Genomic DNA, 58,615 nt, shown 5'->3' with positions numbered 1-58,615 from the left:
TACAGGGTCAGAGCCGTTAGAAACCAGTTTTCTTTGTCTTTGTTTGCGCTTCTTCTTAGCTGAAATGAAGAAGACTGATGAGGCCTGCTGCAATAGAACGTGCTGGGAATATTTGGAATATTACTGCCGGGAACCGTTTTCCGATTCCATTTGATACTTACGCAAGGTTTTTCTGTGTAATGATTAATTGTTGAAAGGTTTTTTTTCTGTGTAATGATTGTTGAAAAGCTGAACCGCCTCTAACTCTCTCCCCGTGGCAGTGTGTGTCAGCCTAGTGCATGCAGCAGGGACTCTGCCTGAGTGGGTTTGCTTTCCGTCAAATTGGCTGACTAAGTTCTCTCCAAGAGGTAAGTTCCTTGTGTGTTTGGCACGTTTCCAGGAAGCGGAGCTGGATGTGGCAGTCTTGTGGATTTATGGCACATGCTGGAGTACATTTAGAGAAAGTAGGTTGGCCAGTACTAGATTAATGGAATAGTGGTAATGGAGAAGCTCACGCGGCTTATTGAAAGAGTTTGGGCAGAAGCAGCTTTGTACGGTAGATGAAACTGCAGTGACAACTTGGGGTGAAGTGCACCGTTGTGGCAGGAGTTTGCAGGGGAATGCAGTGTGAACGGGAAACGTGCGTATGGGACCGTAAACGATGCAGTGTGAATGCAGAGGAAGCGAGATTGGGCTCTAAAGTGTGCAATACACCGTCATTGTCAGGAAAACCTATATGTGGAGTTAATTAAGCTGCAAAATAGGACTAGAAACTGGCAACTTTTGCAAAATGACCCCATTTTGCAATCCAGCGTTACTACTTTGTTTTTCAGCGAAACCGCAGTGATGAAACCATTATTTCCAGAAATGACTGCAGTGTTGTTTGCTTTAGGTCCTTATGTCAATAGCAGGGTCAAATAACCTCCACAAGCCATTGAGTTCCAGTTTTTATTATCTAGTGCAGCAATTTGAAACACTATATATATATAAAAAAAAAATTGTATTTTGTTAAGGAACCCTATAATTATATTTTAAAATTCTGCCCAACCCTCTCTAATAGCGCGTCTGAGATCAGATGCATTGTAAGGATCCCCAACCCTCTCTAATAGCACGTCTGAGATCAGATGCATTGTAAGGAACCCCAACCCTCTCTTATAGCGTGTCTGTGATCAGATGCATTGTAAGGAACCCCAACCCTCTCTAATAGCGCGTCTGAGATCAGATGTATTGTAAGGAACCCCAACCCTCTCTAATAGCGCATCTGAGATCAGATGCATTATAAATTCTTCTCTATGTGGTGCAATTTTCAAATGACCTGTAAAATGCAGGGAACCCTATGGGGATGCCCAGGAAACCCAAGGGTTCTTAAGTACTACTGTTGAAAAACACTGAACTAGTGTGATAATTTTGCTATACGTTTTACTACATAACCTGGGCAATAATATCTGGTACGATTTTAAGTTCTAAATGTATGTGAAAGTGTGTTCTATTGCTCGTTTTCCTTTTTTTCCATGTATTGTATGTCACATGGTATAGTATGTGTTAAATGCAGACATGTTTATCTTTATTTTTCCTTCACTTAACCATTAAAAATGCCATAACCATAATGTACTGGAAAACAGAAATGATATATGATGAGGATAGAGCCGCAAGAAAAGGGTGAGGGAGAAGAGGTTGGCGAGGAAATATTTGTTTCAAAGTGTTCTTTGGAATCTGCACGGAGGAGGGGGAGGGTGTTGTTTGCTGTGTTTGATTTGCATTTATAAGCATAGATGTCCGGTTCTTTGCTTGATCTTCTGTATGTTCTTCTTTATCCAGCCTACCGGGGCCCTGTCAGGATGCTGCTGAGAGCTCTATGCTGCTCCCTCCTCTTGGGGATCCTCCCTGTTATCTGTACGGAGTACAAAGGGCACATTTCTGTCGTTCTTCTGGGGGCCACAGGGGACATAGCCAAAAAGTACCTGTGGCAGGGTCTCTTTGAGCTCTATCTGGATATGGTTGTCATAGGGAACAGCTTCAGCTTCCATGGGGCGGATCTAACTCCCCCAGAGAATGGTCAGGAGCTGATGTTCGAAGTGCTGAAGACCCTCACGTGTCCCGCGGATGTCACCCCGAACAGCTGTGCCCTGATGAAGGATTATTTCCTGAAGTGCAGCCGCTATAGGCAGCTAAAGACGGCAGAGAATTACACAGCCCTGCAGCAAGACATTGTGAGTTCGCTGTCTAGACGAGGGTTGCATGAGGTTGGGAGACTGTTCTACCTGTCTGTGCCACCTTTTGCATATGCCGATATTGCTCGAAGCATCAATGCCAGCTGTCGGCCACCCCCTGGAGCTTGGCTGCGTGTGGTGCTGGAGAAACCCTTTGGCCATGACTACGAGTCCGCGAAGCAGCTGGCCAGTGAGCTGCAGACGGTTTTCCTAGAGGATGAGATTTACCGGATTGACCATTACTTGGGAAAACAGGTGAGCCATAACTTTGGCTGCAACAGCCCGTGAGCTGCAATCTAACCCTCTGTCTCACATTTTAATCTGGTCTGTAACTGTTTCATACGCCCATAATATATATTTTCTGTAACTGTGCACGCAATGTCTTGTATATAATGTATACCCTGTTCATTTATGTAACTGTATTTGTAACCATGTATTATTTGTCTTAACTCTGTGCCCAGGACATACTTGAAAATGAGAGGTAACTCTCAATGCATTACTTCCTGGTAAAATATTTTATAAATAAATAGTGCATTTGTAAGCTGGTATATCACTCCGACTCCTCCTGTGGAGGGGATTGCTCCTTTAGTGCTCCTTTAATGCTGCAAGCAAAGCTGTGCAAGTCTCCATCGCAGCAAAGGCAGGGGAGCATTTACTCTTTGGGACTTAGGGCCTCATGCAGTAAGCGTCGATTATGTGAAATCGGCAATCTTACCGATTAGTCATGTTATTGGCGTTTTTTCCTCTCCGTATGCAGTAAGTGCCGAATACATTCAAAATCAACCCGAAAACAAATCCGCCCACTCTCACGATGATTAGCCGATCACACACAGGTGTATCGGCGTGCGTGGCGCGGTGCTGATAGGTTGCCCAATCACAAATCTTGCTGAATCAGGCGAAACAAGCATGTTTTGGATTGCGCGCCATATTTAAAGGCAACGTGTACTGCTAATCATTCTCTGTGTTGTTGGGAGTGAGAGAGAGAGAGACGCACAGAGCTGGCTGTTTGAAGATTTGCATATTGACTGAGAGACTTGTTGTGTATTGGGTGAGCTTTGTCCATTGTTGTTTTGTTTACATCTTTGTCTTGTTTTATATGTGGAAGTGTTTCGTGTGATTGGCTGTACATTTATTGTCTGTTTTTTGTGAGTGCTGGAAGTATGCCCGCAAAGCGTGGGAAGAGTGATGCTGGTGGGAGTGGGAGTGCTACTCGTGGGAGTACGCGTCGGAGTGAACGTACTGTTCAGGGGAGTGATGTTGCTGAGAGTGAGAGTGGTGTTGCAGGGAGTGGGAGTGCTGGTGCTGCGAGTGGTGTTGCTGGGAGTGGGAGTGCTGTTGCTGGGAGTGGGAGTGCTGTTGCTGGGAGTGGGAGTGCTGTTGCTGGGAGTGGGAGTGCTGTTGCTGGGAGTGGGAGTGCTGGTGCTGGGAGTGGGAGTGCTGTTGCTGGGAGTGGGAGTGCTGGTGCTGGGAGTGCTGGTGCTAGGAGTGTGAGTGCTGGTGCTAGGAGTGTGAGTGCTGGTGCTAGGAGTGGGAGTGCTGGTGCTAGGAGTGTGAGTGCTGGTGCTAGGAGTGGGAGTGCTGGTGCTGGGAGTGCTGCTGGTGGCGCAGTTGCTGATGGGGTGGATGGTGGTGGCGTGCTTGCTGGTGGGCAGCTTTTGGAGGCTCTTCCATTGGAAGAAGGAGAGTCCAGTCAGCACCAGCCAAGCTCTGACCCTAAACCTGCTCGGAAGAAACGTGTGGAGAAGCCACGTAATCCTCGCTTCAATGACCAGGAAAATACAGCTCTTGTCACTGGCATTCTGGAGCACTATGACAGTATATATGGACATTTACTAGGTAAGTGTACATTTACATTTATTATTCAAATACATGTGATCCTAGGTCATCTGAGTTTTGTTCATATGCAAATATGGCTTCACAATATCTTTCTATGTTAATTAGTCTGGAAACACAGCTTTTTAGCATGCCTTACAAGGACAACTAAACACAGGCGGTCAATTTGCCATAACTGCATACAATATGAATGCAACCTTGCTTACATGTATAGGTTTAGTAGTGAATGCTCATGTGCTTCACATATTACACATAAAACAGCATGTTTGCTATCTCTTGGAACAGCTAGCAGTGTAGGAAACTGGTGCTTATATTATTATTCATTTACCTCATATATTTTATATGTTTTTCAAGGGCGGACAAGTTCAGCAAGCAGAAAAGAAATGTGGGACACAATAGTCATTGGTGTCAATGCGTGTGGGAATCATGTGAGGGACAAGCGGAATTGTCACAAGAGATTTGATGATATTAGGTCCAAATTGAAAAAGAAAATACAACACCAACGCGTGCATGCTACTGGCACTGGAGGTGGGCCCACACCACAACGTCTCATATTAAGTCCATTGGAGGAGCTGCTTCGGGCAAAATTACTTCCCGTCGTCGTGGAAGGCTTACCTGGTGACCGTGATATAGGAATTTACCCCTCACAATTTCCACCAGGTGAGAAATATTACTGTACTAGGCGTGTCGTTGCTTACAGTTATTTTGCATAGTTACACTGCTTTTTATACTGTCTTCACAATATAAGCATACCTGCATCTATATATGTATATGTCTGATTCTGTATATATATATATATCTAAATAGACATATATGTTGTAGTCCTACTAAAAGCAGTAACTAATTGAGCACGTGCCATTGCGTGCTCATTTACATGTGAATTCCCAAAATGCATTGCTGCAGTGGAAGCAATTGATGGTGGGCGAAGATGGGGAACAACAGGGTAGTACACATGTGTAACACATGTTAATCAGAAATTATTACTAGCTACAGGTACAGAACAGAAATATGTAGAATATTATTGTGTATTTATTTATTTTACTCCGACAAACATGACATTACTGCCTATTTTAAGCATGCATCAAATATATTGCATGCAACGGCCTACAAACATCACTTGCACTAACACATCTATAGTTGTTTATGAAAAGGTCCATTTTTGCTTTAAGTCATATACAGACAGCATAATGAGGCACACGTATCATATTTTATGTCATTGTTTTCATAACTTCAAAACTGCACACGACTATTTAGCTCATCTACCATTGTGTTAAAGCAGCTGCAATTAATATCTCATCACAGCATACACTTCAACAGAGGGGGTGGGGTTCAGCACACACACTAATTACAGCCTCATTTTAGGGGCAACTTAGTTCACACCATTTTCACCTGTTTCAAGTAATTGAAAGGTGTGGCTCATTAGGCTTTTTGGGGAAGGGAAAACCGTTCTTACAACCTCACTAGCACAACTGAAGTTAATCACACTCATTTGAAAGCTTCACTTTAGCTACTAAATGCCCCAACAACTCATTACTTATCAAACCGTACGTCACACATTAGTTCACTCATATCTATAGTTGAACTACTATCAACGACACATTATCACACACTGCATGTCTTGTCTTGTTTAGTCACAGCCACATTCATGTGTGCCACATCTTATATTAATGTACCACACATATCCTCTACCAAAAACAACACTTTTTGCAATATGACCACCTTCATGATAACCATTGTGAATGGTCATCTCATGATAGTTATGTACATTATGATACTGATATCACTACACAACATATGATTTTTATGTACTAATTTAATGTATTTTTCCTCACGCATTACTGCAGAACCATAGTATGTTGTATGTTAGGGAACTCAAAACTTCTAAGTACACAGGCATGTACATTGTTATTACAACTATTTATGTTCACTTTCACACACACATTTTGGGTTAAGGAAATTATGCTGTTAGATACTCATAAATACAGAACATACAATAACTGTTTGTTCAATATTTACACATGTAAATGTAAAACTTATGTTATTGTTATATATAGTTGCCCCTGAAGGACATGTGTCACCTGAGACTGAACAAGTGTCTTCACCTGGGTCAGCCAGCTCAACACACCTAGAAGGTGAGTGTATCAGTTGGTGGCCATATAATATGTGCTCTTCTATATGTTATGTTGTCATGTTCATTATTTGTTTTGCACGTCTTCTTTAAATAGGATTACTTAGTGTCAGTGAAAATGAAGTGTAAGGCAACTTGTATTGTGTTAGTGATGTTAACTATCATGTAGGAGTTTTGAGTTTACAGCAAGTTTTCATTCACTCATATTTCATACTGAGTCCAAACATTATTCTTAAGTCAAGGTAGTTTTTAATGTGAGGTTATAAAACGTATGGAAACATGTTAGTTGTTACTTATGACACAGTACAATTACATAGTAACACAGCAGAGATTAACATGACATTTAATAATTTGTACATTTATTTGTAGAACATGATGAAGAGGATTATGATGATGATGATGATGACGCCACCGCCATACACACACAAATAGAAGCAAGTGACCATGAAGACGTTCCAATTGAAACTGTTTTACCGGCAAATCGTCCAGCAAATACGACATACGATGCAATTGTAGCTTCTGAGGGAAAAATTGTGGAAGCAGAAAATCGTCGCCATTCTGACTTCATGACAGTGCTGGAAAGGATGATTGCACTGCAGGAAGAAACAGTTTCACAATTGGCACATCTCCACAGAGTCTTCATTGAAGTGCCGAAACAGTTGCAAAAAATCAACACCTCATTCGAAGCATTAGTTGTTCAGCAAACACAAGCTAATTACTGGAGAATGACTAATGTACCACAATTCAACACCTCCCAGCCAGGATCTGTTCATGCAGGTCAGTTTTCACCACATTCATCTGATATTCATTCACCAGGCCCAAATGTTACCGGTCAAGTAGCAGAGATTGCTGTGCAGGTTCCTGACGACATACTACCACTGCCATCTGTACAAAATCAGCAGTTGACACCTACAAAGGAGCCCACAAAAACAAAATACAAGCAGTTACTACTGACCAGTTTTTGGTCAAAAACAACAAAAGACACACATGAAACAGACCAACCATCACTTGTGCAGTGTCTACCAACTTGCTCACAGTCACTACCCAAAAGCCCTGTAGGTGAATCACTGCCCAAAAGCCCTGTAGGTGAATCACTGCCCAAAAGCCCTGTAGGTGAATCACTGGCCACAAGCCCTGTAGGTGAGTCACTGGCCACAAGCCCCGTAGGTGAACAGTCACTGCCCAAAAGCCCTGTAGGTGAGTCACTGCCCACAAGCCCTGCCCGTGAAGTGCCAGAGGCCACTCAAAGTGGCTCTGCTGTGCCTAAAGTTGGTGGCAAAAGAAAAAGGAAAATTCAAGAGACAACAAGCAGGCCTGTTACTCGCTCGCAAAAGGAACAAAAAAAATAAATGTTATAATTCAGAAAATATGTCTTTGGCCTTGTTTTGTTGACTTCACATTATCTAATTACTATTGTATGTATGCTGAAGACTGTGTTGTTTCCAAACTTTCAAGTATGTTCTTGTACACGTGAAGTTTTGGAAATGTTAACACTCAATTAATGAATAGTGTTATAAATATTTATGTATTAATCGTCTGTTCAGTAATGGTCCACCTGGAACCAGTTGCAAAGTTTAGAGAAGCTGCCATTGACTTTGCAGCAAAACATTGCATTTGGGTGTGTTAATTGATGTAAGAATTGCATATGCATATTAGTCACATGCATTTATAAAAACACCTAAGTAACTGCAAACATCTTTCTTGTACGTGTACAGCAGGATTATGTGTAAATTATTACTTACCTTTGCCTTGCTTGGGCATTCTAATTTTGTCCTTTAATCATTTGTGTGTTCTTGTTTCAATAACATCTCAGAATGTATAAAAATATATATACACACACTGAGTGTGTGTGTGTGTGTGTGTGTGTGTGTGTGTGTGTGTGTGTGTGTATATCTATATATATATATATATATATATATATATATAGTACTATATAAACTGGTATACATGTATTTTACAAACTAATACACTTCATGCTTCCTTGTGAAAGCACACTATTTTAATAATACAGGCATAATGTTTGAGAAATATCCTAAGTATGAGACTCTAACAGTATTGTGCTTAAACAAATGTTTATTACTTCATTCAATCATGTTTCTCACCATTTAAATAGGTTTCATACAAGGTATACTTACTGCCATCAATGTTGTGTGTACTCCTGCAATATTAAAAAAAATAAAATATAATATATAAATATATATATTTTTATAAGAGAGATATATTTAGATATATATATATACACACGTATTTAAACTCATGCAGACAGGGAGTTAACCAGACTTTCACATACACACAGAAATGTAAGCGGGGAAAAAACATTTCTTTTTGCAGGTGTGTGTTTGTACTGATATGCCTGGCTAAGAAATATTTTCACACAGTGGTCTTTGTTAGTGTTCAAAAAAACACTATGTGAACGCATTCAAATTCTAGGGATGTTTTTCACAAACGAGATAAAAGAAGGAGAAATGTTTCTCCCACAGTCCCATATCACAAACCACAACTGTTAACCCAATTAGACAAACAAATCCAATTGGCGTTTGAAATAAGGAGTCAAAGTAGTTAGTTTTGTTGACCTTGACAAGGAAAAACAGGAGTTTGTTAGCCATTCAGCACATTCATTTTGATGAGCAAATAACACAGACCTGCACACAGCTTTTGTGCTACTCAGACATGGCTGATGAATTCGTTAACAATATTAATCCCCTTTTAGGGTATAAGTACATGATCTGTGAAGCCATCTTGAACAGTCGCGGACAGAAAGCAAGCACACGCCAAATCGATGATTTCATTCGAGCAAAATATCCTTATTACCAAGACCGTAAGCATGCACGGAATTTTAATTCCTCAATAAGATTCACTTTATCAAGTAATGACTTTTTTGAACGTGACCAGGATAAGCTACAACACACCTATGGTTTCTGGAAGATTGCCCCGGAAAAACAATTTCTCCTGAAAGACGGCACTTATATTGTCGTGAAAGGCATATTTATTCCTAATGGCAATAGCAATGTATCCGCTACTACTGATCCGTTTGAATCGATACGTGCTGCAATATCTGCAGCCTCCATTCCTGAAACCCACATTGTACAAGAACAAAAGTACTATGATTATGTACCAAGCCTTTCAGCTGAAAATGCATTGGAATGGGAACCCGAAGAAATGAACCTACCTCCCGACCAATTATTTGAAGAAAGCAGTGGCGATTCCTACGAGCGCATCCTGGAGGAGATATGTGTCATACTGGATTCAGCGGTTGGGTCAAGCGTGGATGAAAATGCCTTGCATTTCTGGAGCGACCAGTTGCAGCCAGGCGAAGAGTTAATTCTAGAAGAATGGTAAATATAACAATCGTTATGCGTTGACTCTGCGTTTAAATTTTTTTTTTTTTTGTAACCACCATTTTCACTTTCAATGCGTGGATACAGCGTAACATTGCAGACTGCATAACATGTAGCGATCACAAACAAATTGTTTCCTAATACAATATAGTAGAACCTGAAAGAGTAGTACACATTGCTGACGGTATACATATACGTACTTTCCTATCCCTTTAAACATATTAGCAACATTTTTCCATAACTCTAACACATACCTGTTTTGTTATCATGCAACATCTACAACATTGAAAACCGGGTCCACCACGTATGACGTGGGACCCTTGTCATGGGCCAAGGCGTCCTTAAAAAGGATTACGGATGTAAGTCCCGCCCCCAAGCGACGTGCGCGCCTCAAAGCCTATTGGCTGTCATGTTTTGTTATAGTAACGGTAACTGCAGTGTGTGATGCGTGCGGCTCAGTGTTTGTAGGCGTACCCTGGGCGTTAGCCGAATGTTAATTGAGTGGGAGGAGTGTTAGCGTGCGTTTCACGCTGGCTTAACATGACGTCACACGTATTGCATTTGCGCATTGTGTTATCGGCCGTCCTTTCTGTCCAAACACGTCTGGTTTAAAAGAATACAGATGTACTCGTTTAGAATGATTTTAGTTTCATCTTCATTGTATTTGAAATAAAGATGTGATGTTTACTGGTATTTTCTACATGTATTGAACGCACAACGTTCGCTTTGTTTTGCGCATGCGCTAACAGTTAGTGGAGCCAAGCGTGAAGTGCGTGCGCACACTAAGATGTGCGCGCACATTTTTCAGTATACAGGCAACGTTCACTTCATATACATAGTTATGGCTGCTACAAATGATAATAAAAATTACATACTGATGTACACTTGTAGTTGTAACATATAAATGAGTGACGTGTGTATGTACACAATCATATAGAGCTGTGTAACGCGTTGTCACGGATACATATATAGTAAGGTGCCATATTTGACCATCATGTGTTTGCTGTATTTCAGAGATGTCGGGGAAGATACAATCGGATCAATGTATGATTTCAGAAGAGTCTACCTTTATATGAGATGATTGTGAGGAGGAGCCACCGACTACTATACTACATATGGAACTAATTTTATATTGCTTGCAGCGCTTATTAACAAACAATTAAAAAAGTGATACCCTTATGCCTATATTGCATAAGCACTTAATTAACATAATGATGTTGCAAAATAGTGCCTCTTGAATTTTTCTTGAGTGTTCTTTAATGACTACTAACATTTTATGACATGGTGTGTTTTTTATATAACAACCATTCCCACTCTGCTAACACATTTGTGTATTCTATTGTGTAATGGAACGTATGACTGTCGAAACTATGTAACAATAATAATAATAATAATATGAGCATGTTCATGTATAGGGCTGCTAGTTGTACGCAGCGATTTACAGACACATGTTTCAGGCTGAGGTCCCTGGCCCGTGGAACGTACAAATGTTTTTTTGCCGCATGAGGCACAGGGAGATAAAGGGACTTGGCCAAGGTCACAAGGAGCCCACACCGGGAATTGAACCAGACTCCCCTGCTTCAAACTATCAGTGCCAGTGTGTGTCTTTACTCACTGAGCCACTCCTTCTCCCAATGTAAAGGACACTTACAACCAAGTAGCCATTTATATTTAAAATCTCTTGTTACATGGGTATGTAGATAAAATGGTTTGGGACTGTAGCAAATAATGTTACTGGCCAGATGTTATGGTCCCCTCCAATGCATGATGTTCTGAATATGACATCACCATCATGTTATGAAGTACGTTTCTGTGTATATTTCATTAACCTAACTAACTATAGTTTACGGTGTTTATTAATCGTTTAAAAATACATAGTATAGTCAATATGATGATATAAGCTACCATAATAAAGCTGGTGTTATCATTTGTCGGTGTTATACATGGATCCTACACCAATTGATAGAGACACAAACAGTTGTCTTAAAAAGTGTGTCTATGCTAGTGATGAATGTGCTCCCGTAAGTAAACAAATAAGTACAGTTATCCCCTTTTCTCCAAACACCTCTATATTACATTAATGGAAATTATAAGGAAACATACATAAAATGTGATGAAATGTGAGTAATCATTTTGTAATACAATGCACATGATACCTCAAGAGTAGCTAAATGCATATACATGATACAGAAAGTACATATATGTAACATTTGTGTTTAAACCAATATGTTGGGGTTTTAGTTCAAATAATTATAGGAAGATTGAGGTAGGCACATCTTATGAGAGATGTCAGCAAATATACATACCATGATCAGTCATACTGCAAATATACCTATAATGCAAAGGAACAATATATAAATTGCAAACATTGACATGCCATCTTCAGTACCGTAAACAACACATCAAAGTGTGTATTTGGTGTTAAATGTGCAACACCATGTATATTTAATGACATTCAAAATGTAAATGAGCCTGGTGTACACATCATATGGATGTACATGTTACACTGCACCAATAACATTGTATGTAAGCATACTAGAAGCATGAATGAGTATGGGCATAATATGTGTATTGTGTTAGCATAAGGAACAACACAATGCTAAAATATTAGTGCTTTGTTACCCCAGTTGTATTCACATACACACTACTAAAGTACAATTGAAGAGGGATTATATAACCTGTGCAACAATAACATACCGGTGCCACATCCCTTTGTGCACACAGCAGAGAAAAGAAAGGTGTGCAACCCATATTCATCTGTGTCCTAACAGAAGGTTATATAAAAAAAAATTATTGTTAAGATAACATAATGTAAGTATAAAAGTAGAACTTGGAACATATCTGTTTTTACTTACAAGAAAAAAATGAATTGATGAGATTCTGGCGTGTCTGGCCACCACTGGCTGTTTGTTCATTTTCAGCAGCTACATGGGTGGGATGCTCGTCTACCAAAGGCTCAGCTAGGTCTGATTGTACATTGTGCCTGAGTGCAACATTGTGCAAAATGCAACAGGCAAGGATAATATCAGAGACTTTTTGAGGCTTGTATAGAAGAGCCCCACCAGTTCTGTCCAGACACCTAAATCTGGTCTTGAGTAGGCCAAATGTCCTCTCTATAACAGATCTTGTAGATATATGGGCTGCATTGTACCTCTCCTCTGCTTCAGTTTGAGGGTTTAGCACCGGAGTCAAGAGCCACGGCCTAATTCCGTATCCTGAGTCACCTATAATGAATGGAGCACACATAAGCTTACATTAGTGATCAAATTCTACAATGCCAACATTCCTAAATAAAAATGTGTTTTGTGTTATAACATGTAAATGTGTACTCACCCAGCAGCCAACCATATTCAAAAGGTCCCTCTTCGAACGCATGGAAGACTGAAGAGTTCCTCAGGATAGAGGAATCGTGACTGGAACCAGGGAATTTGGGTACCACATGCATTATCCTCATCGTGGCATCACATACCACCTGTACATTGAGTGAATGGTAGTGCTTCCGATTGCGGTACACATGCTCACTCTGACTAGGTGCAATCAAAGCAACATGTGTGCAATCGATTGCACCCAGCACACATGGTATCCCTGCTATATTATAAAAGCCAGTCCTGACTTCCAGCCACTCTGTCGCCTCTGTAGGAAAATGAATATAATTCCTAGCGCGTCTATTGAGTGCATAGAGAAACTGGGTCAAGGCCCGCGAGAATGTAGATTGCGAGACCCCGCCCACTATGCCCACAGTTGTCTGGTATGACGCGGAAGCAAGATAATGTAATGAGCACAGCATTTTAACAAGCCCAGGGACTGCACGACCTCTGGCTGTGAAAAAATCTAAATCTCCCCTTATCTCCTGATAAAGAGCTAAGATTGCTGCTGAACTCAAACGATAGCGACTTACAATCTCCTCCTCACTCATCCCATCTAACAGGGTTCTCTCCCTGTACAGACGCGGACGAGGCACAACTTGTCTCCTCTGTCTTCTCCTCTGATCTCCTGTCCCTCTCCCTGTCCCTCGGCCTGTCCCTCTCCCTGTCCCTGTCGTATCCGCGTCACTGTCCCTGTCACTGTCCCTCGGTGTGTCCCTCCCTTGCCCTATATGATTGTCTTCATCATCAAGCATGTCATAGAAAAGAATGTTCCTCCGTCTCCTAAACAATCTCAACATTTTGAAATGAGTAGCTGTGAATGAGCAGGTAATGGGCGTCCTTTAAATAGGTATAATGATGTCAGGTGACATAGTAAAATGCAAGGTTTTACATGAACATAATAAAGTACTTGTGTGGCAAGCTGTGTGCAGTTGTTGTGTGTATTCTGCAGGGAATGATGATATTTGCCAATGATGTGACGTGATGCTTTGTAGAAACATTGCTTGCAAATAAATAGTTGCATGTGCAATGCATGTAAAACTTGTGAACGCAAGAGTCAGTCATGTAATGAGACAAAAAGGATGAGATTGATGTGGGAAAAGTTTTGTGTAACATGTGTAATTAGGCATGTTATTGTGACATGTTGCCAACAATGAATAGTCGTGTGCATATGCATGCATTTCTGTAAGGAGGATAGTTGGTATAGAATGAGTTAACAAGGTGTCCCAATGCTGAATTACTGTACATGTGTGTATAAGTTAGGTTGAAGTGCTTGTAATGCTACGGTTATAATGTAAATATGCAATGTGATTGCGCGTCCAATAAGTGACGTCATGAAAATAGGGAGGACCAAACGTAGATGTAAACATGAGAATTTAGATGTACATGAACGTTTAAAGATGCGTGACACATTACAAGCATTGTGTAATGTAAAGGAACATGAATATACGGTGTATGTGTGACATGTGTGACATGTGTAACATCATGTAAACAATTGTCGATCAATGCAGTAAAATGTGTGATATGATGTGAGGTTCTCCTTTAAGAGTTGAGTATAGTATTTTCCCTTGGCACATCATCACATGATGAGTAATGTGACCCGCAAATGCTGCAAACATGTAAAAGTATAATGTTATGCAAATAATACACGTCAGCCGTGACACAATGCAGGGAATGCCCCCCACACTGTAATGCAAATGACGTTTGTATTGTGAGCAATGAAACGTAAACAGTACTATACTGTTATACGTCCCCGCTCCATTGACTCCATTGATGTACAGAAGATTTTTTTTCTAAGTGCCGTTCCGGCAGCCTTAGCGATCGTTCTCCCGTCCAAACTGCCAACTTTAGTTGGCGGGAGAAATCGGCCATAACATCTCAATTTCGTAGTGCCGATCAGCCCCGATAAGCTGTTTTTTTTTGTTGAATCCAGCCGATTTAAAAAAGTGGCGATCAGTGGCGAAAACAGGCTTATCGGCAGCCGACTGGCCATAACCAAATTATCGGCTCCGAAACCTGGCGAAATCAAGCACTTATCGGCGCTTACTGAATCTCAAACCCAATTTTGGCTATAAAATGGTGATAATTCCCTTATCAACGCTTACTGCATGAGGCCCTTATTCTGTAATGGAAGAATTGGCCACTCGAGCCTTTCTTCGGCTGAACTGACCGAATGTATTGACGTCTGAACCTGTCCTATCGTCCGCTTCACCTGATATACAATTAAGCCTCTTGGTCAAAGTGAAAATCAACTATTCTATCCTAATAAAACTTTACCTCTGCGCACCTCATCACTTCTTAAAAACTGACTTTTTTTTTTAACGATATAAAATACCCAATTAGTAAAGCTATGAAATTCTCCGGTTTCCTTTGTATATTGCACATTTACTGCTGCTCTTCACCTAAAGTTGTGTACAACTGTCAGACAAATATAAATTGACCTCCTGAATCAGGGATGGCCAACTCCAGCCCTCAAGGGTCACCAACAGGTCAGTTTTTCAGGATATCCCCGCGCTCGGTCACGCGCATGTGCGCCTGAACTATGTCCGAGGCCGTTCTCTGCGGATGCTACAGGCGCAATAGTTGTTTTTTTTTTGGGGGGGGGGGGGGGGGTTCCCTCCTGCCTTGCCATATACCTGGCTATAAAATTTTTCTCCCATTTTATTTACAGACTGTTGACCAGATTCTGCCTTTCCGACGCCGAAACCGAAAGCATCTGGATCCGATCTGGAACCGGCAGCACGTGGAGAGAGTCGAGATTGTCCTAAAGGAAACCGTGGATGCAAAAGGTAATTAAGGGAAACGTGGATGTGTTTGTTTTATTTATTTAACAAAAACCTTTTTAGACAGAGTTTGAAAGTATAAAATGAAAAAGTAATACAATGCGTACAAAAAAGCGGGTGGGCAGTCGGTTAGGGAAATGGATTAGCATTACGGTTTAAAGTCATACAGCTGTTTCCTTTAACCATTTATTTGATGGAAGTGGCATGTATAATGTAGCTTATTGACCCCTTTAAAAAAAATTATATTAGTCAGATGTTTTTTTTTTTTTAAGTAACATTTTTGGTGTTTGTATGTAGGTTTTTACAATCTTTATCTAAAGACTGTTTGCCAGTCCTTCAAGCCCCCTGTAATTGATTAGCTTTGTTTTTGTCTTGCGTTTGTAAATTAATTATTGATTCCTTAGTCAAACCGATACATCTACAGTATCAAACCGAAGATTTCCACACTCGCAGGTGAACACTGGTATTACCCAATATCCTGACATAAGGGGTCCAAGTACAACCCCCAAGAGTATCACTATGTATCAGTAAACACTAAGACATGTATACTCACAGCGGATACACACTAAAAATTACGTTTTATTATACAAAAATCTGCAACAATTAAACACCACGTTCTCACGAGGCATTAAAAATATCTAATAAACTGTATAATATCAGGACAAGGAACCCTCCCCTTCCCATCCCCTCTCGCACTCTCCTCCTCTCCCCCTCTCGCGCTCCCCTCCCCCCCTCTCGCGCTCTCCTCCCCCCCTCTCCCGCTCTCCTCCCACCCCTCTCGCGCTCTCCTTCCCCCCCCTCTCGCGCTCTCCTCCCCTCACCCCCCCCACCTCTTGCTCCCCTCCCCCCTCTCTCTCTCTCCTCCCCCATTTAACTGCTCCTTAAATTGTCTTCCTTAAACAAATGTAATCAAAGTTAAAGCAAACACTTGGCTGATTTGGTTAACTGAGCCGGTTTGGGGTGTGCTCACCAGTCAAGTGTGGACTCAACCTTTAGCCCACCCCAGAGAGGGGTGTGTCTGTGCAAACCGTACATCATGATATCGCTCAAAAGGGAGCAGCCAGGGCCCATGGAACCCTGCAGTTGAAGGTCACAATATTAACAAACTTAAATATAGTCTGAAATAGTTTTTCCGGTTTTGGTAGAAAACGGAGAAACGATCCGGATTGTAGAATGGCGCTGCCATGTGATCATTCTAATCCTAGGGCAGACTGCACTTTTAACCCTTGGAGTGCTGGGGTGGCCTTGGCACCGGCGCTGAACCGTGGCCCTTTCAGCTCCGGGGGCCCCCTGCATGTAATCTAAATGCCTTCGGGAAGCGTGGGGACTCTGTAAATGCTGCACCTCCCCCTGGAAAATCTCACCTCCCCGCCATTTTGCTCACCCCTGCTTTACCCCAGGACTCCTGCCCCATCTTCTAGCCAACTTGCCGAACCATCAGTTTCCCTGTCTCCTCTTAGGACATTGTTTTCTAGGTCATGGGGAGAGCAGGTCAATATGATAACATAAAGAACATATAATATTGCAATCTGTCTGTGACAATATGTGGACTGAATATGTGAATCCACAGGGATATACTCGCATAATAATACTCCCTGTTCTTCTTTTTAGTATGTCCTAAATCAGTGGCAGTAGTGTGTAAATACTTGTCAGTCTTGGAGTGGGACAACCTTTATAAATAAAGTAGTGGACCCGATAGGGCAGACTTGTAAAATAAAAACCTATATCAAGGTAAAACGGTATAAAAGAAGGCACAATCACATGGTGTCAATTTAATAAAAGCGTTGTAAACAGTTTCAGGAATGACGGCGTTCTCACAGCCCCTCTCCTTAGCGTTCTCCGCGTCTGTCACAGGCAGAAACGCGTCGTGAGCTGCTGTGGGAAACAGCCCTCACTAAAATAACTGATGACCTCCATGCTGCAAAAGACAGAGGTCATTACACTCTGCTCATATTACTCGACCTCTCTGCAGCATTTGACTCCGTGGACCACCCTCTTCTCCTTCACATTCTCCATACTCTTGGTATTCGGAACAAAGCTCTATCCTGGATCTCCTCTTACCTCGCCCATCGTACTTTCAGTGTCTCTTCTGCCAACGCTTCCTCCTCCTCTATTGATCTCTCTGTGGGGGTACCCCAGGGCTCTGTCCTGGGACCTCTTCTCTTTTCTCTGTACACACTCTCTCTAGGTGACCTAATAACATCTTTTGGGTTTAATTATCACCTCTATGCTGACGACACACAAATATACTTTTCAACACCCGACCTTACACCTGCTGTACAAACCAAAGTTTCTGAATGTCTCTCTGCTATATCAACCTTGGAGTGCTGGGGTGGCCTTGGCACTGGAGCTGAACTGTGGCACTTTCAGCTCCGGGGGCCCCCTGGTTTCCCGAGATACCTTCTGGGGGGGAAGATGACGCCGGTAGCTCCCCTCCGCGGGAAACGAAATAGCGTTGGCCTCTCCTGCGTGAAATGAACGCGGTTCTGCTCCGGGAACCCCTTCTACTCCAAGCTATTTATATCCATGACATGAGGATATAACACATTATGGGAAGAAGCGCTTGTAGAGGGAGAGGGGGTTGGCCCGGTATTAAAGGGGTTGCACCCCATATGGCCACCCCCAGACCTCACCAGGGAGGCAAGGTGTTATCTGGACTGCGGTCCAGGAATGTGGTTTACACCTTGTCATGTCATGAAAATGTATGTTCCCTTGTTCCCATGTTTCATTATAATCCTGTATTTTAAAGATGTTTTAAAGTGCATTTCTGTATCTCCAGTTCTGTAGGTCGCAGAGAGTTGATATTTGGCCAATATGTGGAGTCACTGTAGGCATTAAAAACTGGCAAAGTTCGACCCACTGAGACCACCAGAATGGAACTTATTAATATGTGTAGATATTAAAGTGTATATGTATGGTATTTGGGATCTGTTCTGAAAATGCAGACGCCATCTGCTAGGCTAATAGGTCATGAAGGGCAGCCGGCTGATTGAGCCTTAGCACTGTGATCAAAAAATTAACTGCCCTGATTGTTTACCCAAAGTCTAGGAACCAAGTATTGGTCAAACGACTCTGCCACTCTAATTGTTACCTGAGGGCGGAGGAACATCAAACTGGAGTGGTTTGTAAGTGTAATGTCTACACCTACAAACAATGAAGCTCCTGCCAGCTACTTCATTTTGTAGACTGATCTTCGCCCGATTTAATTATGGGGCTACAGAAATAAGACACAGAGTCCCAGTACACATGGGCTAACTAGCTGGAGGGCATGGGTTAATCTGTGTCTCCACGTTAGGGATTGGATACAGATAATTGTTCACCATTAGTCTGTATTCAATGTTAAGAATAGGGTTACACAGGTATATAAACTGTGTCAACCCTACAGTTTTTAGTTGTGCTTCTGATTCCACCTGGAATGTCACCGGATTGCTGGAGAATTGCTAGCTGATACTTCTCCATTCCCCAACCCTAAGTAAGTGTTTCCTTCTTGCCTGTTAATTGTACTATATTGCTGTTTTCACCTTATTTAAGGAATAAATATATTTTATTATATCTAAGCCTCATTCAGTTCAACCCAGATATTTGGTGTTCATTTATATCTTGTCATAAGCTACCGTGACAGCGCTTCAGACATAAAACAATAGGAAAAGGAGTCCCTGCCCCAAAGAGCTTACAATCAAAGTCGCAATTTGCGGCAGCCGTGCAGCTGTACTTCCGGCACAGGAAGGGTTTTGACATGGATCACTTTTATTGCCTTCTATATAGCCGTGCACTCAGTGTTGCTGTACATGACCGCATTTTCAGTGTCAACCTGATAATGGTGATCTAAAGCAATGCTTCACATGAGGGTATTTTCAGATGATGAATAGAGACCTGCTTCCCCCCCCCATCCCCGCTAACATGGTTATAGCATGTATAAGGTGCATTTATTGGATCCTAGCAGTTTTGCTGAAGGTCACAGAGGTCATGTGCAGTGGTTTATTTGATATGTTTGTTTTCTTATGTAGCCCCGTTAAGAAATGGGGCCTATATATCTTTCTCCTACTGGTGTAAGTCCTGTTAAGGGTGGCCGCCAGTAGTTATCATGGATTTTCCGTGCTTCAAGCCCTTCCTTGAGTGATAGAGGCAGGCCCCTGACTCTGTTGCAGGCCTGAGACAGAGGGGAGGTCCTGCTGACATCATGAGGGGTGGGGCTGACAAAGGTTAGTACTGCCTGCTCCTGTGAGTGGGAAGTCTCTCTGTCCTGGGAGTTGAAGGAGAGTAGTTTGGAGTCGGAGTATAGCTGATACAGCTGGAGTGGACCAATGCCCCTCACCCTGCCGAGGGGGTGAGGGGAGAATCTAACCTCACCCAGAGGATACCCTCTGAGGTGAGAATTGGGGTATTGAGGCCCCATCCAGACCATCCTGCTGGGGTACATTCTGGAGGAGAGGAGAGGAGGAATAGACCGGTGTACATTGAGAGCACTGCTGCATATGAACTGTTGCTGTGATAAGGACAATAAAGGGCATTGCTATTTTATATAAGACTTGAGTGAGATCTGGATCATTCACCCTGGGACCAGGGCTTCTCTGTAACGGTCCCACCCCACATCCCTGGGGCTTATAAAGATGGAGGCGCTGCACCACAAGGACTGCTAAGAAGATGGAGGCATATACCCCAGAAGCCTGGCCCTGTAGTCCCCAATACCAACGCGGGAGACTCAGGCCCTCCTGTTCCAAGCAGGTATGCACCACCATATTCATGTAGCCAGCCCTCACTACACCCTAGAGGTACAATCTGTGTCTGGGGGGGGGGAGGGGAACATGGGCTACACTTATATAGCACAGTTGGTGTACACAGTGCTGTGTGTCAGACGTTTGTGTCCCTTCCCCAGAGGCACACAGAAATAGTGACTTGCTCAAGGTTACAGGAAGAGATGACACGGATACAGACCTGGCCCTATACTTCTCCCTGTGCCCCCCAATATGCTGTGTCTCTCCACCCCCCTCCCCCCCCGTTACCATGGCTCCGGAGTCAGATGATGCTGCGGGGTCATGTGACGTCACATTGTCATGGCGACGTGTCGCTGGAAGCCAAGGTAAGAGAATTTAGAGGCCTCGCGCGGTCCCCCTCATTTAATCTAAATGCCTTCGGGAAGCGTGGGGCCTCTGTAAATGCTGCACCTCCCCCTGGAAAATCTCACCCCCCTCCCCCCTTTTGCGCACCCCTGCTTTACCCCAGGACTCCTGCACCATCTTCTAGCCAACTTGCCGAACCATCAGTTTCCCTGTCTCCTCTTAGGACATTGTTTTCTAGATTATGGGGAGAGCAGGTCAATATGATAACATAAAGAACATATAATATTGCAATCTGCCTGTGACAATATGTGGACTGAATATGTGAATCCACAGGGATATACTCGCATAATAATACTCCCTGTTCTTCTTTTTAGCCTGTCCTAAATCAGTGGCAGTAGTGTGTAAATACTCATCAGTCTTGGAGTGGGACAACCTTTATAAATAAAGTAGTGGACCCGATAGTGCAGACTTGTAAAATAAACTTTATCAAGGTAAAACGGTATAAAAAAAGGCACAATCACATGGTGTCAATTCAATAAAAGCGTTGTAAACAGTTTCAGGAATGACGGCGTTCTCACAGCCCCTCTCCTTAGCGTTCTCCGCGTCTGTCACAGGCAAAACCCCCACAGTGAAACGCGTCGTGAGCTACTGTGGGAAGGACGCCGACATAGTGCTGCTTTTGATGCTGTTCACCGTCTGGGGATTCAACCCGTAAGTGCGGGAGTTGCCTGTGAGAGACGCGGAGAACGCAAAGGAGAGGGGCTGTGATAGCACCGTCGGGCCTGAAACTGTGTTCAATGCTTTTTTTTTATAACTCTCATTTTTATTTGGTATTACAGAGCATACATAATATCACCACCTATTGGCATACGTTACAGAATACCCAATTTTGTCATCAAAACAGTGACACGTAGACAGGACATGAGACAGACGTAACAAACCACACGTAAACCACATCACTAAGACGGACAGGACAAACTAGACTGGGGTGAGACACATTAGGGTGGGTGGGGGTGGGGGGCACCTGTAACTGCTGCATCGGAGCGGAGGATCTGCTATTAGCTCTATGTGTACGCTAGGGTGTGTTGTGGATATCCCGGTGGTTCTATGTTCTCCGTCGCTATGTCATCATCTCGTCTGGTCTGCTTTGTCCAAGGAGAACGCATTTATCTATATTAATGCAAAATTGTGGCGGCGTCCACCCCCGGGATGTCTGTTTGGGCCAGCCATGGGGCCCATACGTTTAGAAATTTGGAGCCAGAGTCGTTGATCCAACTTGTCAACTGTTCCATCTGGCAGACATGCCAAATTCTGTTCCTGATTTTAGCTATAGTGGGTAATTCCTGTTGTCTCCATACTGCTGCGATCTCACACCTCGTGGCGGTTGCGAAATGTGCAACCAATTTGAGTGTCGCGTTAGACACGTCCTGAGGCCGTCTGCCCACGAGGAACAGCCACGGGTCCAGGGGGATCTCCAAGTTGAGGATTCTTTCTAGCCAATCTCTAATAGATTCCCAAATCGGGACCACTTTCGGGCAAGACCACAGCATATGTTTTAAATCAGCCGTTTCCCCACACTGTTTTGGGCAGAGCGGGGAATAGTCCTTGATAAATTTAGATAATTTCAATGGGGTATGGTACCACCGCATTAGGACTTTATATGCGTTCTCCTTCAACGTGGCACAAATTGAGCTTTTGGCAGCTGCCTGTAGTATCTGAACCCATTCCTCGTCCTCTAGTGTCTCCCCTAAATCTGTCTCCCACTGTCGCATGTATTTCAGTCGGGGGGCGTCGGAAGTCTTCGGACAGACTACCTCCCTGTACATCCGAGAAGTTAGTCCTCTTGTGTCCGTCTCTCTGGAACACAGCTGTTCGAAATTGGTTCGTGCTGGGCGAACCGGGAATTTATTATAGAAAGCCCTAACCTGGAGGAATCTAAATAATTCTGTGTTGGGTAGCTTTTTCTCATCCTTAATCATATCGAACGTCTTGATATATTTACGTCCTTCCAGGTCCTTTAATCGTAAGTACCCCGCTTGCGTCCATTTTACAAATTTATCACCTAACAGCCCTGGAGCAAAATCCGGATTTCCCACCAGGGGGGTCATCAACGACTGTCGTGTGGTCAATTTAGCTTTAAATTTAGATGACTCCCAGACCGCTAGCGAGTTCGCAATTGCACAGAGTGGCATCCCTATTGATTTCTTGCACTGTTTTGGAAGCCAAATCAGATCGTGCAGTTTTACTGGCGCGCAGCATTCTGTTTCTAGGGCCACCCATCTTCTATTTGCTGGGTTCGAGTGCCACTGGACAATTTGGCATAATTGTGCCGCCTTGTGGTATGCCAACAAGCAAGGTACCGCTAACCCTCCTCTTGTTACTGGTTTTGTCAGTATGCTTTTCGCAATTCGTGGGCTTTTTTTATTCCAAATAAATTGAATAATGCGAGCCTGCAGCGTGAGGACCTCAGTCCTAACAAGAGGTATCGGGAGTGCTTGAAACAGATATAATAGTTTAGGCAGCAGGTTCATTTTGACACTATTGATCCGCCCAAACCACGATATGCCATAGCCCGCCCAAACCCTGAGATCTTCCTGCAGTTTCTTCACCATTCTGGGGAAATTTGCTTTATATAGTGTATTGTAGTCCTTTGTGATATATACCCCTAAATATTTGATAGCGGAGGGTTGCCATTTAAAATTGAAGTTGAGCTCTATCAGTTTTTCGACCGGCTTGGGTAGATTGATGTTAAGCGCTTCCGACTTGGCCTGGTTAATTTTAAACCCCGACACCAAGCTGAAAGTTCCCAAGATCGCAAAGACATTGGGCAAGGAGGTGAGGGGTTTTGACAGTGTCAAGATTACATCGTCTGCGTATAGCGCTACTTTATGATGCTGCTCCCCTATATCTATCCCTGTTATATCTGGGCTCGCTCTGATATGAGCCGCTAACGGTTCTATGCAGAGGGCAAATATTAACGGTGAAAGTGGGCAACCTTGTCTTGTCCCGCTACGGATGTTGAATATCTCCGAGGGGAACCCTTGGTGTCGCACCCTTGCAGTGGGACCATTGTAAAGGGCTAGTATTGCCTCTAGGAGGCGCCCCCCGAACCCAAACGCCCCCAGCGTCTCCCTGAGGAAGGGCCAGTCAATCCTATCAAAGGCCTTTTCGGCATCCAGACTCAACAACATAGACGGGATATTTTTCTTTTTTGCCAAATCAATCAAATCTACAATCCGCCTAGTATTGTCTGCCGCCTGCCTGCCCTCAATAAAGCCTACTTGATCCGGGTGAATCAACCCCGGAAGGACAATGCCCACCCTGTTAGCTAACAATTTTGAGAAGATTTTAGTGTCTGAGTTGATCAGGGATATTGGCCGGTAGCTCTTGACGTCTGCCGGGTCCTTACCGGTTTTGTGGATCACAGAGATAGACGCCTGGAGCATCTGCGCCGGGAGGGGCTCTCCTGCTAGAATCCCATTAAATAGGGACAACAAGTGGGGAGCCAGAATCTTGACAAATTTCTTATAATATAAATTTGAAAATCCGTCTGGACCAGGGGCTTTAGCGGGTTTAAGGGACTTCATTACCTCCGTTACTTCCTCAAGGGTGAAGTCGCCCTGGAGTGCCTCCCGCTCCTCGCTGCTCAAGGTAGGCAGATTTGCCTCATTTAGGAATTTGTTCAAAGTTGCTGCGGTCTTTTGTGTGTGGCTGACCTTATCTCCGTCGTATAGTGTGGCATAATAATTCTTAAACACCTCCACTATTTGTCGAGGATCGGAGGTAAGGTCCCCCCCCTGAGATTTGATGGATGCTATACGGTAATTTGGAAGCTTGTTTCGGAGCTTATTGGCTAATAAGGTATCTGGCTTGTTGGCTTTCTCATAGAATCTGCGCTTTGACCATGCCAACTCCTTCTCGGCCTGAGAGGTCAGGACCAGGTTAAGTTTAATTTTAGTGTCGCTCAGTTCTTTCCAAACCAATTTATCCTTGTACGTTTTGTGTTGAGCAGTGAGATGTGCCAATTTCTCACGTAGCTCTTTTACTTTCGCCTCTTTTGCTCTCTTTCTTTTTCCTGCTATGGTCATCAACACCCCTCTCATGGTAGCCTTATGAGCCTCCCATAGGGTGGATTGAGCCGACACACTGCCTTTATTGTCCTTAAAATATACTTGGATTCGCTCACCAATCTCTTTTGCAGTTACGGGGCATTTAAGGAGGAGTTCGTTGAGCTTCCAGTTTGCTCCAGGTCTGTCTAAGGCGTCTAATGTGCACCGCAGCTCTACCGGTGCATGGTCGGACCACGAGATTCCATGGATCTTTGTGTGCCCTACCACTGGGACCACTCTATTGGATACCAGGAGGTAATCTATCCGACTGTAGCGATTGTGTGGGTGGGAATAAAAGGTATATTCCCGTGCATTAGGATGTTGTTCCCGCCAGATATCAATTAGCTGACAGTCTTGCATACCCTTATGTATGGTTAGTACGTCCTGTTTGTGGGATGGGTTAGGTCTCGTACATCTGTCCAGGTCAGAGTCTAGTGTGCGGTTAAGATCGCCTGCTATGAAGATATGTCCCTTCGCGACAGTGTGTAGTTTATTAAAGAACTGTGTAAAGAATGTAGTGCTCGTCTCGCACGGGGCGTAGACTGACGCTAATGTCAGAGGTTGACTTTGTACCATCCCCGTAAGGATGATATAACGACCTTCCGGGTCCGCATATTGTTTATTTATATCTAACGCTAGTTTATTGTGTACTAAAATAGCCACTCCTCTTTTCTTTGCCTTGTTAGAGGCCAGATAAAAAGTTCTGTAGTTTTTGTCTAGATATTTCGGGTGATTGGAGTGTGAAAAGTGGGTTTCTTGTAGAAAAAGTATATCGGCTTTCAGGCGGCTATACTCTTTAAATGCGATTCTACGTTTAACCGGGCTGTTAAACCCTTTGACATTGTGTGTAATCATTATTAGTTCATTACTCATCCTTGTCTGCAGAAGAGGTGTGCTCCATTGGCGAGGTCATCTGGGCCGTTCGTTGGTCCGCATACTCCAACTGCTTCTGGGGATCTGTAGTTCTCCATCTTCCTGTAGTTTGGTGCACTATGGGGGGGAAGATACATGAGGGAGGGGGGGGAACATCCAGACAGACATAAACAACACATATAAACAGTGGTCTCAGAGCCTCGGTACCAGTACCCCGGCTGTGAGACCATCGCCCTTGGGTACTCAGTGCAGGCGGCCAGGTACTCCCTCCCCCCCTGCCCCCCTCCCTCCCTCACTGGAATCCCCTCCCAAGGGACTTTGCCGGTCATTGGGGTTGATGTCCTTTCCCGCTCCGGCTGTCGGTCCATGCAGGAACATAAGCAGGCTCGAACCCCGCTATCCGGCCTCCCTCCTATAAAATCTTCAAACAACAACTAGCAAACAATGCTTTCTTATGATCATTCCTTTGCCCTACGTACTCCCCTTTACGGTAACCTACCTCTCCCCCTTGTAATACATTATCTTTGTACCCCTAATTGGAGCTAATAATCACGCCTCTGTGACTCTGTGTGGCGCCTCCGGCCTTTGCTTGGTCTGGTCCTATATATCCCTCCACTTTCAGTGGCTGTTGACCTCAATGAGCGGGACCACCGCATATAGAGACGAACTGCATCAGGTTAGTTGATTGCACCGGAATCAAGTGTATTTTGTTTACCTGAGGCCTTTTGATCTCTTTCCTATACTCACCATCTACCTTCCCGCGAGTGCATTACCTTCTCCCCTCTGACTTTCTCCTCTTTAATCTCTTCCCCTTCCCTTATCTCTCTCCAGCACTTCCATAAATCCTTCTCTTAAGCTAACGTACTCTTACCTTCCAATATATCACTTCCCCCTCCTTTCCCAACAACCTACTTACTCCTCTCTGCTACTCCTCCATACTCCTCCCCTCTCTGATCCCTCCTCCAACTCATCTATCTACTGCTCCTCTCATCCTAACCACTTGCCCTGAACCACCTACTTAACCTATTTACCCCATCCTGTCTCGTCCTATTACCCTTCCCCCTCCTTCCTTCTCACCTCACTTTCCCACTTTCACTTTCCCTCCCCTCCTCTGTATTACCCCCCCCTATCTGCGCTACCCGTGCCCTTCTTATCTGCCTCTCCGGCTTTCCGATCTCTCACCCCTCTACCCCCCTTAGCTCCGCAATACATCAAGACCACAACAATTTCTTTTAATGTCCTCTGGTGCAGTCGAGCCCTGCGCCATGCTCCGTCGCCTTCTCCCTCCAGCCTGTGTGTAGGTGTCCGGGGTCTCTTCCTCTCGGTGGCCGCTCCCTCAATCATCGGCGCTGTTGCATCCGGCTCTTTAAAATGACGTCCCGCTAGGGTTTCCTCTGCTTCGCGCCACCTCCAAGATGGCCGCTCCGGGTCCCGCCCCTTCCGGTGACGTATTTCCTCCGGACGCCATCTTGGATTTGACAACCCGCCGAGGCAGACGCATCCTCTGCATGGCTTCCCGCTCACCTCGATCCTCCCGCCTTCCTGGTTCTGCGTTCCACTCCGTCTGTGCTGTCTCCGCCATCTTGAGAGCCATGCCACCGCCACGAGGTGAGTCCAAAAGATTTTTTAACAGGCGCCGGACGTCCCGGGCATGCGACATCCACCGGCTCTGTCAGGGGGGGGGGGGGGGGTGCGAAGCACATTAGTCCAGGGCAAAGGTGTAGTTTTCCTGATTTTTCGAACACCGAACTGTCAACTTTATTAGAATTCAAACTGTGGTGGAACATAGTAATTATACGTTTCCTCCTCCGTGAGTGGCCCCTTCATCAGCTGTGCTTCCGACCGTGGTCCAGGATGGGCCCGGGGCCGGTTCTTCCGTCTCGGATCCCGTGGGGGTCAGCCGCAGCCCCAGCTTCTTCAGAAATGCCTCACCTTCTCCAGGGGCTTTCATGCTGATTGGGCGTCCATTTTTAATCACCATCAGCCCGAAGGGAAATAGCCAACGATAGCGGATGGCCTTATCCCTGAGGCATTTAGTTATGGGCCACAGCTCTCTTCTCCGGGCTAATGTAATTGGGGCAATGTCCTGGAATACTGCAATTTTGATGCCCTCAAATTCTCTCAGGGGTGCATTCCTTGCGTGCTGCAGCACCGCTTCCCTGGTCTTATAGTGATGGAGCCGCACTATAATGTCCCGCGGTCGTTCTGTTGGTTGTGGCTTTGACCGGAGAGCCCGATGGCATCTATCCATTCCCAGTTTATCTTGCGGGGAATCCGGGCACATATGGGCGAGCCACCGCGCCACGAACTCCTCACAGTCTCCCACAGTCTCTGGGACGCCCCGTAGGCGGACATTGTTGCGCCGGTCGCGGTTTTCTGCGTCTTCTTGTCTGTCTTTTAATTCGTTAATTTGCGCCTGCAAGTCCGCTGTCTTTTTTGTATTGCGCAGGCCAACCTTGGCGTTAGCATCCACCTTCACTTCAAGCTCCTGCGTTCTTGCCCCCAGGCTCCCTACCTCCTTTCCCAGGGCTCTAATTTCAGCCTGCAACATGGATTTTAAATCTGTATATAGTCTTTCAAAATCGCAGCGTCTTACCGGCAGAAGACCCTGATCCTCCCCTGTATCCCCCTCCTCCTCTGATTCTGATCCAGTGCGGGAGGTGGGTGCCCTTGCTGCCGTGGCTCTGCTCGGTTTAGCTCTGCCAAAATACTCTGGGAGCCCCTTTTTTTTAGGGGTTTTAGCTATCTTTTTTGACATCCTGGATGTTTAGTTAGTATAAGGTGGTGTTTTTATTCAAGTCTTGCCAGTTTTGTTGTTCGTTTTTTTTAGAAAAACAGGGAGTGAGGCACAGAGCTCTCAGTTCAAGCTTCCATGCTCCTTGCTTCCCAGCATGCACCTCCGTGTTCAATGCTTTTGAGTTGACGCCATGTGAATATACCAGATTTATACCGGTTTATGTTGATAACATTTTTTTTTACAAGTCTGCACTATTGGGTCCTCTACCTTTTTTGTAAAAGTATTTACACACTACTGCCACTGATTTAAGATATGCTAAAAAGAACTGGGAATATGTGAGTATGTCCCTGTACATTCACATATTCAGTCCACATATTGTCAAAGTGCAATATGTCTATCATATATTTGTTTTCATATTGGCCTGTACTCCCCATGATCTGCAAAACGGGATTAAAAAAGCAATTTACACAAGGGTGAGATGTAATCAACATATCTGTGTATTTGGTTGGTTATTTATACACCCCCCCCCCCCCTACATGTGTATGGATTTTTTTCACTTTATATCACGTTTTTATATTATAAGTGAATACATCACTAAACACAATACACTGTTACTGTTAGCACGTTAGTATTTTGTATAAGCGCCTCAGCTAACTTTTCTGTTTCTATCCTCTTAGGACGTACCAGCTTTTATGAGAAATATGGCGTCATCCGTGATGTCATCCAGAACCACCTGACCGAGATCCTGACCTACGTCGCCATGGAGGAACCGCTCAACCTTAGCAACCCTGAGGTCGTTCGAGGAAAGCTGGAAGTACTGGGGTCTCTACGCAACCTTGAGCAAAGCAGCACTGTGATTGGTCAATACCTGGATTACCTGCCGCAAGTGAGGGAAGAGCTTGAGAAGGGGACACATTTCTTCAGTAACACGCCAACCTTTGCAGGTGAGTTGTAAGCGAAATAAGCCTATCACAAATTACCCCCGGAGGAAGTGATACAGTTCACAAAATGCACCAGGGAACGAAAAATTAGGAACATTTGTATTATGTAGGTTTACATTTTTATTTAAATTCTCAATTAAATCTATGGATATTTATAAGGAAGCATCCGGAAGTCGTATCATCGAATAATTGGGAAGTTATCACAAATGTAAAAACAACCATTAATGGTTCTCTCTAATGAGGTGGTTAGATCAAGCTTGTTTATTTACCTTGAGCTAAAAAAAATATATATATTATTTTCCCTTTACCCATTATAGTGGGTAAAAAATAATATAGAAAATTGGAATAAAAAAAGTATGTCTTCTAAAAAAAAATATGAATATATTATTGCACATTCCTATCTTTTCTTTATTAGAGATATATTATTTAATGCAGAAATATGACCATAGTAAGAAGCATTAATATGTATGCAAAAAATATCAATAAAGAATAAGAGATTACTAAAAAAAAAAAAATTAAATCTATCATAATACCATATTAAATTGAAAATAATTTTCAAATTGCAGATTTAACATAATAAACATTCATTTTTATATGAAGTGACTTTTTATCAAAATGTTCCGTTGGCCACAAAAACACCATTATAAAATCGGCTCTGGTAAAACGAAATTAAAAAGGGTATGTTTTGCACAGAGTAAAGCCAGATCATTACATTACACGCGTTCTGGGGAAATACATGCTGATCAGATATGTCTTGTTCTACAATTGTATCTGTTTGGTTAATGATGGCATCAAAATAACCTTACAACCAAGAACACACATGACTCGCCGTTTACCTGCAGATATAAAGCTCCACAAATAGTCTTATCACAAAGCAGATTAGGTAAAGGGCCGCCAAAGCATGTGGTTGCCATGGGAACCAACAAAAAAAAACGTTTTAAATGCTCGTATTTGTCCCAGTTTTGTTTAAAGCCTCCAAATAGCCAACATTGAACACAACTCTATAATTAGTTCACATTGATCAGGCGGGGCTGCCCCTTTGCAGTACCAGAGTGTATAGTGGCAGTGGTACACTTTTAAATAAACAGGAGGTAGTTGGCAATAGTATAGATATTATTGTGTATATATTCAATTCCCATTTATTTTGTTGTAATGTAATTATGGAGCCATGACTTGGCAAACCCGACAGGGCAAGAAACTAGGTCATAAGAAATGTAATAAGAAGCGGTAAAAATTTAAAAAAACATAATTACTTTTTTTTCACAGGACAGGCCAAAGGTACAACTTTTAACCCGTAAACGTAGATTCCACAGAGGAGAACCGGTGCCCGGCCGACGCAGGACCAAGTGACCATTTGAGAGGTTTATTGTTTTAAAACCATGAAGATGGAGTCCTGGCAGATCCTCCAACATGTTTCACACACAGGGGCTTTTTTTAAACTATAAACCTTTCAGAAAGTCACTTTGTGTCCAGCCTCCTTCGCCCGGGCGCCGGTTCTCTCTGTGGGATCTAGGTTTGTTGATCTCACTGCCTGGTAGCACGCTGCGCTGCAGCTGCTGTCTGAGTTCGTGTCGGCGCTTACAAATTCAGCAGGATTCTTTACTTGGGAGTTTGCCGCCATGAAGCAGTGGTTGTCTGTCCTCAAGATCGTGAGTGTGTTTAATACAACTGTAGCCCCCTGTAAACAGCACGGGCTACTAAATCTTCCTACTACTGTGGTAAGACCTGTTAAAGGCATGCCCCAGTAGTAATCATGGGTTTTCCCCCTTGCAAAGCCCTGCCTGCTTGATTAATACAAGCCTGTCTCTGCTGCAAGCCTGGGCAGAGGGGAGGTCTTGTTGATGTCATGAGGGGCGGGGCTGACCAAACTTAGTAGCGGTTCCTGCGTGCTCTTATTTAGTTCTGTCTGAGGCTGGAGTGAGGAGTAGTCGGTCTGTCTACTCACTGAGTTGACAGAGGAGGGTAGCATGTCAGTCTGTCGTGGGAGGTGGAGGAGACAGTTAGTCTAGTTTGGAGTTCGTGCAGGAGAGAGAGCTGAGTAGCGAGAAAGTGTTAGCTAGGTTCCTGAGGAGTAGGGCCTAGTGGTTTATAGGTGGATCCATGCCTCTCACCCTGCTTAGGGGGTGAGGAAGAGCTAGCCCCACTCGTGGCACCCTTGGTTGCGGGTGGAGGCAGGGAGAATTATACCCTTCAGACCATCCTGTGGAGAGCGATTTGGCGGGAGAGGAGGAGGAGGCGTACCGTGTACCTGTGTAACCGTATGCTGTGCTGCTATTACGTGCCTGCTGAAGAGAGTACAATAAAGACCCTGTTACTTCCATCTACTGTGCCGTGTGATTCTGGAGTATTCACCCCGGGACCAAGGGGGTTCTTCTATAAGGGTCTCTTCCCACATCCCTGGGAATTATAGGAGATGGAGGCGCTGCACCACTAAGACACCATGGAGGCCAATACCTCAGAAGCCGAGTCCTGTCTTCCCCATAACATCGCGGGAAGCTCAGACCCTCCTGTTCCAAACAGGTATGCACCACCACTCACAACCATGTAACTGCCCCTCACGCACCCTAGATACATCAGTTGAGTCTAGGGGGGGGGAATAAGGGTTACATTTGGAGGCGCTGCTGAGAGATGGATGCCAGGACAGGACCGGCTTATAGCAAAGCGGAACGGGCAGAGTAAGATGCACATGCCGTGCGAGTGCTGGAGGAGGAAGGGTGCGATTGCACAGACCGGGGGTAGTCAGGGGAGCGGAGACTCCCACACAGTATGCCCTGGGCGCCCTTAGAAGGTAGCATGAGGCAACTGGGGGGGTCATAGCGGTAACCAATCCGGGGACCATGGCCCAGGGCCCGTGTTACGAGGGGTGAAGTAGCTAGAGCTGCCCGAGTCCCTTGAGGCAGGTAGCGTGAGGCAACTGGGGGGGTCATAGCAGTAATCAATCCGGGGACCATGGCCCAGGGCCCACGTTATGAGTGGCCAAAAGTAGGAGACGCCGTACCGATGGAGCTGCCGGTACCTAGCTATCACCCACACAGACGCACCACCGAGCACTTGCACGTAGACATCGAGAGTACAGTGCATAGGAGGAGAGGAGTTCCGCTAAGCCTGGGGTAGAAGCCACCTCACTTTAGTGGGCAACAGACAGTATGAAGATGCAGAGTTCACATTTGGAGGGAAAGCATGGTCTAGGTAAGAGATACCCGTTAGACATGGAGAGTAGGACACACGCACATTTGGAGGGAGTATCCAAGATGGTGGCCATCCCTACATGTGCTCCGCGGAGAAGGAGAGGAGAGCTAAAATGGCAGTTACCGCCAAGCCTGGAGCATGCACGTGAGAATTGCAAAAGGACTGTGAGACAGTTGTGGCAGGAAATGTGCAAGAGTCTAGCGCCAAACCCAGGTTCCTTGCAAGAGGAGCGGAGCGGCGCGAAAGCCGAGAGTCCACCCACCTGTGCAGTGACTGGTCAGAAAGCCAGACCACGTCACTTTGAAGGAGAGAAAGCCCCGCCTCTGGATTCCACCAGAGGGAGGAGGCCCCGGGAGAGCCAATCAGGAGAGCCCTCCCCATCGAAGGGAGGGACAGGAAGTGAGAGCGAGGAGCTTCATTTCTTTCTGACAGTCACAGAGAGCGGAGCTGAGCTATTGAACTGTTTCAATCCGGCAATAACCATGTCAGAGCTGAACACTAATGTAGTCAAAGTACCCAGCGGCCTGCTGGTGATCCTGATCGAGGGTCAAGAGTACCTGCGGTGCCTGTGCGCCAACTGCGGTGTACCCGGCGAGGTACCCAGCACCAAGGCACGATGCTCCTTGTGTGGTACGTACTACTTCTGGCCTACGGAGCCGGAGTCGATGACCGAGATCCCTCGGGGTGTCTCCCCGGGAACGATAACAGAGGTGGCGGAGGGCAGCGAAAGAACGGCCCTGGTTCCCCGTTACAGACGAGCGGGACAAACCCAGGCCCAACCGGCTGTCGAGCCAAAAGAACCGTCCAAGGAGAAGAGCGCGACCGCAGTGGAGGTACCGTAGCACGCTAGCTTCGTACCTATACCCACTGGTTGTATCGCCGAAGATTCTGGTGACTCCCGAGCGGAGGAGCCGATCATAATTTCGTCAGAAGAAGATGTTGGTGTACCAGCGGTGGCGATGCGCCTACTGGCGAACCACTCGAGCGGCATCAAAGAGGAGCAGTCGAGCGCGGACCCCGTCCGACAGCGAGCGCTGGTGCGGCCGGAGGCCCGAAGCAGTCCCACACCCGTGGTGACTCCCAGTGCAGAGGAGATGGCGATCAATAAGACCCTCGAGGAGGCCGATCTCATCAAAAGCCAGCGGAGCGGTAAGGAGACTTCATCAACCCCTTATCCCTGCCAGGAGGAGACCGTAACCATGGAAGACGAGAAGGAGAGGCTTGAGGCCTACTTGTTCGACCGTGCACCGGATGCTCCGCCAACGCCCGGATGCTCCGCCAACGCCCATGCCGGTCTTCAACGTACTTCCGGTGCGTGACCCCGGAGCGGATGGCGACTCTGCGGGCACACCTGATGACGTTGTGTCCGGTTCCACAGGAAAGAGACGGCCGAGAATGTTGTTTTCATCACGGAGCATCGAGGCGGCCATTGCCCTGGCTAACCTACGGAGCCGCGGTTCATCGAGCGAGGCGCGGAGCATGGCAGAGAATGAATCAAGGAGAGCGTCCCTTGGTCGCGGGATTACCCGTTTGCTGGACACTGATCTGGACATTGCCCCAACCCCAGCCCCTAGCTCCACTGCCCCGGCCACTGCCCCTGCCCCGTCACGAGTGATACCACCGGGACCTACCAGGGATAAGTTGTGTAAATTCCCCAAATATTCTAAGAACTTGTGGGATTGGGAACTAAGTGATGAGGGATCTGATGGGGAGATACTGTATTCGAGGGTAATACCCATGCCTAACGCTGTACCATTTTATCCTGCAGCTAGAGGGAGAGCCCGTGGCTCACATACTCCAGCAGAGGCTGGGCCTTCCAGACCAGTGGTACATAAAATGAATCCGACAGTGTACATAAATGCTAAGGGGAGGAGAGATTGCTCGAGGTCTACTGATGCTGGTACGTCCGGTGTATCATCTCAGGTAGAGTCAGAGATAGAACACACAGGTCATTCCACAGAGTACGAAAACCGTGACAAGTGGTGTGCACCCCTATTCACCAATTACCACGATGGTATGGACCGTACACGGTTCCTGCTCATAAAGAATAATGTTGTTGATCATTGGTGGGCGGCTGGTTCTTTCACTCAACAAGAGGTGGAGGATGAGTAAGACAACAGGTATAGGGAAATAGAGCAGAAGCTTATTGTACCCAGAGGCCCTAGTGTTTTGTACAACGAAATAGCTCCGGAAGAGCCTGTGTTTTGGGTACTGCCTAGCAGGGTGGGTCACAGAAAGCTTACTAAGTTGAGTAGGGCTGACAGAGCCATAGTGGCTAGATACAGACAGTCACACGGTTATGAGTACCCTTATGTGCCTGAACCTATCATGCGAGAGATTGAGGAGAACCGGGACAATTGGCTTAGGGAAGCAGTTCAAGAGTACTTACGGACCAAGTTCGGTAAGGCCGGTTATCACAATGAAGATAAGATCAGCGAGCTAGTGCGCATATGGAGCATAGGGCGATGTATCTACATGCATGGTGTGAGTTATAGACCAGAACATGGGTCAGTTCAGTCGTTTGCTGTAACGGTCACTGATCACAACGGCAGAAGGATAAGGAAGCCAGATCCTAAGCATTATTATTAGGTTCTCCATGTTAGGAGTAACTGGATTCAGTTGTGTGACAAATACTACCTCATAAATGTTTTGATTAAGATGTGTATAACCTGTGTTTGTTCCCCAGGTTGTTCACTGCAGGATGGTACTGCCAAAGCTAGGTCCAAGTGGGGACCATTGGATTCCACCATAGGGAGAGTGTAGCCCCCTGTAAACAGCACGGGATACAAAATCTTCCTACTACTGTGGTAAGACCTGTTAAAGGCAGGCCCCAGTAGTAATCATGGGTTTCCCCCTTGCAAAGCCCTGCCTGCTTGATTAATACAAGCCTGTCTCTGCTGCAAGCCTGGGCAGAGGGGAGGTCTTGTTGATGTCATGAGGGGCGGGGCTGACCAAACTTAGTAGCGGTTCCTGCGTGCTCTTAGTCAGTTCTGTCTGAGGCTGGAGTGAGGAATAGTCGGTCTGTCTACTCACTGAGTTGACAGAGGAGGGTAGCATGTCAGTCTGTCGTGGGAGGTGGAGGAGACAGTTAGTCTAGTTTGGAGTTCGTGCAGGAGAGAGAGCTGAGTAGCGAGAAAGTGTTAGCTAGGTTCCTGAGGAGTAGGGCCTAGTGGTTTATAGGTGGATCCATGCCTCTCACCCTGCTTAGGGGGTGAGGAAGAGCTAGCCCCACCCGTGGCACCCTTGGTTGCGGGTGGAGGCAGGGAGAATTATACCCTTCAGACCATCCTGTGGAGAGCGATTTGGCGGGAGAGGAGGAGGAGGCGTACCGTGTACCTGTGTAACCGTATGCTGTGCTGCTATTACGTGCCTGCTGAAGAGAGTACAATAAAGACCCTGTTACTTCCATCTACTGTGCCGTGTGATTCTGGAGTATTCACCCCGGGACCAAGGGGGTTCTTCTATAAGGGTCTCTTCCCACATCCCTGGGAATTATAGGAGATGGAGGCGCTGCACCACTAAGACACCATGGAGGCCAATGTGACGGTCGAGTGGATTTGGCCCGGGATTAAAGGGGTTACACCCCAATTTGCCACCCTCTACCCTCACCTGGGAAGCAAGGGGTTAAGTGGACTGAGGTTCAGTAATGTGTTTTTACCTCGCTTCAATATCCAAATGCTTATTCCCCTGTAAAAAATGTATTGTTTCTGGGCCAGTGTCTGCACCACACACTGGGGCTTAAGGGGTTAATAAGCTACAGTTTAAGAAAATACAACTGTGGGGTGTCTTTTCAGAAAATCTGGACTTCAAAAGGCTTGATTGAAGTTGGGTGTGAAAAGCAGAAGGGGTTTTTAGTGTACAGTATGTTAATACCTAATTTGCAGACCAAGGGAATATTGCTAGAGACAGCTAGACCCAGGCTGGGACATTGGGTGTGACATTTAGCACCAGGTGACAAATGTCCACCACCCAGGGGTCCCTGCTTCAAAAGATTTTTTGATGGGGGCCAGGGGTGCGGCTACCCAAGGAGAAAATCAGAATGGGTGACCTTAGTAAATATAAGAATATTATGAGATGTCCTCGGCGGAACATGCTAAACATTACATATGTGTATTCGTGGGGCCGAGCCCCAACTAATGATTCTAAACACTTGATATCTAACAGATACTAAGAGCCAGATATTAATATCTCTCTTAATTTTAGTACTACATGGTAATATTTAGTCTCATTGGGAGCGTCATGCGTGACGGAATGCATTAATATGTCTCGCGTGCCAGTAAGTATCACTGAACTGAAGTTATGAAGTTATTTAGATAGGGAAAAGCAGTTTTTAAACGTCGTGGGGTGGGAGGAGTTTTACTCTGAGGAAACCTGTCAACGTCACCGCTGATTTATGAGAGGGGCTGGGTTTAGGTTGTGTTCAAAAGGAAATAATTGTATAAGAAACAGGTTCAGCCTAGGGCTATTGTCTTCATGCAAAGTCTTCATGTATAGTGCTTGATGTTTTCATGTCTGCATGCCTTCATGCATGAGTCTTCATTCATGAGCTGCAAGTCTTGCTGTGATGTCAACTGAAATATGGAAGAAATGGCCCATCCTGTATCCTGATGGCTTTCTTGTCATAATCTTTAAGTAAGTGTCTATATTTTGCCTGTTATTTGTATATCTCGTGTGTTCACCTTTATCAAGGAATAAATTATATTTTATCATATCTAAGTCTCGTCCCAGTTCAACCCAGTTATATATATTATATATATTTTTTGGTGTATTATTAATAGCCTGTCACAAAGCTCCCGTCACAGGCTTATTAATAAAACTGGTGGCAGCGGTGGGATTGAACTGGACCTGTATTACTAGTGTTCTGCGGGATACTGTAATATAGTGGGAACTTGATGGTAATTGCAAGTTCCTGGGACTAAAGATATTGAACACACAGCGTACAACATATAACACAAGATATGGCACCTCCTCACTGTTCCCCTTCTTGTGAGAAGCATTGCCTCCAGAACCAAAGTGCCGGCCATCCGTCTGACTGGAGCCGGGCACCGAGACCGGAGGAGTGCATCAAGTCGGCGCGGGGACCAGCAGCCAGCAAGGCTGAGAGAGAGACAGCAATCAGGGAGCATGAAACCCGGCAGGCTGAGCAAAGATCCACAGCTGCAGCTGCTGTAACTATCAAACCGCCCGGAGAGCAGGGAATGGACCCAGCTCCGGGACGGCAGAGACTTGTGGAGGGAGCGGGTGGTCTCGGAGACCATGGAAGTCTTGCACCAGGAGAGGTAACGGCCGTTGTGGCGGTCCGTCCATTTTCCCTGAAAGAGCTAGCACTGGTGTGTGCGTTGGGCAAGACATGGTTTCCGGCGAAATGGACCCAGTTCCTGGCGTCGGTACCACACCAACCCGCTTATCCCCTCCCAGAGCCCGGCGCTCAAGCAACTCCGCTCTGGACTCCGTTGCCCCTTGCTGGGGTTAGTCCACTGGTGGCGGAGAAGCTCTGGAATGAGCCCGGCGCTCGAGCAACTCCGCTCTGGACTCCGTTGCCCCTTGCTGGGGTTAGTCCACCGGTGGCGGAGAAGCTCCGGCAGGCGCTGCGGCACTGCCAACAAACGGGCCACAATAATGCCCGGTGCCCTGACCGAGTGCGGTCGGGCGAAGAAGCCCCTCAGGGCCAGTGCTCACGAGCTGCGGAAAAGATGACCCAGTTAGCGGCATCCTCTGATGGCTCCCGCCCAGTCAGGGCGACAACCCTCCTCGGGACGTCTCCTGGAGAACCTGGACGGGCTGTATCAGCAACAGCGGCGGAGAGCAGCGGCCATCCACCTGATCCTGGCGGAGAACCGACGGCGGCGGTGGAGAAGAAGCCGCCACTCCGGCATCCTGCCGGCGTCAATTTTATTTGGGGGAGGGACAGGGTTTGCGGAGGGGGTTATTTTACCAAGTTTGCATGGAGCTGTGTTCCTCCACAAAGACCTGGGACCCTTGTCCTGCACCGTTGTACCTGTACCCAACCCGGGCGCTGTCGCGGCAGCGGCCCGTTGCTGCCCAGCGCAGAGGGTGCCGGCGGCGGCCACTCCACTCCCCCTGCAATTGGGACCAACAAAGGCGGCGGTCTCTGCGGGGACCAGCAAGGTAAGCCAGACCAAGTCGCAGACTGACTCTGACTTATTTTTCCCTATGACTGTACCCTGTTGTTTCACTATATGGGTGACTGGGGGGTGGCAGGAGATAGGGGTACCAGGGGAGGGGAAGGAAGGGCAGCTTGTAGGGCAGCTAGACTTCCCCATTACCCTGGCGGAGCAGCAAGGGGACTCTCGGTTAAGAGCCCCACTGTTGCAGCCTGGCTATGGACCGGAGGTATCAGGGGTTGTGGCAAAGTTAGACCACACCCAGATTTCAGGGGTAGTGGCAAAGTTAGACCACCCCCAGATTACCTGCCAGCCAGAAGCTAAGGTGGGTGCATTTGCACCAGCAACCCTGAGCTCACCTCCGGTAATGGGGGCACAGCTTCAGGGAGAGGGGCTAGCCCCGTTAGCACCTAGCTCTAGGGTAGGATTGCCTGGGAGAGGGATGGGTGGGCCAGTGGGAACCAGGGAGGGAAGGCAGCAAGTGAGCCAGCCAGATTTCCCCATTACCCTGGCGGAGCAGCAAGGGGACTCTCAGTTAAGAGCCCCACTGTTGCAGCCTTGCTATGGGCTGGAGGTATCAGGGGTTGTGGCAAAGTTAGACCACCCCCAGATTACCTGCCAGCCAAGAGCTAAGGTGGGTGCATCTGCACCAGCAACCCTGAGCTCATCCCCGGTAATGGGGAGACAGTGTCAGGGAGATGACCTCACTCAGGTGTCCCTAGGATCCAGGCTAGGATTAGCTAGGGAGAAGCGAAGTGAGGGGAGGCTGCAGGTAGGTAGCCAGCATCAGATCTCAGTGGGAGAAGAAGGGCTAGTGGTAGCCGGGGAGGGACAGCAGCAGGTATTGCAGCTAGAATTTCCCATTACCCTGGCAGAGCCTCAGGGGGTGTCTCAGATCAGCAACCCCCTGTTGCAGCCTGGCTATGGGCTGGGGGTAACCAGGGCAGTGGCAGGCTTGTGCCACCCCAGGGATACCTGCCAGCCAAGAGCTAAGGCAGTTGCATCTGGAGAGGTACCCCTGAGATCATCCCTGGTAAGGGGGAGACAAGGTCAGGGAGGTAGGTGCACTCAGGTAGTTCCAGGGTCTGGGTTAGGATTGCCCAGGGGTGCAGAGGGGCTACAGGGAGGTAAGCAGCAGGAGTCATCAGCGGAGGCTGAGGTGCTGGGCCTAGGGGATGCTAGGCAGGGAGACACCGTGGAGCAGGGGAGATAGGTCAGTGGGGTGTCAGGCAGCTGGCAGAAGCTAGGGATGGGCTAGGTAGGCAGAAGGTCCCTTGTTCTGACTGTCCAGGAGTGACCCCTCTGACAGATTCCCCAGGGTTCCCAAAGGAGGGGCTGTGGGTAGATAGGCAGCCAGGGAGGAGAGTCAGGAGTATAGCAGAGCAGCTACAGGTTGGCACAGAGCCAGGGCAGGTAGGGTCCCTACAAGATAGTGACATAGCTCTTTCCCAGACTTGGTTGACAGGAAAGCGACGGTCTGTGCTGGATAGCTGGTCTCCTGCAGGTGCAGAAACATGCCAGTCTCTGGGCAGTGTGCAGCCTGGTCTGCAAAGGGGCCCCTTCCCCATGAACTGGGTTCTCCAGGCACTGGGTGGGGGGCAGAGGGAGGCAAAGGAGAATGCCCGGCGGCCACGGTGGAGCAGGATCTAGATTTCACTATCCACTGTGGCCAGGACAATGTACTGGACAATGCCGGGGGACAATTTTGCCAGGCCAGCCCCTCAGGACTTATTGAGTGCTTCAAGGGCACCAGTGTTATCCCAGTGCCAGGGGGAGGCGAGAGGATTTGGCCCGGGATTAAAGGGGTTACACCCCAATTGGCCACCCTCTACCCTCACCTGGAAAGCAAGTGGTTAACTGGACTGAGGTCCAGTAATGTGTTTTTACCTCGCTTCAATATCCAAATGCTTATTCCCCTGTAAAAAATGTATTGTTTCTGGGCCAGTGTCTGCACCACACACACTGGGGCTTAAGGGGTTAATAAGCTACAGTTTAAGAAAATACAACTGTGGGGTGTCTTTTCAGAAAATCTGGACTTCAAAAGGCTTGATTGAAGTTGGGTGTGAAAAGCAGAAGGGGTTTTTAGTGTACAGTATGTTAATACCTAATTTGCAGACCAAGGGAATATTGCTAGAGACATCTAGACCCAGGCTGGGACATTGGGTGTGACATTTAGCACCAGGTGACAAATGTCCACCACCCAGGGGTCCCTGCTTCAAAAGATTTTTTGATGGGGGCCAGGGGTGCGGCTACCCAAGGAGAAAATTAGAATGGGTGACCTTAGTAAATATAAGAATATTATGAGATGTCCTCGGCGGAACATGCTAAACATTACATATGTGTATTCGTGGGGCCGAGCCCCAACTAATGATTCTAAACACTTGATATCTAACAGATACTAAGAGCCAGATATTAATATCTCTCTTAATTTTAGTACTACATGGTAATATTTAGTCTCATTGGGAGCGTCATGCGTGACGGAATGCATTAATATGTCTCGCGTGCCAGTAAGTATCACTGAACTGAAGTTATGAAGTTATTTAGATAGGGAAAGGCAGTTTTTAAACGTCGTGGGGTGGGAGGAGTTTTACTCTGAGGAAAACTGTCAACGTCACCGCTGATTTATGAGAGGGGCTGGGTTTAGGTTGTGTTCAAAGGGAAATAATTGTATAAGAACCAGGCTCAGCCTAGGGCTATTGTCTTCATGCAAAGTCTTCATGTATAGTGCTTGATGTTTTCATGTCTGCATGCCTTCATGCATGAGTCTTCATTCATGAGCTGCAAGTCTTGCTGTGATGTCAACTGAAATATGGAAGAAATGGCCCATCCTGTATCCTGATGGCTTTCTTGTCATAATCTTTAAGTAAGTGTCTATATTTTGCCTGTTATTTGTATATCTCGTGTGTTCACCTTTATCAAGGAATACATTATATTTTATCATATCTAAGTCTCGTCGCAGTTCAACCCAGTTATATATATTACTAGCTGATATACCCGGCGTTGCCCGGGATTGAATGGTCCCACTCCCCCTCTCTGTCCACTCACCCCCTATCTCTGCTCCCCATTGCCCTCTCTCTGTGGGTGGGTGAGTTAGTGACCAGGTGAGTTAGTCAGTTAGTGAGTGGGTGAGTTTGTGAGCGGGCGGGTGAGTTAGTGAGCGGGTGAGTAAGTGAGGGCAGGTAAGTGAGTTAGTGAGCGGGGTCTCTCACCTAGTGACTGGGTGGGTGAGTAAGTTAGTGACTAGATGGGTGAGTTAGTGACTGGGTGGGTGAGTTAGTGACTGGGTGGGTGGGTTAGTGAGTTAGTGACTGGGTGAGTGAGTTGGTGACTGGGTGGGTGGGTGAGTGAGTTGGTGACCGGGTGGGTGGGTGAGTTAGTGACTGGGTGGGTGAGTTAGTGACTGGGTGGGTGAGTGAGTTAGTAAGTGGGTGAGTTAGTGAGTGTGTGAGTTAGTGACTGGGTGGGTGAGTTAGTGACTGGGTGAGTGAGTAAGTTAGTGAGTGAGTGGGTGAGTAAGTGGGTGAGTTAGTGAGTGTGTGAGTTATTGACTGGGTGGGTGAGTGAGTTAGTGACTGGGTGAGTTAGTGACTGGGTGGGTGAGGGAGTTAGTGACTGGGTGGGTGAGTGAGTTAGTTACTGGGTGGGTGAGTGAGTTAGTGACTGGGTGGGTGAGTGACTGGGTGGGTGAGTTAGTGACTGGGTGGGTGAGTGAGCTAGTGACTGGATGGGTGAGTGAGTTACTGACTGGATGGGTGAGTTAGTGACTGACTGGATGGGTGAGTTAGTGACTGGGTGGGTGGGTGAGTTAGTGACTGGGTGGGTGTGTGAGTGACTGGGTGGGTGTGTGAGTGACTGGGTGTGTGAGTTAGTGACTGGGTGGGTGGGTGAGTGAGTTAGTGACTGGGTGGGTGAGTTAGTGACTGGGTGGGTGAGTTAGTGACTGGGTGGGTGAGTTAGTGACTGGGTGGGTGAGTTAGTGACTGGGTGGGTGAGTTAGTGACTGGGTGGGTGGGTGAGTTAGTGATTGGGTGGGTGAGTTAGTGACTGTGTGGGTGGGTGAGTTAGTGACTGGGTGAGTGAATGGGTGTGTGGGTGAGTTAGTGACTGGGTGGGTGGGTTAGTGGGTGGGTGGGTGAGTTAGTGACTGGGTGGGTGAGTTAGTGAGTGGGTGAGTTAGTGACTGGGTGGGTGAGTTAGTGACTGGGTGGGTTAGTGGGTGGGTGAGTGAGTTAGTGACTGGGTGGGTGAGTTAGTGACTGGGTGAGTTAGTGGGTGGGTGAGTGAGTTAGTGACTGGGTGGGTGAGTTAGTGACTGGGTGGGTGGGTGAGTGACTGGGTGGGTGAGTTAGTGAGTGGGTGGGTGAGTTAGTGACTGGGTGGGTGAGTTAGTGACTGGGTGGGTGGGTGAGTTAGTGACTGGGTGGGTGAGTTAGTGGGTGGTTGAGTGAGTTAGTGACTGGGTGGGTGTGTGAGTTACTGAGTGGGTGGGTGGGTGAGTTAGTGGGTGGGTGAGTTAGTGACTGTGTGTGTGGTTGAGTGCGTTAGTGACTGGGTGGGTGGTTGAGTGCGTTAGTGACTGGGTGGGTGTGTGACTGTGTGAGGAGTGAGTGAAATTTCCCCCTCCCTCCCCATACCGGAGGTGGCAGCGGCGGCATGAAGGTAGAGGGCAGGCCGGCATCCCCCCCGCACCCTCCATACCTCACGTAGCAGCGGCATGTAAATAGTTAGCGTCCCGGCATCCCCCACACCTAAGGCAGCATGAAGATAGCGGTTAGGCATCCCCCCAACCTCACGCGGAGAGGAACTTTGGGGAGGCGACAGGGAGGTACGGGGGGGAGTGAGTGGGTGTGTGAGTTAGTGACTGGGTGTGTGAGTTAGTGACTGGGTGGGTGAGTTAGTGACTGGTTGGGTGGTGAGTTGGTGTGTTAGTGACTGGGTGGGTGTGTGAGTTAGTGGGTGGGTGAGTTAGTGTGTGGTTGAGTGAGTTAGTGACTGGGTGGGTGAGTTAGTGACTGGGTGGGTGAGTTAGTGACTGGGTGGTTGAGTTAGTGACTGGGTGGTTGAGTTAGTGACTGGGTGGGTGAGTTAGTGACTGGGTGGGTGTGTGAGTTAGTGGGTGGGTGAGTTAGTGTGTGGTTGAGTGAGTTAGTGACTGGGTGGGTGGGTGAGTTAGTGACTGGGTGGGTGAGTGAGTTAGTGACTGGGTGGGCGAGTAGTGAGTGACTGGGTGAGTTAGTGAGTGGGTGGGTGAGTTAGTGGGTGGGTGAGTTAGTGACTGGGTGGTTGAGTGAGTTAGTGAGTGCGTTAGTGACTGGGTGGGTGGGTGACTGGGTGAGGATTGAGTGAAATTTCCCCCTCACCCCCATACCGGAGGCGGCGGCATGAAGCTAGAGGGCAGGCCGCCATCCCCCCAGCACCCCCATAGCTCACATGGCAGCGGCATGCGAATAGTGAGCGTCCTGGCATCCCCCACATTACATATGTGTATTCGTGGGGCCGAGCCCCAACTAATGATTCTAAACACTTGATATCTAACAGATACGAAGAGCCAGATATTAATATCTCTCTTAATTTTAGTACTACATGGTAATATTTAGTCTCATTGGGAGCGTCATGCGTGACGGAATGCATTAATATGTCTCGCGTGCCAGTAAGTATCACTGAACTGAAGTTATGAAGTTATTTAGATAGGGAAAGGCAGTTTTTAAACGTCGTGGGGTGGGAGGAGTTTTACTCTGAGGAAAACTGTCAACGTCACCGCTGATTTATGAGAGGGGCTGGGTTTAGGTTGTGTTCAAAGGGAAATAATTGTATAAGAACCAGGCTTAGCCTAGGGCTATTGTCTTCATGCAAAGTCTTCATGTATAGTGCTTGATGTTTTCATGTCTGCATGCCTTCATGCATGAGTCTTCATTCATGAGCTGCAAGTCTTGCTGTGATGTCAACTGAAATATGGAAGAAATGGCCCATCCTGTATCCTGATGGCTTTCTTGTCATAATCTTTAAGTAAGTGTCTATATTTTGCCTGTTATTTGTATATCTCGTGTGTTCACCTTTATCAAGGAATACATTATATTTTATCATATCTAAGTCTCGTCGCAGTTCAACCCAGTTATATATATTACTAGCTGATATACCCGGCGTTGCCCGGGATTGAATGGTCCCACTCCCCCTCTCTGTCCACTCACCCCCTATCTCTGCTCCCCATTGCCCTCTCTCTGTGGGTGGGTGAGTTAGTGACCAGGTGAGTTAGTCAGTTAGTGAGTGGGTGAGTTTGTGAGCGGGCGGGTGAGTTAGTGAGCGGGTGAGTAAGTGAGGGCAGGTAAGTGAGTTAGTGAGCGGGGTCTCTCACCTAGTGACTGGGTGGGTGAGTAAGTTAGTGACTAGATGGGTGAGTTAGTGACTGGGTGGGTGAGTTAGTGACTGGGTGGGTGGGTTAGTGAGTTAGTGACTGGGTGAGTGAGTTGGTGACTGGGTGGGTGGGTGAGTGAGTTGGTGACCGGGTGGGTGGGTGAGTTAGTGACTGGGTGGGTGAGTTAGTGACTGGGTGGGTGAGTGAGTTAGTAAGTGGGTGAGTTAGTGAGTGTGTGAGTTAGTGACTGGGTGGGTGAGTTAGTGACTGGGTGAGTGAGTAAGTTAGTGAGTGAGTGGGTGAGTAAGTGGGTGAGTTAGTGAGTGTGTGAGTTATTGACTGGGTGGGTGAGTGAGTTAGTGACTGGGTGAGTTAGTGACTGGGTGGGTGAGGGAGTTAGTGACTGGGTGGGTGAGTGAGTTAGTTACTGGGTGGGTGAGTGAGTTAGTGACTGGGTGGGTGAGTGACTGGGTGGGTGAGTTAGTGACTGGGTGGGTGAGTGAGCTAGTGACTGGATGGGTGAGTGAGTTACTGACTGGATGGGTGAGTTAGTGACTGACTGGATGGGTGAGTTAGTGACTGGGTGGGTGGGTGAGTTAGTGACTGGGTGGGTGTGTGAGTGACTGGGTGGGTGTGTGAGTGACTGGGTGTGTGAGTTAGTGACTGGGTGGGTGGGTGAGTGAGTTAGTGACTGGGTGGGTGAGTTAGTGACTGGGTGGGTGAGTTAGTGACTGGGTGGGTGAGTTAGTGACTGGGTGGGTGAGTTAGTGACTGGGTGGGTGAGTTAGTGACTGGGTGGGTGGGTGAGTTAGTGATTGGGTGGGTGAGTTAGTGACTGTGTGGGTGGGTGAGTTAGTGACTGGGTGAGTGAATGGGTGTGTGGGTGAGTTAGTGACTGGGTGGGTGGGTTAGTGGGTGGGTGGGTGAGTTAGTGACTGGGTGGGTGAGTTAGTGAGTGGGTGAGTTAGTGACTGGGTGGGTGAGTTAGTGACTGGGTGGGCGAGTTAGTGACTGGGTGGATGAGTTAGTGACTGGGTGGGCGAGTTAGTGACTGGGTGGGTGAGTTAGTGACTGGGTGGGCGAGTTAGTGACTGGGTGGGTGAGTTAGTGACTGGGTGGGTGAGTTAGTGACTGTGTGGGTGTGTGAATGGGTGAGTGAGTTAGTGACTGGGTGGGTGAGTTAGTGACTGGGTGAGTGTGAGTTAGTGACTGGGTGGGTGAGTTAGTGGGTGGGTGGGGGAGTTAGTTACTGGGTGGGTGGGTGAGTTAGTGACTGGGTGGGTGAGTTAGTGACTGGGTGGGTGAGTTAGTGACTGGGTGGGTGAGTTAGTGACTGTGTGGGTGTGTGAGTGGGTGAGTGAGTTAGTGACTGGGTGGGTGAGTTAGTGACTGGGTGAGTGTGAGTTAGTGACTGGGTGAGTTAGTGGGTGGGTGAGTGAGTTAGTGACTGGGTGGGTGAGTTAGTGACTGGGTGGGTGGGTGAGTGACTGGGTGGGTGAGTTAGTGACTGGGTGGGTGAGTTAGTGACTGGGTGGGTGAGTTAGTGACTGGGTGGGTGGGTGAGTTAGTGACTGGGTGGGTGAGTTAGTGGGTGGTTGAGTGAGTTAGTGACTGGGTGGGTGTGTGAGTTACTGAGTGGGTGGGTGGGTGAGTTAGTGGGTGGGTGAGTTAGTGACTGTGTGTGTGGTTGAGTGCGTTAGTGACTGTTTGTGTGGTTGAGTGCGTTAGTGACTGGGTGGGTGGTTGAGTGCGTTAGTGACTGGGTGGGTGTGTGACTGTGTGAGGAGTGAGTGAAATTTCCCCCTCCCTCCCCATACCGGAGGTGGCAGCGGCGGCATGAAGGTAGAGGGCAGGCCGGCATCCCCCCCGCACCCTCCATACCTCACGTAGCAGCGGCATGTAAATAGTTAGCGTCCCGGCATCCCCCACACCTAAGGCAGCATGAAGATAGCGGTTAGGCATCCCCCCAACCTCACGCGGAGAGGAACTTTGGGGAGGCGACAGGGAGGTACGGGGGGGAGTGAGTGGGTGTGTGAGTTAGTGACTGGGTGTGTGAGTTAGTGACTGGGTGGGTGAGTTAGTGACTGGTTGGGTGGTGAGTTGGTGTGTTAGTGACTGGGTGGGTGTGTGAGTTAGTGGGTGGGTGAGTTAGTGTGTGGTTGAGTGAGTTAGTGACTGGGTGGGTGAGTTAGTGACTGGGTGGGTGAGTTAGTGACTGGGTGGTTGAGTTAGTGACTGGGTGGTTGAGTTAGTGACTGGGTGGTTGAGTTAGTGACTGGGTGGGTGAGTTAGTGACTGGGTGGGTGTGTGAGTTAGTGGGTGGGTGAGTTAGTGTGTGGTTGAGTGAGTTAGTGACTGGGTGGGTGGGTGAGTTAGTGACTGGGTGGGTGAGTGAGTTAGTGACTGGGTGGGCGAGTAGTGAGTGACTGGGTGAGTTAGTGAGTGGGTGGGTGAGTTAGTGGGTGGGTGAGTTAGTGACTGGGTGGTTGAGTGAGTTAGTGAGTGCGTTAGTGACTGGGTGGGTGGGTGACTGGGTGAGGATTGAGTGAAATTTCCCCCTCACCCCCATACCGGAGGCGGCGGCATGAAGCTAGAGGGCAGGCCGCCATCCCCCCAGCACCCCCATAGCTCACATGGCAGCGGCATGCGAATAGTGAGCGTCCCGGCATCCCCCACATTACATATGTGTATTCGTGGGGCCGAGCCCCAACTAATGATTCTAAACACTTGATATCTAACAGATACGAAGAGCCAGATATTAATATCTCTCTTAATTTTAGTACTACATGGTAATATTTAGTCTCATTGGGAGCGTCATGCGTGACGGAATGCATTAATATGTCTCGCGTGCCAGTAAGTATCACTGAACTGAAGTTATGAAGTTATTTAGATAGGGAAAGGCAGTTTTTAAACGTCGTGGGGTGGGAGGAGTTTTACTCTGAGGAAAACTGTCAACGTCACCGCTGATTTATGAGAGGGGCTGGGTTTAGGTTGTGTTCAAAGGGAAATAATTGTATAAGAACCAGGCTCAGCCTAGGGCTATTGTCTTCATGCAAAGTCTTCATGTATAGTGCTTGATGTTTTCATGTCTGCATTCCTTCATGCATGAGTCTTCATTCATGAGCTGCAAGTCTTGCTGTGATGTCAACTGAAATATGGAAGAAATGGCCCATCCTGTATCCTGATGGCTTTCTTGTCATAATCTTTAAGTAAGTGTCTATATTTTGCCTGTTATTTGTATATCTCGTGTGTTCACCTTTATCAAGGAATACATTATATTTTATCATATCTAAGTCTCGTCGCAGTTCAACCCAGTTATATATATTACTAGCTGATATACCCGGCGTTGCCCGGGATTGAATGGTCCCACTCCCCCTCTCTGTCCACTCACCCCCTATCTCTGCTCCCCATTGCCCTCTCTCTGTGGGTGGGTGAGTTAGTGACCGGGTGAGTTAGTCAGTTAGTGAGTGGGTGAGTTTGTGAGCGGGCGGGTGAGTTAGTGAGCGGGTGAGTAAGTGAGGGCAGGTAAGTGAGTTAGTGAGCGGGGTCTCTCACCTAGTGACTGGGTGGGTGGGTGAGTAAGTTAGTGACTGGATGGGTGAGTTAGTGACTGGGTGGGTGAGTTAGTGACTGGGTGGGTGGGTTAGTGAGTTAGTGACTGGGTGAGTGAGTTGGTGACTGGATGGGTGGGTGAGTGAGTTGGTGACCGGGTGGGTGGGTGAGTTAGTGACTGGGTGGGTGAGTTAGTGACTGGGTGGGTGAGTGAGTTAGTAAGTGGGTGAGTTAGTGAGTGTGTGAGTTAGTGACTGGGTGGGTGAGTTAGTGACTGGGTGAGTGAGTAAGTTAGTGAGTGAGTGGGTGAGTAAGTGGGTGAGTTAGTGAGTGTGTGAGTTATTGACTGGGTGGGTGAGTGAGTTAGTGACTGGTCTGAGTTAGTGACTGGGTGGGTGAGGGAGTTAGTGACTGGGTGGGTGAGTGAGTTAGTTACTGGGTGGGTGAGTGAGTTAGTGACTGGGTGGGTGAGTGACTGGGTGGGTGAGTTAGTGACTGGGTGGGTGAGTGAGCTAGTGACTGGATGGGTGAGTGAGTTACTGACTGGATGGGTGAGTTAGTGACTGACTGGATGGGTGAGTTAGTGACTGGGTGGGTGGGTGAGTTAGTGACTGGGTGGGTGGGTGAGTTAGTGACTGGGTGGGTGTGTGAGTGACTGGGTGGGTGTGTGAGTGACTGGGTGTGTGAGTTAGTGACTGGGTGGGTGGATGAGTGAGTTAGTGACTGGGTGGGTGAGTTAGTGACTGGGTGGGTGAGTTAGTGACTGGGTGGGTGAGTTAGTGACTGGGTGGGTGAGTTAGTGACTGGGTGGGTGAGTTAGTGACTGGGTGGGTGGGTGAGTTAGTGATTGGGTGGGTGAGTTAGTGACTGTGTGGGTGGGTGAGTTAGTGACTGGGTGAGTGAATGGGTGTGTGGGTGAGTTAGTGACTGGGTGGGTGGGTTAGTGGGTGGGTGGGTGAGTTAGTGACTGGGTGGGTGAGTTAGTGAGTGGGTGAGTTAGTGACTGGGTGGGTGAGTTAGTGACTGGGTGGGCGAGTTAGTGACTGGGTGGATGAGTTAGTGACTGGGTGGGCAAGTTAGTGACTGGGTGGGCGAGTTAGTGACTGGGTGGGCGAGTTAGTGACTGGGTGGGGGAGTTAGTGACTGGGTGGGTGAGTTAGTGACTGTGTGGGTGTGTGAATGGGTGAGTGAGTTAGTGACTGGGTGGGTGAGTTAGTGACTGGGTGAGTGTGAGTTAGTGACTGGGTGGGTGAGTTAGTGGGTGGGTGGGGGAGTTAGTGACTGGGTGGGTGGGTGAGTTAGTGACTGGGTGGGTGAGTTAGTGACTGGGTGGGTGAGTTAGTGACTGGGTGGGTGAGTTAGTGACTGGGTGGGTGAGTTAGTGACTGTGTGGGTGTGTGAGTGGGTGAGTGAGTTAGTGACTGGGTGGGTGAGTTAGTGACTGGGTGAGTGTGAGTTAGTGACTGGGTGAGTTAGTGGGTGGGTGAGTGAGTTAGTGACTGGGTGGGTGAGTTAGTGACTGGGTGGGTGGGTGAGTGACTGGGTGGGTGAGTTAGTGACTGGGTGGGTGGGTGAGTTAGTGACTGGGTGGGTGAGTTAGTGACTGGGTGGGTGGGTGAGTTAGTGACTGGGTGGGTGAGTTAGTGGGTGGTTGAGTGAGTTAGTAACTGGGTGGGTGTGTGAGTTACTGAGTGGGTGGGTGGGTGAGTTAGTGGGTGGGTGAGTTAGTGACTGTGTGTGTGGTTGAGTGCGTTAGTGACTGTGTGTGTGGTTGAGTGCGTTAGTGACTGGGTGGGTGGTTGAGTGCGTTAGTGACTGGGTGGGTGTGTGACTGTGTGAGGAGTGAGTGAAATTTCCCCCTCCCTCCCCATACCGGAGGTGGCAGCGGCGGCATGAAGGTAGAGGGCAGGCCGGCATCCCCCCCGCACCCTCCATACCTCACGTAGCAGCGGCATGTAAATAGTTAGCGTCCCGGCATCCCCCACACCTAAGGCAGCATGAAGATAGCGGTTAGGCATCCCCCCAACCTCACGCGGAGAGGAACTTTGGGGAGGCGACAGGGAGGTACGGGGGGGAGTGAGTGGGTGTGTGAGTTAGTGACTGGGTGTGTGAGTTAGTGACTGGGTGGGTGAGTTAGTGACTGGTTGGGTGGTGAGTTGGTGTGTTAGTGACTGGGTGGGTGTGTGAGTTAGTGGGTGGGTGAGTTAGTGTGTGGTTGAGTGAGTTAGTGACTGGGTGGGTGAGTTAGTGACTGGGTGGGTGAGTTAGTGACTGGGTGGTTGAGTTAGTGACTGGGTGGTTGAGTTAGTGACTGGGTGGTTGAGTTAGTGACTGGGTGGGTGAGTTAGTGACTGGGTGGGTGTGTGAGTTAGTGGGTGGGTGAGTTAGTGTGTGGTTGAGTGAGTTAGTGACTGGGTGGGTGGGTGAGTTAGTGACTGGGTGGGTGAGTGAGTTAGTGACTGGGTGGGCGAGTAGTGAGTGACTGGGTGAGTTAGTGAGTGGGTGGGTGAGTTAGTGGGTGGGTGAGTTAGTGACTGGGTGGTTGAGTGAGTTAGTGAGTGCGTTAGTGACTGGGTGGGTGGGTGACTGGGTGAGGATTGAGTGAAATTTCCCCCTCACCCCCATACCGGAGGCGGCGGCATGAAGCTAGAGGGCAGGCCGCCATCCCCCCAGCACCCCCATAGCTCACATGGCAGCGGCATGCAAATAGTGAGCGTCCCGGCATCCCCCACACCTCAGGTGGCATGAATATAGCGTTTGGGCATCCCCCCCACCTCACGCGGAGAGGAACCTTTGGTGAGGCGACAGGGAGGTACGGGGTTGGGGGGGAGGAGTGACGACAGTCAGCCCCGCTGCGTCCGCCACTGGTCTGCTCCCCCGCTGGCATTTTAAGGGTGCGCCGAGGTGTGTGTTTCAGGCGGGAGAGGGTGGTGCGGCTGTGGCGCCCCTGAGGTCTGTGATGTGCAGGGAGCAGTGGCGGCACCCAGTGGCAGGGAGGCAGCCACCATGATCGTGCAGAAGGGGGGGGGGCAGAAGGGGGGGACATCACCCCCCCACTGGGGACAGCGCAACTCCGTGGCAGTGACACCCCCCACCTCTACTTCCATCTGCCGCCATCTTAGGCACTTGGTGCCGCGAGGGAGGAAGGGGGTCCTTCGGTCCGCCGCCATCTTGGGCACTCGGCGCTGCGAGGCAGCCTGTGTGCCCACTGCCTGTTCCCCCACCTGGGAGTGAGGTGAGTTGGGAGCAGTAGCGGCGCCCAGTGGCAGGGAGGCAGCCACCGTGATCGGGCAGAAGGGCGGGACATCACCCCCCCCCCCCCGGGGACAGCGCAACTCCGCGACAGTGACACCCCCCACCTCTACTTCCGTCTGCCGCCATCTTAGGCACTTGGTGCCGCGAGGGAGGATGGGGATCCTTCGGTCCGCCGCCATCTTGGGCACTCGGCGCCGCGAGGCAGCCTGCGTGCCCACTGCCTGTTCCCCCGCCGGGGAGTGAGGTGAGTTGGGAGCAGTGGCGTCGCCCAGTGGCAGGGAGGCAGCCACCGTGATTGGGCAGAAGGGGGAGACATCAAAGGGGACAGCGTAAGTCCCCAGCAGTGACACCCCCCCCCGTACCTCTACTTCCGGCCGCCGCCATCTTAGGCACTTGGTACCGTGAGGGAGGAAGGGGGTCCTTCCGTCCGCCGCCATCTTGGGCACTCGTCGCCGCGAGGCAGCCTGCGTGCCCACTGCCTGTTCCCCGGCCAGGGAGTGAGGGAGGTGAGTTGGACCACCGGGGAGTGAGGTGAGTTTTGTGTGTGTCTGTGTCTGTGTGGTGCGTAGTTGAAGGTACTGTCGTCGTGTATGTGTGCGTAGGCCATGTGCCCGTTGCGGACAGGGAATGGAGTTTTGTTGCACGGCCATGTGCACAGGGAGTTGGTGATGGAGAATGGCGGTTGAATATTTGCGGCGGCCATTGGGATAATAAAAGTACACACCATAGCATGAGTGTGCGTTGTGGAGAGAGAATTAAGGTAATGGGCGGCAGTTTCGTCACGGGCATGTGCACAGGGACTGTCATGCGGTTGGTGATGGAGAATGGCGGTCGAATGTGCGCGGCGGCCATCGGGATAATTAAAGTAGAAAAAGCCATAGCATGAGTGTGCGGGCCGTGGTGGAGGGATAATTAAGGTAATGGGCGGGCATGACAGTGTATACACAGGGGTGACAGCATTACTGAGTTTTGGGATGACAGAGGTCAGTGTGAGTGAGTGTGTACACAGGGGTGACAGCATGATTGTGAGTTGTTGTTTGACAGGGGTGAGTGTGAATGTGTGTGATCTGTGTGTGTGTACACAGGGGTGACAGCATGACTCACAGTTGTGGGATGACAGTGAGTGTGTGTGTGTACAGGGTTGAGTGTGAGTGTGGGGGTGACAGTGTGAGTGTGTGTGTGTGTGTGTGTGTACACAGGGGTGAGAGCATGACTTGGGTGACAGCATGACTCAGAGTTGTGGGATGACAGTGAGTGTGTGTGTGTGTGTGTGTGTGTGTGTGTGTGTGTGTGTGTGTGTGTGTGTGTGTGTGTGTGTGTGTGTGTGTGTGTGTGTGTGTGTGTGTGTGTGTGTGTGTGTGTGTAGACAGGGTTGAGTGGGGGTGACAGTGTGACATGTCAACTTACCAAGGAGTCGTCAGAGGTTCTGGCCGTATGGTGTCACTGCAAGTGTGTGAGAGTGAAGGAGGTGTGTGTCAGTGATGTCACTGTACCTTTTGAGCAATGAGAGTGTGTGTAAAGGGTTGACTGTGAGTGTGGGGGTGACAGTGTGTGTGATGTGTCTGTGTGTGTGTGTGTGTGTGTGTGTGTGTGTGTACACAGGGGTACTCTAAATGATTCGCATAGGCGCCACAATTTCCTTAAATATAAACAGTGATATACAAATTTAAAATACAAATGTACATAAGATGTTACCCAACCGGATACTTCTCAACCTTTCTAGGAAATTTGCTAAGATTTCCCACAGATGCAGTTTTTCTTTGGGGTGAGAAGGGAGCGATCCAATCAGGAGCACCTCATTGAAAAATAAAAAACATAAAAAACAATAATAGTGTAGTATGTTAATATAATATGGGCTAGATGCAGGTCTTGGCTCTTGAGGATTTTCTACTTACAAAATGTAAGAAAAAGTAGTGCTTTTTTCTGACTCAGTCAGGAGGTGTGTATGTAATTGGTCTTCTATTCCAGGGATGTTAGCATTCAAATCTCCATTCGGTTCATGCAATTGAAACAAAACAGATATAGCCCAGTAGTGCAGATGGTAAATATAAAGCGTTTATATATTGAGGAATAAGGATAGTACTCACACTAAGTACAATTGTATGTACATGTAAAGGTTTCTTTAGCAAATGAATGCTCTTGTTTGCGGCAGTGTTTTCTCCCAGTCTTCCTCCTGTGGCAAAGTGTGTCGCCAGCGACGGCGTCTGACGTCACTTTCGCTTTCGCGGGTGGACCGCATCCGTTGGATATTGATGGCGGCACTGGAGGAAAGTCAGCCTGGGGGTTCTTGCGTCCGGCGTCTTCTCTTTTGGAGGCAGCTGCAGCTAGTTGAACGGCTCTACGCGTTTCGCTGACACATACAGCTTCGTCAGGAGCATTATGACGTCTATTGTCAGTGCCTTGTATTTATATGAGATCCCCTAATTGGCTTCATATTAACTATGCAAATTAGCTAACTTGCACACAAAAATTAACCCACAGGTTTGCCTATTCATAGGCACACTAGACTCTGTGGTCCAAAGCAATATACAACATATATTCAATTTTAATAACATTCAATTAATTATCAAAACAAGAAAAATTAAAGATTAAAAACCTTATTTAATAGTATGACTACCTACAATAAAACAAATATTCAAAATAGTATTATAAATAAATTAATAAATGGAAATAAAATTAATAAAGTGCTTATGACATCATGAGTATGGGGGAGAAAGGGAAAAAGAGAAAGATGCATCAGTGATTGATTCAATTAATACAAACAGATCTAGACCACAATATTATTTAATTTTGTTTAAAATATGCAGAGGTTTGTTTAAAAGAGTATTAGTCTAAAATTGCTAAAAAAATATCTATTGTTTGGATTTAGTATATAAATTAAGTTAAGTCATCCCTTACACATATTTAATAAGCAGTGAATCCATCATTTTAAATACATAATGTTAAAAACTTCAAATGACAAAAAAATGCCTAAAAATAAAGAAAAATGTAAAGAAAAATGTAAAGAAAAAATGTGAATTAGATAAAAATAGAGATAAAAAAGGGTATATAAAAATATGAAATATATATAATCATTATGTATGTAAAAAGGGTAAAATCTCAAAATCTGAATTCAAACCGTTTGGAATCAGTGTATTAAGCTTATGAATCCAGTACATTTCTCTTTTGCTAAGATCCACCTCTCTACTGCGTCCCCTCCAATGCTGTTTCACATTTTCTATAGCTATAAATCTTAAACTATCGGGGTTGGATTGGTGGTATTTAGCATAATGTTTTGAGACGCTGTGTGTTAAAATTCCCCTTCTTATATTGCTCAAATGCTCAAGGATGCGGGTACGTATTGGTCTAGATGTTTTCCCTACATATTGTAGCCCGCAGGGGCATTGAAGGACATATATCACAAAGTCCGTATAGCAGTTTATATATTGTTTAATATTAAATGTTTCTTTACTCTTATCTTATACTATATTAGTGAAAGCACTGTATGTTTGCCTGCCTGCCTGCATGCATGCATGCCTGCCTGCTGGATGTCCGGTGTCCCTAGGGACAATGCCATTGCACCTTTGGCCTGTCACTCCGCCTCAGGCCATGCCCGCCCCCGCACCATGCCCGCCCCCGCACACCTGTCATTGGTCGGCCATGCCCGCCCCCCCGCACCATGCCCGCCCCCGCACACCTGTCATTGGTCTGCGGCCAGCACCCCGCACCATGCCCGCCCCCGCACACCTCTCATTGGTCTAAGGCCAACAACACTGACACACTGTCACACCCCTCACTGAGCTACACCACTGACACACTCTACCACCCCTCACTGAGCTTTGGGAATCGCTGCACCTAACCCTAACTGCTCTAGACATTTGCACAACTGACAGATTTGAAACTTTTTTGGGACAACCCTGACCACCTGCTACCTCACCACCTTCTAACAATCAGGTACAGAGTCTTCTCTCTATAAATACTCTTCTCTCTATAAATACACCCACATCCACACACCGCCTCTTCAAAACACCACCCTCGCACACCCCCACCCCACACTCTGCTCCAGGGCTACCGACTCAGCATTAACCACCATTAAACACCCCTCCCCCCCCAACCCCCCCGCTCATCACCTCCACCGCATGGTGCTCATCCGGAGGCATACTGACTTGCCATTAACACCCCCCCCCCCCTCACCTCCACCACGGACACCATTATTAACCCCCCCCCCCGCTCCTCACCTCCACCACGGACACCATTAACCCCCCCCAAACACCACCCCCCCCGGTCCTCACCCCGCTCCTCACCTCCACAACGCCCACCGCATGGTGTTCATCCACACCCATACCCCCCGCTCCTCACCTCCAGCGCATGGTCCTCATCCGGAGCATGAAAGACGCCATTAACCCCCCCCCCCCCCCGCTCCTCACCTCCACCGCATCCTGCTCATCCGGAGTAAAAAACACGCCATTAACAACACCCCCCGCTCCTCTCCTCCACCGCATGGTGCTCATCCGGATCAAAAAATAAACCCGTTACCACCACTCGCCCCCCCGCTCCTCTCCTCCACCGCATGGTGCTCATCCGGAGCCACAAAGACGCCATTAACCTCCCCCCCCCCCCCCCCCGCTCCTCACCTCCACCGCATCCTGCTCATCCGGAGTAAAAAATAAACCCATTACCACCACTCGCCCCCCCGCTCCTCTCCTCCACCGCATGGTGCTCATCCGGAGCCACAAAGACGCCATTAACCCCCCCCCCCCCCCGCTCCTCACCTCCACCGCATCCTGCTCATCCGGAGTAAAAAACACACCATTAACAACACCCCCCGCTCCTCTCCTCCACCGCATGGTGCTCATCCGGATCAAAAAAAAAACCCATTAACACCCCCCCCCCGCTCCTCACCTCCACCACATGGATCAAAAAATACCCCATTACCACCACCCGCCCCCCTCCTCCACCGCATGGTGCTCATCCGGAGAAAAAAAAAACATTACCACCACCCGCTCCACCGCTCCTCTCCTCCACCGCATGGTGCTCATCCGGGGCCATACTCATCCACTCACCCACCCCCCTCATCCACTCACCCCCCCCCTCCTCCACTCACCCCCCCCTCCTCCACTCACCCCCCCCTCCTCCACTCACCCCCCCCCTCCTCCACTCACCCCCCCCTCCTCATCCACTCACCCCCCCTCCTCATCCCCTACCCCCCCTCCTCATCCCCTCCCCCCCCCTCAACCACTCACCCCCCCTCCTCATCCACTCCATCCCCTCCTCATCCACTCACCCCCCATCTCATCCCCTCTCCCCCCCTCCTCATCCACTCAACCCCCCTCCTCATCCACTCAGCCCCCTCCTCATCCCCTCCCCCCCCCATCTCATCCCCTCCCCCCCCATCTCATCCCCTCTTCCCCCCATCTCATCCCCTCCCCCCCCATCTCATCCCCTCTTCCCCCCATCTCATCCCCTCTTCCCCCCCTCCTCATCCACTCACCCCCCCTCCTCATCCCCTCCTCATCCACTCCCCCCCTCATCATCCCCTCCCCCCTCCTCATACACTCCCCCCCTCCTCATACACTCACCCCCCACTCCTCATCCACTCCCCCCCTCCTCATCCCCTCCCCCCCCTCCTCATCCACTCCCCCCCTCCTCATCCCCTCCCCCCCCTCCATCCTCATCCCCTCCCCCCTCCTCATCCACTCCCCCCCTCCCTCCTCATCCACTCCCCCCCCCCTCATCCCATCCCCCCCCTCACCCCCCCCCCCACAACATCACCCCCCCCCCAGCCCACATCATCCCACCCCCCCACCACACATCACCCACAACCACATCCACCCCCCCCCCAGCACACATCACCCCCCCACATCACCCCCACCCTCCCACCCCACATCCCCCACGGCCACATCCCCAAACCCTCCCACGCCCACATCCCCCATGCCCACATCCCCCACCCCACATCCCCCACCCTCCCACCCCACATCCCCCACCCTCCCACCCCACATCCCCCATCCCCCACCCTCCCACCCCACATCCCCCATCCCCCACCCCACATCCCCCATCCCCCACCCTCCCACCCCACATCCCCCACCCCACATCCCCCACCCTCCCACCCCACATCCCCCACGCCCACATCCCCCACCCTCCCACCCCACATCCCCCACGCCCACATCACCCACCCTCCCACCCCACATCCCCCACGCCCACATCCCCCACCCTCCCACCCCACATCCCCCACGCCCACATCCCCCACCCTCCCACCCCACATCCCCCACGCCCACCCCACATCCCCCACCCTCCCACCCCACACCCCCACACCCACATCCCCCACCCTCCCACCCCACATCCCCCACGCCCACATCCCCCACCCTCCCACCCCACATCCCCCACCCCCACCCTCCCACCCCACATCCCCCACGCCCACACACATCCCCCACCCCACATCCCCCACGCCCACACACATCCCCCACGCCCACATCCCCCACATCCCCCACCCTCCCACCCCACATCCCCCACCCTCCCACCCCACATCCCCCACGCCCACCCTCCCACCCCACATCCCCCACGCCCCCCACCCTCCCACCCCACATCCCCCACCCCCCCCACCCCACATCCCCCACCCCCCCACCCTCCCACCCCACATCCCCCACCCCACGCCCACATCCCCCACCCTCTCACCCCACATCCCCCACGCCCACATCCCCCACCCTCCCACCCTCCACCCTCCCACCCCACATCCCCCACGCCCACATCCCCCACCCTCCCACCCCACATCCCCCACGCCCACCCTCCCACCGAACATCCCCCACGCAC

General features: G+C 48.4%; 2 protein-coding genes across 2 annotated transcripts; both read left to right on the top strand.

The window, feature by feature from the left end:
- Positions 1-233: 233 nt before the first annotated feature.
- Positions 234-29,400, top strand: LOC142496730 (GDH/6PGL endoplasmic bifunctional protein-like). Its single transcript, XM_075603589.1, has 4 exons — positions 234-347; positions 1,798-2,444; positions 15,525-15,642; positions 29,093-29,400. The coding sequence occupies exons 2-4, from the start codon at positions 1,818-1,820 to the stop codon at positions 29,368-29,370; spliced, it is 1,023 nt and encodes a 340-aa protein (XP_075459704.1). The 5' UTR covers positions 234-347; positions 1,798-1,817; the 3' UTR covers positions 29,371-29,400.
- LOC142496390 (uncharacterized) lies at positions 5,555-15,436 on the top strand. The gene is made up of 3 exons (XM_075603097.1): positions 5,555-6,154; positions 6,520-7,418; positions 15,428-15,436. Exons 1-3 carry the CDS (start codon positions 6,058-6,060, stop codon positions 15,434-15,436), a joined length of 1,005 nt encoding a protein of 334 aa, XP_075459212.1. The 5' UTR covers positions 5,555-6,057.
- Positions 29,401-58,615: the final 29,215 nt, after the last annotated feature.

This window comes from Ascaphus truei, chromosome 6 (assembly GCF_040206685.1).
Source record: "Ascaphus truei isolate aAscTru1 chromosome 6, aAscTru1.hap1, whole genome shotgun sequence".
NCBI lineage: Eukaryota > Metazoa > Chordata > Amphibia > Anura > Ascaphidae > Ascaphus > Ascaphus truei.
This window is presented reverse-complemented; position numbering and strand designations above follow the sequence as displayed.

Bases quoted from the DNA above. Each gene is read 5' to 3' on its own strand.
- LOC142496730 (XM_075603589.1), top strand. From the start codon at position 1,818: ATGCTGCTGAGAGCTCTATGCTGCTCCCTCCTCTTGGGGATCCTCCCT. The intron at 2,445-15,524 runs GTGAGCCATAAC...TTTTATTTACAG, and splicing joins ACCATTACTTGGGAAAACAG to ACTGTTGACCAGATTCTGCC. The intron at 15,643-29,092 runs GTAATTAAGGGA...CTATCCTCTTAG, and splicing joins GGAAACCGTGGATGCAAAAG to GACGTACCAGCTTTTATGAG.
- LOC142496390 (XM_075603097.1), top strand. From the start codon at position 6,058: ATGTTATTGTTATATATAGTTGCCCCTGAAGGACATGTGTCACCTGAG. The intron at 6,155-6,519 runs GTGAGTGTATCA...ATTTATTTGTAG, and splicing joins CAGCTCAACACACCTAGAAG to AACATGATGAAGAGGATTAT.